At 36.6% G+C, this 72,089-nt stretch overlaps 2 long non-coding RNA genes and 1 pseudogene across 2 annotated transcripts; 2 read left to right on the top strand and 1 right to left on the bottom strand.

The window, feature by feature from the left end:
* Positions 1 to 28,887: 28,887 nt before the first annotated feature.
* LOC146946721 (uncharacterized) lies at positions 28,888 to 29,472 on the top strand. Its single transcript, XR_015028270.1, has 2 exons — positions 28,888 to 28,963; positions 29,176 to 29,472. It is a non-coding gene; the product is annotated as an uncharacterized LOC146946721 (long non-coding RNA).
* Positions 29,473 to 45,138: 15,666 nt separating this feature from the next.
* LOC146946720 (uncharacterized) lies at positions 45,139 to 46,168 on the bottom strand (annotated as a pseudogene).
* Positions 46,169 to 47,033: 865 nt separating this feature from the next.
* Positions 47,034 to 49,993, top strand: LOC146946719 (uncharacterized). The gene is made up of 3 exons (XR_015028269.1): positions 47,034 to 47,051; positions 47,775 to 47,834; positions 49,338 to 49,993. It is a non-coding gene; the product is annotated as an uncharacterized LOC146946719 (long non-coding RNA).
* The last annotated feature ends 22,096 nt before the right edge of the window (positions 49,994 to 72,089 follow it).

Below are 72,089 nucleotides of genomic sequence, written 5' to 3'. Positions count from 1 at the left end.
AACTAAACTTCCACCATTTGTTCTTAAAATTTAAAGATGAAACTTTAAAGAATTTATGGTTATTGAATTGGATATATATAAAGAAACCTTTGTTAGACACGGGTAAAATCTTGTTTTTCTATTCAAATTTCCATTCGAAACAATTTATGCATGGGTTTGAGGGGACTATCAGCATGAATTTTAACCTAGGACCTCCTATATTTTGATTATGTATAACAAGGAACAGGTAGATAAATTATCATTCAAGAGCTTTAGTATGATGCACTGCATTATAGAGTATTTGAATACACTTATTAAAATTGGCTACTACAACTTTCATATGGGAAAAATATCACCATATTATAAATATTATAAAAGTAAATACATAGAAGTATGTCCAATGAAAAGTACTAAGTTTGTAATGGAATATTTATACTTCAATCAAAAAAGATTTTTTTTAATTACTTATTTAACTAATTAATTAATTGAAAATATTAGAGTACGTGATTTTGATATTATTTGAAATAATAGAATAAGAGAGTTGTTGTGTCGTTGAGAAAACAAGTATATTGTGAAGAAAAAAAAAGTTCTAGACGACCTCATGAGTACTCGAATATCGAGATTTATCTTCAATGTATCACACTAACAACCAATCTTCTCTTAAAAATATTTATCAAGTATATTTTTGTAATATGGAAAAAAATCATGGATAACATATAAACATTCATTTAAGACTTTGAATCAATTTGAATCGATTCAGAGCAAGTCAGATAATTTTTGTGTAATATGATTCAGGCTTTTTTGAAACGATTGAAATTTGAATCGATTCAGACAGTAAAAGCATTAGTTTTAATGGCAAAAATGAGATGAACTTGGGTCATAAGACAACCAAAACACAAAGAAACTCACAGTACAAGATGCATAGATTTGCTTAGGTGCTTTAACAACATCTAAGAGATCCTAAGAGATCAACACTAAGAAATCAAAAACAACATGCTAGGATAACAAGCAAAACTCAATATCAAGTAACTAACTAGAATGACATCATCAAATCACTTGTGTCAAGAGACTTCAAGTGCAGACTCCCCATGGTGTGCAACCAGTTCTCACATTGGCTATAGACTTTGTGCCAGATATTTAGAATATTACTGCTGGTCCTAATGACCCGGTGGATCCAGTTCTACAGAAGGAAATGAATTTAGTGCAAGATTTATTAGCTCAAAGTGCCTCAGCTGAAGTTCCTTTCACTCCCTATTTGTCGATGGTACAGATGAAGAAAATAGTTAAGATGGCATATCAAACCCGTGTTTTATCTTGGTTTTCGGGTGTCAAACATTGATTACGTTTGAACCTTTTTAACCGGTGATATCTTATTTTTTTCTTGGGAAGGGAAAAAGTAAGCAAAACCCTTTGAGAATCGAGGTCCGGGAGTTGTTTTCGCTACGGGAAGGTGTTAGGCACCCATAACGACTATAGTATCCTATAGGAACCGTCTTTAATTTCTACGCGCGCGCTTTATGTTATTTGGAAAGTGATATTTACACCTAAGAGTTTACTAAGTCAAGAATTGGAGGGAGAAGAATGTGTTTGAATTTTTATTTTAGTTGAATTGAAGGAATTTTGTTCCTTGCCTACGTACCCGTTTAAGGGATCAAATCCACCGTAGTTCTCTTCCAAAAATGTTTTTGTTTTTGTTGGTTGATTTTAAGTTTGAAAATTGGAGTTTGAAGAATAAGGGAGAGGCCTCATGGGCATGAGATTATGAAATTGTGAGGTTGAATTAGTCATTTGCAAAATATGGTCTAAGTATGATTAAAATTCATTAAGTTTTTTGATTAAGAAAATGAAAAGGAAAATTACAATGGGATTTTGATCCCAAGGTTTATTAGAAAATGGTTTGAGTGATATTGTTCATATTTTTTGGAAAATGATTTTTTAAGTGTAAATCCTAAGCATTCATCTAAACATACAATCCTAAACATACATCTAAACATGCATATTCTAGCTATATACCTAAAGTGGTGTGTGTGCATGTGTCGGTGCTTGTGTCGGTGTACATTATTAGAGTCCATTGTCCTTTACATCATTGGCCTAGATACATTCTATGGTCTTGCAAGAAATTTAAAAGCATAAAGTAAAATATTACAAAAGCTCCTAGGTCTTTACATTCTAAGCCTCGGTACAAATTAAATTGCAAGAAAAATAGAGATGAATATGGGATGAAAAATGGGAATGCTTATGAAATGTATGAGACATGAAATGAAATGGTTAGTAACACATGGTAATATCAAAAGAAATAGAGCAAGAGAAACACTATAACACAAAGCATAGAAAACAACCCAAAATAGAGGCAAAAATGAGTGCAAAACATGACTAAAATTTGCTCATAAAGTGCAAGACCCATGTGACCTATAATTCTCACATTCCAACACACTTTTAAAGGTTTAGAATCAGATTTTAGAATGGGAATTAAGGCAACATGATTAACTTGACATTTTTTAAAGCAAACCTAAGCATATTTGCATTATTTATTTACACAAGTAACTTGTAAACTAAGTAACTAATCAAGATTCACACTCATGCAGCAATATCAAACACAAACAGTGGCTAAAACTCCATAAAATCAAGTGGCATAGGTCACAAATATTCATCAAGGAATTGGAATTGGAATCAAGCAAATTTTCATCAATTTTTAACACAAAACATCACAAAATAGCAAGAAAATTAACACATTATTTTTATCAATTTTAATATGCAAAAAATCATCACAAAAACACTACAAAATTATCAAGAAATGTATATGAATTTTTTTAGAATTTTTTAAAAGATTTTTAGACTCCAAAACATATAAACTTCACAATTTTTAACAAAAAATGGTAAACATTTTACAAGAAAATACTACATATTTTTAAATCAAGATTTAACACATAACAACACCACAAAAATGTCAAGAAAACAATCAAGAACACATAGAAAATTTTTTAGGATTTTTTTGTGAACAAATTTGGACAGGCAGGGGTGTAATTAGCAATTTTAGCAAGAAAGGCTGGGAAAGGGGGGGGGGGGGGGTGCGCATAGCACCAGGTGCCACAGACATGCAGGAATGGGCTTAGGAACAGAGATGGGTTATGGAAGCGGGTCAGAAGCTGACCCATGGGTTACAGAGAACCCGGTTCGGTTGAACATCATATAAAAGGGCTTGTGCTTGGTTTTTTCTCATTTTTAACACCCAACTCTCTCTCTAAAACTTCAAAAATCCTCTCCTTCTCACACTAAAAACCAGGACGCCGGAGAATAGAAGAGGAAGACGACCGGAGTTGCTCCGACGCGGTGGTCGGCCGGAGAGCCGCCGCGTCGGAGTTTTTTTTTTCAAAAAATTTTATACCAAACGCTCCGTCTTCTTCTCCTCTAGTCAAATCTCAAAACCAATTTCGAAAACAACTCATGGATTCAAGTAGATCTACTAAAGAAAACCGACTTCAAAAGCATGAAAGATGAACAAGAAGATCTTACCCTTTCTTCTCCTTCTTACTCGATCTCGTCGGATTGTTCAAGGCTGATCCGATCTCGTCTTCCCCCTTCGTTTCTTCTCGTTTCAAACGCCGATCCTGGATCCGGCGATAGTTGTAGGTTCGACCTTGCTTCCAATCTGCTACCGTCACCGCCGTCGTGAGTTGCGTTGTTAGGATCGGCTTTGATTTCAGCTGCGGTGTTGAACTCGTTCGGAAACGGAAGGATGGACGGTTGTGGTGTTTATGCGTATAAGAATGAAGATGAAAGGGTGTCGAAGTTGTTGTAATGTGTTGGCCGGAAACGGATTTGCAGTGGTTGTAGGTCGTTAGAGGTGAAAATCGTGGTGATTAGAGGTGGTTATGGATGATGGAGATGGTGGTTAAAGGTTGTGGGGTGGTGGTGGAATGTGTTGGTTACGGTGGTGGAGTTTGTTAGAAGAGAGAAAGAAATTTTCTTTCTCTTTTTTTTTTTTCTGATTTTTTTGTGAAATTTTTTGGGAAGTGTGAAAAATGATTGGTGACCCTTGACCATTGACTGTGACTGGACTTATATAGCTGACACATGTGACTGCTGGACCAATAAGACACTGCCATGTGGAGTAACTAACTCTTGGACAAATGAGAAACTGACACGTGTACTGGACTAATGACTTGGACAATATGGACTAAAATGCAATTTTTAGGAATTTTAGGACTTATAATGAAAATAAAAATAAAATGAATTAAAATTGGTAACCGGAAAATAACGTAAAGTGAAACGATTAAAATTGACAAAACGGACTAAAACGAACCAATGGCTTAAATGAGGTACTTTAAAGTAACCTCTCTCTGCCGAAATTTCGTGTGAAATGACCAAAATGCCCCTGGGGCTAAAACGACTAAAAATGACTCAGATGCAAATTTAAAAATGGATTTTTAACAGGAAATTAAAGCAAGAATTTATACAAGCGAATTAAAAGACTCAGAGACAATTTTTAGAATTTAAACAGGGTTTTAACACATGAAAAGACTAAAATGCCCCTAGGGGCAAAACTGACTCAAAATGACTTCAAACGTAATTTTTAAAATGGATTTTGACATGGAATTGAAATAGAAACTTATCCAGACTATTGAAAGGACTCAAGCAATTTTTCAAAGATTGAAAGAAATTTTAACATAGGAAATGACTAAAATGCCCTTTTTCATGAATTTTGCGAATAATATTGAAATAAAATGCAGAGAAAAATGCAACTGATCAAAGACATATCAAATGACTTGAAATGCAAGAAAAGAAGAATTGAGCTAGTATTTTTAGGTCCAAAATTAGGGTATAACAGATGCCCCTATTTAAGTTTCTTTGTCTGGAGAGTCAAGAGACGAGGTCTTTGACTTGACGGGACGAAGATACTTAAATATTAACATTTGCACTGTTTTTGGACATAAAAATACGCTCTTAGATTTTCAAAACACGAATGCCATGCAACATTTTGATTATGAATGCAAGACAAGCAACTGGAGTCTAACAGAGCATGTCATATCACTAGGGATTTAGGTAGACATTGACAGGGTAGACAAACCAGGGGACAAAAGATAGGTACAAGCTGTTCTTTGGATCGAACCTGCCACTTGACCGAGAGATACAAACAAGAGATGGGTACAAGCTGTTCTTTGGATCGAACCTGCCACCTGACCAAGGAAAACCAAACAAAAGATAGGTACAAGCTGTTCTTTGGATCGAACCTGCCACTTGACCAAGAAATACAAACAAGAGATGGATACAAGCTGTTCTTTGGATCGAACTTGCCACTTGATTGAAAACATAGCCATATAGGCAGATACAAGCTGTTCTTTGGATCGAACTTGACACTTGATTGACGATACAGACAGATAGACGGGCACAAACTGTTCTTTGGATCGAACTGGCTGTTTGGCTGGAGATATGGACAAAAGGGGTAGATACAAACTGTTCTTTGGATCGAACTTGCCGTTGGATCATCGCCACATCATGTGGGTGGGTGCAAACTGTTCTTTGGGTCGAACCTGTCGTTTGACTGATAACAAAGCATAAGCTGGGTACAAACTGTTCTTTGGATCGAACTTGTCGTTTGTCCGGAAGTATAGGTATATAAGTGGGTACAAGTTGTTCTTTTGGATCGAACCAGTCACTTGACCGATAACAAGACATGTTGGGAGTCTGATTTGACAAGATACCTATTGAGGGTAAATTGTCATTGACTTGATTTGAAGATAGACATGACCATTTTTGTTGGTCCAAGAGCAAATTGAGGGTGAATTGACATTGATTCGAATTGAATTGAAGGTTTAAGATTGAAAGAGAGATTGAGAATTGAGATTGAGCAGAGACATAGACATAGACATTGGATTGGAGAGTTGAAATTGACATTGAGATTGGATTGGAATTGAATTGAAAATTGAAATTGACATTGACATTGAGATTGGATTGAAATTGGATTGAAAATTGAAATTGACATTGACATTGAGATTGGATTGAAATTGGAGATCAAGTTGAAATTGAAATTGAGATTGCTTCGAATTGAGATTGAATTGAATTGAAATTGGAATTTGAGAGTTGAGATTGCATCGAATTTGACAGTTGCAATGATTTGAAATTGAGATTGGAGAGTTAAGATTGCATCGAATTTGACATTTGAAATTGAATTGAATTTGACAGTTGGAATTGAAATTGAGATTGAAATTGAGTTTGACAGTTGCAATTTTGAGTTGAAATTGGGAACTGAGTTGGATTGAAAGTTGAAATTGGAAATGCAGCATGTGTGTATGGTATAGCAAGATTATTAAATGTATGAGCACATAAAATGCATGATTATGCATGTATGAATGCTTGAAATGCATGAATGGTTGTAACATTGACAGAGAAGTTTCACAAAGGCAGACAAAACGTTGGACAATTGGGCACGTAGTGGCTCGTGCTGCAACACATTCACAGGGGAAAACCTCTTTGGAGAGACCGTCGTTGAGAGACGTATCGAAACCATGGCTGAGGGCAATAAAACTTGTAAAGGAGGATCCCTTGGAAAGATTCTTGGATACAGGTCGCCGTTGCTAGGCGTGTCAGTGCTGGGTAAACATTGGATGTTCGCATCTTGTGGTCAATGCTTTTCAATATTTCATTCTTTCATTCTTTCATTTTTCAATCCCATTTTTGCCTGAACCGCCCTTTCGGGTTTTCGATTCACCGGGGAGTAACAATTCTTTTCATTGCCCCATTTTTGCCTGAATTGCCTTCATAGGTTGTCAATCAGCGGGGTGCTCATTTTTGCCTAAGCCGCCCTTTCGGGTTTTCAACTTAGCGAGCTTTTATTTTCACTTTTCATTTTTTCCATCTTCATTCTATTTTTTCATTCTTGCCATTGACCACAGATCATCCTGGGGAGTAACCTGCTTGTAACATGTATTGAAATAGACATTGACACTCATTCATTCATGCATGTTTCATTGAAATGTACCTTATTGCTCAGGTTTGCTTTCAAAATAGACAGAAAAAGATTTTTCAATTTTCAAAGATGTTTGTTTCAGACATTGACATTATCAAATGGAAAGAAAATACTTTGTATATAGCATTGAAAGTAGAAAGAAAAATAGGGTTTTAAACAATAGCACAGGCTCAAATTGATGTAGAAGAGTGAAAGTCAGCCAAAGGCATGACTTCACGGATTTACAAAGCTTGGAAAATGGTAATTTTATTGGTTGGTGATACATTGAACACGATGACCACTACATTTCATAGAAATTTTGAATTCACAAGTACAGAAGCTTCTGATGAAGACGATCATTGACAGTTGTAGATGCCCCAAGGAGTGATGGTGATTTGCCAGATATAGTTACTTGTCTTTTTATTGTCAACCTCATTTTTGCATGAACCGCCCTTTCGGGTTTTCGGCTCATCGAGGCGCTCATTCTTGCCTGAGTTGCGTACAATCTCAGCGAGCTTTTTCATATATTTGTTTTTTGTCCCTAACTTTTACCTGGATCGCCCTTTCGGGTTTTCGATCCACCGGGAAGCGCATTTTTGCCTAGGCCGCCCTTTCGGGTTTTCGACCTACCACGCTGTTCTTTTCTTTTTAGACAAAGTATTTCTTGACTATATCGGCATTAACAGGGTTTGGGAGTTCAACACCATCCATGTGTGTGAGAATCAAAGCACCACCAGAGAAAGCCTTCTTGACAACATAAGGACCTTCGTAGTTAGGTGTCCACTTGCCTCTTGGGTCTGGTTGCTGGCTTATCCTTCTTTTCAATACAAGTTCGCCTTCCTTAAATTCTCGAGGTCGGACTTTCCTGTCAAAAGCATTCTTCATTCGCACTTGATACAACTGCCCATGAGCCATAACATCCATACGTTTCTCTTCAATCAAATTCAACTGGTCATACCGACTTTGACACCATTCAGCCTCAGTTAATTTTGCTTCCATGATCACTCGAAGAGATGGAATCTCCACTTCCAGAGGGAGTACTGCTTCCATACCATATACAAGAGAGAAAGGAGTTGCCCCGGTTGAACTACGCACCGTAGTACGGTAACCATGCAAGGCAAATGGTAGCATCTCATGCCAGTCTTTGTAAGTAGTGACCATCTTCTGAACAATCTTCTTGATGTTCTTGTTAGCGGCCTCAACTGCACCATTCATCTGAGGTCTATAAGGAGAAGAGTTGTGATGTTCAATTTTGAATTCTTCACATAAAGCTTGCATCATGCTATTGTTCAGATTGGAACCATTGTCAGTGATAATTTTGTTGGGAACACCATATCGACAGATGATGTTATTCCTGATGAACTTGACAACCACTTGCTTGGTCACATTTGCATAGGAGGCAGCCTCGACCCACTTGGTGAAGTAGTCAATTGCCACTAGAATGAAACGATGTCCGTTGGAAGCTTTTGGCTCAATTCTTCCGATCATGTCAATGCCCCACATAGAGAAAGGCCATGGGGAAGATATAACATTGAGAGCATGTGGAGGCACATGAATCTTGTCAGCATAAATTTGACATTTGTGGCATCTCTTAGCATGTTTGTGGCAGTCACGCTCCATGGTTATCCAGTAATAACCGGCTCTTAACAGTTTCCTCGACATAGTGTGGCCCGAAGCATGGGTCCCAAAGGTACTGTCATGTACATCATGCATCAATTTCTCAGCTTCTTGCTTGTCAACACATCTCAACAAGACCATGTCATAGTTCCTTTTGTATAGGATTTCTCCGTCCAGGAGGAACTTGCTAGCCCATCGTCTCAAGGTCTTTTTATCCCTGTTGGAAGCACCAGGTGGATATTCATGATTCTGCAAGAATTGTTTGATGTTGTAATACCAAGGCTTTTTATCATTCACATTTTCATCAACTTGATCTGGCATATTTTCAATAGTAAACACATGAGCGGATCTATCAAGACGTTGTACTTTGATTATGGGCACGTCATTCCAATGATTCACACGAAACATGGAAGACAGAGTAGCAAGAGCGTCAGCCATCTGGTTTTCATCCCGGGGGATGTGGTGCAGCTCGACTTTTGTAAAATATGTCAACAGACGTCTTGCATAGTCACGGTACGGGATCAGCTTCTCATGATGAGTCTCCCATTCACCCTTTATCTGATTAATCACAAGTGCAGAATCTCCATAGATGTCAAGGTGCTTAATTCTCAGATCAAGGGCTTCTTCTATGCCCAAGATGCATGCTTCATATTCAGCTATATTGTTTGTGCATTCAAAAGTTGTTCGTGTAACACCCCGTTTTCCCAACGTAAAAATTTCATAAATAAATCAGAGTAATTCCACTTTAAACGGAATGCTACACTTCTTAAAAATTCATAAACTGAATAAATAACAATTTATTCTTCAAAATCATTTAACATAAGTAATTCAAAACTTTGCAGCGGAATTAGTTCATTCAACATAAAAAGTCTTTGGCACCAAGGCCTCATCATAAAAGTCTCATAAATAGTCTAATCATCATAATTTGTTCAATCCAACAACTTCTTTATAATTCTCATAAAAACAATACGTAAGGAATAGAAGTAAAGTCAAGTCCCATCCCGTTACGTATCAGAACACCTAGACACACATGTGAGGAGTCCACTCACGACGCCTCTAATCTTGATTACCTGCAAGTTACCCATACGAAGAGCAACATTTCCAAGCAGAGGGGTGAGATTTCTCAAACAATAATATAAAGCATATAAATCATGTAAAGTACATTCAACAACTTAAACATCCTATAATTCATTAACCATATCTAGCAACTTAAACTTCCTTAACTAGCATCATTATTCTTCCTACATTAGTCATATACTTCATCTTATATCCTCTTAATTATAGACATAAACATCATCATATAACATCAATTACTAATCATAAACATCAGCATACATCATCAAATATTAATTACAAACATCGACACATATTTTAATCACAAACATCAACACATATAATGATCATAAGCATCAACATCTAACACCAAATATAATCATAAGCATCATCATGTATTTCACATAAGTATCATTATCAAAGCATATGATTTATCGAAAACAACTTCATAATTAAGTTCATAATCAACTTCTTAAACAAACATCATCATTAAATCATCATCAAATATAAGTTATGACGACTCTACAATGCAACAACAACTTCAACAACAGCTTAGACAACTTCAACAACAACTTAGACAACTTCAACAACAACTTAGACAACTTCAATATGCATGTGGTACCACCAGGGCATTAAGCCCCCTTCGCTAAGGTCATATTTGGACCGTCGGGCATTAAGCCCCCATCGCTAAGGTCATAAAGAACCTGTCAGGCATTAAGCCCCCATCGCTAAGGTCATAAAGAACCTGTCGGGCATTAAGCCCCCATCATTGACTATGCAACGACACAATCTTCCTACAACTTGGACAACAACGTGAACATCTTATACAATTCCATTAAAATGGACAACTTCTTAAATCATGACAATTTAGACCGACTCATACAACTCTTATCATCTTAACGTCTTAACGTCTTAACATCTTAGCATCTTGACAACATATGGATCACATAAATAATTCATGTCATATCATAATGTAACAATATCAAAAGATAATAAACAACATCTTAAAACATCATATTCATCAATCATAAACAACATCATATAACATCGTATTTAAACATCAACAATAAATCACTATGTATCTTTGTAAAAACATAATAAATTATCCACAACATATTTCCATGTCAAACCAAAGCTACTGGAAAGGTATCACAAATATCAACAACTTTCATGTTTACAACAAAGATCAATTCAAAACAGAAACATATGAACAAAACGCAAAAACATGAAACAGAGAATGCTGTCACCGTACAATTTTGCTAAGACCTCCATGTAGTATTTTCATCATAACTCAAAGACCAAACATAATTTTCACGTCAAACCAAAGCCACTAGAAAGCTAACAAAATTATCTAAAACTTTCATGTTTACGCCTAAGACCAGTTCTGTACCGATCAATACCAGTTTCCATTTTAAATTCGGAAAAGTTGTGCTGAAAGTCCATAAAAATTTACTTTGACCTACGTGCAGTAATTTGACCATAACTCAAGTTCTATATATTGTTTTGACGTGAGACCAACGACATTAGAAAGCTAACATCCATACGTACAACTTTCGTGTTTACACCTAAGACCAATTCGGCACCGATCAATACAGGTTTTAATATCAAAATTCGAGCAGAATGCAGATTTTCTCCAAGTTTCACCTAATCTCATGGTTCTAACCTCAAAACTACTTCCAATAATCATCATATGGATTATCTAAGGTCTGTACACAATTTCTACATCAATTCAACAAGTTTTCATCATCTAATCATCAAATCTCTCTCAAAACCCTAATTCTCAAATTCTCACAAACTCTCCCCAACTTGTTAGATGTAATCTAATGATTTAACAACTTAATATTAATGCAAGATAGTCTCACCCTCACCTTAGATTAATTCCTGAATCAGCAGCAGCGTTCTTCTTTCCTAAGGTCTTCTCCTCTTCTCTTGACTTCTCTTCTCTTCTCTTCTTTCTTGTTCTCCTCTTTTCCAAAAAGCGGTTTGAGGTAAACTCTTTCCAACCTAAGCTTCTCTATTTATAATACTAAAATATTCTTCCCAAATCTATTTAGGCCCAACAACTTATTCTTCTTTCTATTCTAACCCCCAAATCCACTCACACTAATAATCCTCATATTCTAATAAATAATATTTCTCTACTAAATATAGTCTTCCACAAAATATATAATAATACACCATATAACAAATAATAGCATATTTCATCAAAATATATATGTATATAATATTTTAACACCAAATAACAAATATACCTCTTCATTGAATAATAAATATATTTCTACACTAGATAACATATATATTTCCACACAAAATAACAAATATATTTCTACACTAAATAACATATATATTTCTACACAAAATAACAAATATATTTCTACACCAAATAATATATATATTTCTACACAAAATAACAAATATATCTCTTCATCAAATAACAAATATATTTCTACACAAAATAACCCCACAACTTAATATTTATTTTATTTTCGAATCTTATTTTATTAAACAATAAAATAAGTCACAACGTCTCATAAATTTCTCTAAAATCATATAAATCACATAAATCTTATAAATCACACTAATCATATAAATATATTCTAAAACTCATTTAAAATAATTAAATAAAAAGGAGGGCGTTACAACTCTCCCCAACTTAAAAGAATTTCGTCCTCGAAATTCAAGCACAAGAGAAAATAAATTTAATTATTGTTTCTTCAAACAAAGCACAAAACCACATCAATGTTAGTCAGTTAAACATGATCACATAATAAAACATAACTACTAACTAGAAAACATGACGACACGACACAACGACTCTTCTACTTGGCCGGACGGACCGACCTGCTCTGATACCAATTGTAACACCCCGTTTTCCCAACGTAAAAATTTCATAAATAAATCAGAGTAATTCCACTTTAAACGGAATGCTACACTTCTTAAAAATTCATAAACTGAATAAATAACAATTTATTCTTCAAAATCATTTAACATAAGTAATTCAAAACTTTGCAGCGGAATTAGTTCATTCAACATAAAAAGTCTTTGGCACCAAGGCCTCATCATAAAAGTCTCATAAATAGTCTAATCATCATAATTTGTTCAATCCAACAACTTCTTTATAATTCTCATAAAAACAATACGTAAGGAATAGAAGTAAAGTCAAGTCCCATCCCGTTACGTATCAGAGCACCTAGACACACATGTGAGGAGTCCACTCACGACGCCTCTAATCTTGATTACCTGCAAGTTACCCATACGAAGAGCAACATTTCCAAGCAGAGGGGTGAGATTTCTCAAACAATAATATAAAGCATATAAATCATGTAAAGTACATTCAACAACTTAAACATCCTATAATTCATTAACCATATCTAGCAACTTAAACTTCCTTAACTAGGATCATTATTCTTCCTACATTAGTCATATACTTCATCTTATATCCTCTTAATTATAGACATAAACATCATCATATAACATCAATTACTAATCGTAAACATCAGCATACATCATCAAATATTAATTACAAACATCGACACATATTTTAATCACAAACATCAACACATATAATGATCATAAGCATCAACATCTAACACCAAATATAATCATAAGCATCATCATGTATTTCACATAAGTATCATTATCAAAGCATATGATTTATCGAAAACAACTTCATAATTAAGTTCATAATCAACTTCTTAAACAAACATCATCATTAAATCATCATCAAATATAAGTTATGACGACTCTACAATGCAACAACAACTTCAACAACAGCTTAGACAACTTCAACAACAACTTAGACAACTTCAACAACAACTTAGACAACTTCAATATGCATGTGGTACCACCAGGGCATTAAGCCCCCTTCGCTAAGGTCATATTTGGACCGTCGGGCATTAAGCCCCCATCGCTAAGGTCATAAAGAACCTGTCAGGCATTAAGCCCCCATCGCTAAGGTCATAAAGAACCTGTCGGGCATTAAGCCCCCATCATTGACTATGCAACGACACAATCTTCCTACAACTTGGACAACAACGTGAACATCTTATACAATTCCATTAAAATGGACAACTTCTTAAATCATGACAATTTAGACCGACTCATACAACTCTTATCATCTTAACGTCTTAACGTCTTAACATCTTAGCATCTTGACAACATATGGATCACATAAATAATTCATGTCATATCATAATGTAACAATATCAAAAGATAATAAACAACATATTAAAACATCATATTCATCAATCATAAACAACATCATATAACATCGTATTTAAACATCAACAATAAATCACTATGTATCTTTGTAAAAACATAATAAATTATCCACAACATATTTTCATGTCAAACCAAAGCTACTGGAAAGGTATCACAAATATCAACAACTTTCATGTTTACAACAAAGATCAATTCAAAACAGAAACATATGAACAAAACGCAAAAACATGAAACAGAGAATGATGTCACCGTACAATTTTGCTAAGACCTCCATGTAGTATTTTCATCATAACTCAAAGACCAAACATCATTTTCACGTCAAACCAAAGCCACTAGAAAGCTAACAAAATTATCTAAAACTTTCATGTTTACGCCTAAGACCAGTTCTGTGCCGATCAATACCAGTTTCCATTTTAAATTCGGAAAAGTTGTGCTGAAAGTCCATAAAAATTTACTTTGACCTACGTGCAGTAATTTGACCATAACTCAAGTTCTATATATTGTTTTGACGTGAGACCAACGACATTAGAATGCTAACATCCATACCTACAACTTTCATGTTTACACCTAAGACCAATTCGGCACCGATCAATACAGGTTTTAATATCAAAATTCGAGCAGAATGCAGATTTTCTCCAAGTTTCACCTAATCTCATGGTTCTAACCTCAAAACTACTTCCAATAATCATCATATGGATTATCTAAGGTCTGTACACAATTTCTACATCAATTCAACAAGTTTTCATCATCTAATCATCAAATCTCTCTCAAAACCCTAATTCTCAAATTCTCACAAACTCTCCCCAACTTGTTAGATGTAATCTAATGATTTAACAACTTAATATTAATGCAAGATAGTCTCACCCTCACCTTAGATTAATTCCTGAATTAGCAGCAGCGTTCTTCTTTCCTAAGGTCTTCTCCTCTTCTCTTGACTTCTCTTCTCTTCTCTTCTTTCTTGTTCTCCTCTTTTCCAAAAAGCGGTTTGAGGTAAACTCTTTCCAACCTAAGCTTCTCTATTTATAATACTAAAATATTCTTCCCAAATCTATTTAGGCCCAACAACTTATTCTTCTTTCTATTCTAACCCCCAAATCCACTCACACTAATAATCCTCATATTCTAATAAATAATATTTCTCTACTAAATATAGTCTTCCACAAAATATATAATAATACACCATATAACAAATAATAGCATATTTCATCAAAATATATATGTATATAATATTTTAACACCAAATAACAAATATACCTCTTCATTGAATAATAAATATATTTCTACACTAGATAACATATATATTTCCACACAAAATAACAAATATATTTCTACACTAAATAACATATATATTTCTACACAAAATAACAAATATATTTCTACACCAAATAATATATATATTTCTACACAAAATAACAAATATATCTCTTCATCAAATAACAAATATATTTCTACACAAAATAACCCCACAACTTAATATTTATTTTATTTTCGAATCTTATTTTATTAAACAATAAAATAAGTCACAACGTCTCATAAATTTCTCTAAAATCATATAAATCACATAAATCTTATAAATCACACTAATCATATAAATATATTCTAAAACTCATTTAAAATAATTAAATAAAAAGGAGGGCGTTACAGTTCGAGCGGTGAAAGGAATGTGGTGCCCCTGTGGAGTTACAATAATGGCCCCAATTCCTTTACCATAAGCATTAACAGCACCATCAAACACCAATCCCCACTTGCTATTGGGGTCCGGCCCTTCATTGATCAGTGGTTCTTCACAGTCTTTTGCTTTCAAGTACATAATCTCTTCATCAGGGAAATCAAACTTAATTGGCTGGTAATCATCAAGAGGTTGACAAGCAAGATGCTCAGCAAGGACACTTCCTTTGATTGCTTTCTGAGCTTTGTACACAATATCATATTCAGATAACAACATTTGCCAACGTGCAATCTTTCCAGTAACAGCAGGCTTCTCAAAGATGTACTTGATTGGATCCATTCGGGAGATCAACCAAGTTGTATGATTCACCATATAATGACGCAGGCGTTTGGCAGCCCATGCTAAAGCACCACAAGTCTTTTCAAGCATCGTATACCGAGTCTCACAGTCGGTGAACTTCTTGCTCAGATAGTAGATAGCATGCTCTTTCTTACCAGTCTCATCTTGCTGACCGAGAACACAGCCCACTGAATCATCCAACACTGACAGATACATAATCAAAGGCCTTTCTTCCACTGGCGGGACGAGGATAGGTGGTTCCAACAGGTATTCTTTTATGCTATCAAAAGCTTCCTGGCATTCATCATTCCACACAACAGGCTGATTCTTTCTGAGCAATTTGAAAATTGGTCCACAGGTAGTAGTCATGTGAGATATGAATCTTGAAATGTAATTCAGACGTCCGAGGAAACCTCTGACTTGCTTTTCAGTTTGAGGGGCCGGCATCTCTCTGATGGCTCGGACTTTGTCGGGATCAACTTCAATGCCTCTCTGACTGACAATGAAGCCTAGCAACTTTCCAGATCGTACACCGAATGTGCATTTGTTAGGATTCAATCGCAGCTTGTACTTTCTCAGCCTTTCAAACATCTTTTTCAAATACACAACATGCTGCTCTTCATCACTTGACTTCACAATCATATCATCAACATATACTTCAATCTCTTTGTGAATCATATCATGAAACAGAGTGGTCATACCCCTTTGATAGGTAGCACCAGCATTTATCAAGCCAAACGGCATCACTTTATAACAGAATGTTCCCCACGGAGTAATGAAGGACGTCTTTTCTCTATCTTCAGGTGACATTCGTATCTGGTTGTAACCGGAGAAACCATCCATAAAAGAGAACACTTTGGATTGAGCAGTACTGTCAACAAGCACATCAATATGCGGCAATGGGAAGTTATCTTTTGGACTGGCTTTATTCAGATCTCTGTAATCAACACACATTCGAACCCTCCCATCTTTCTTTGGTACTGGTACGATGTTGGCAATCCACTCAGGATATTCAGCTGTCATGAGGAAACCCGCTACAATTTGCTTTTGTACTTCAGCCTTGATCTTAAGAGCCATGTCTGGACGAGACCTTCTCAATTTCTGCTTGACAGGAGGACATTCAGGTCTTGTCGGAATCCGGTGTTCCACAATCTTGGGGTCTAGACCCGGCATATCTTCATAAGACCATGCAAAGACATCTGGATAATCATGGAGGAGCTGAATAATCTTCTTTTTCACTTCTGGCTCAAGTGCAGCACCAATCTTGATCTCTCGCTTGTTCTCTTCAGTACCCAGGTTGATAAGCTCAATCTCTTCCTGGTGAGGCTGAATGGCTCTTCTTTCTTGTTCGAGCAGTCGAGTGATCTCATACGGTATCTCTTCATCATCGTCCTCATCTTCAGCTTCACACACAGGGAATTCAAAATTTGGAGGAACCATAGGGTCACTGTGTTCAACGGGTTTATTATGGTTCAATCTGCATAATATGATTGGGATGATTTTAGAAAAAGTGTTTTTCATGCAGATTTTTGAAATTAATAAGAAAATACAGATGTTTTGGTTTTTTCTGGCATTACCATTATTTCCAAGAAAAAGGCACTAAAAAGTAAAAAAACAAAGAGTCGTGAGAAAGACGACAACTTTTATTGATAACGGCAATGCCGAAACAAACATGCCCTTACAATGATATCACTTTCGCCTTGGGCAGAGCGAAAGGATTGTTATTTTGAAAACAAAGAAAAACATGAGCAACAAGACACATTACATGGAAGCATGCATGACTAAAGGAACATCAATGGCCTCCCAATTTCTCACAGTGCCTCCTGGTACAACAAATGTAGGCACGTAACTACTTTCAGCAGCATCTTCAGTAATAGCATTGATAAACCCATCACTGTAGAAAGTTCCTGTTGAAACACCAGAGGTTGGGGAGAATCCAAGGCCCTCTTTACGCTTGTTTTCCAGAATCTGAATCACTTTGCCCCAGCCAGCAGCCTGCCCTCCTTGAACAGCCTTCTGGGCATCTTTCAATGAAGCCATGCTAGCACCAGCTCTTCGGGGTTCTGCACCTTCAATAGTCAAGCCTTGAAATGACGTCCCTTCAGCGGACCCTGCTTCAACACAAGAGAAAGATGACACTTGGCTAACCAGATATGCTTCTTCACCATGCACAGTAACAATCTTACCATTCCTCATAAACTTGAGCTTTTGATGCAAAGTAGAAGTGACTGGCCCAGCGTCGTGAATCCACGGTCTTCCGAGGAGACAACTGTAAGATGCATTGATGTCCATGACCTGGAAAGTGATCTGAAATGTCTCAGGACCAATGGTGATTGGCAAGTCTACTTCCCCGAGAACATCTTTTCGAGATCCGTCGAAAGCCTTAACCAGATAGCTACTTCCCCTCAGAGAGACTCCATGATGACTCAACTGTCTTAGTGTGGATTCAGGCATTACATTCAAGGATGATCCCGTGTCCACCAACACATTGGATATCATGTCAGACTTGCAGTGTACTGAGATATGCAGAGCCAAGTTGTGGTGTTTCCCTGCTTCGGGGAGTTCATCGTCACCAAACCCCAAGCTATTGCAAGCAGTAATGTTACCCACTATTCCATCAAACTGATCCACAGAGACTTCATGATCAACATAAGCTTGTTCCAGTACCTTCATCAACACTTTCCTATGAGCTTCTGAGCTCATGAGCAGAGACAGGATGGCTATCTTTGACGGAGTTTGCAGCAGCTGGTCAACAATTTTATAGTCACTCTTCTTAATGAGCCTCAGAATTTCGTCCAGATTAGACTCGTCAATAGATTGGCTTGATGGGCCAGTGTTCTTGTCAATAGGAGGAGCAACTAGTGGAGTTATTGTGGCAATAGGTGTAACCACCTTCTTTTGGAACAAGGGTGGATGGACTTTTCCACTTCTCAGAGCTGTAATTTCACTAGCAACGTTATCAACTGTAGCTGGAGATACCAGAGGCACCTCCACTCCGTTCTCGACCATGGTTGCATTGTACTTGTAAGGAATTGCTTTTGTAGAGGCATAAGAAACAGTACCAGGTAACCTGATCACCAAGGGCTCAACATTCCTTGTTTGGGATGCACTTCTGGTAGGGGAATCATGAAACACTGGCACAATCACACATACATCACTGACGATCAAGTGTTTTTCATCCATCAAGCTCTGGATATCATCTTGCACCACACAACAGCCCATAGGATTTTGAAGACATTCTGAACAAGAAGCATGATCGTGATTGAACAAAGAAGCCCGACAAAGTTTGGCATGTAGCGGCACCAAAGGAGTAACAACATTGCGGACGTCCAACATGGGATCCTCTTGAGGAATGAGAACTCTTTCAAAAGCCTCAATCATGTTAACTGCGGCATGATTTGGAAGTGGATTGTCAAGGACACGAGGAACATTGTTTTCAAAAGTCAACCGTCCCTTTTCTATTAAGTCTTTCACAATATATTTCAGAGCATAGCAACCTTCAATATCGTGGCCTTGAGCGCCCTGATGGAATTCACATGTAATATCCTGTCGGAACCTGGGAGGCAAAGGATTAGGCGGAGGCTTGCCTGGTCTAGTGGCACAGTGTCCCTTAGCAAGTAAAGTTGGGAGCAGCTCAGCATACCGCATAGGTATTGGTGGAAAAGAAGGTCTGGGTCGGGGACCCTGTTGTTGCTGCTGCTGTTGTTGAGCGGGAGGCTGGTGTTGCACTTGTTGAGCAATGGCATTGACGGGCACTGGTGGTTGACCCGGTGGCGGAGGATATTGCTGATAGAATGGCGGGAAGAAAGGATGTTGAGAGTACTGCATGTATTGGTAGGGCAGAGGTAATTGTGTAGCAGCTGCGGATGGGTTGCCAGATACCATCCCTACTTCAGATTCTTTCCTCTTATGGTGGCCATTACCGTACTTCTTTGGTGCACTGGCTGAAGATTCACCCTTTTCAAGAACAATGATACCCTCTCTGACAGCCTCTTCTAGACGAGTTCCCATAGTGACCAGGTCGGAGAAGTTGTTTGGAGCAGAGACTATCATTCGTTCCTTATATTCCTTCTTCAGAGTCTTCAGGAATGTCTGTGTTAATTCTTCCTCATCAAGTCGAGGAGAAACACGGGCAGCTGCCCCTCTCCATCTCTGAGCATATTCCCGGAATGTTTCATCTGACTTCTGAGACAAGGACTTAAGAGAGTCCCTATTTGGTTTCAGACGAGTGTTGAATTCATAATGACTTTCAAAAGCAGTAGCCAGATCCTCAAAAGTATGGATATTGTCTTTGCTCAAACCAGTGTACCAATCTGCCGCATCTTCTGCTAGGCTATCTTGGAAGCAGTGTATCATCAGTGCATCATTATCTGCATAGTTGGCCATCTTTCGGACGTACCGAATGACATGGCTATGTGGACAATAAGATACATTGTATTTGTCAAAGTCTGGCACCTTAAAATTCTTAGGAACCTCAAATCGGGATACCAAGCACAGATCACGAGCCTTAGCAGAGACATTGTTTCCACGGAAAGCTTTGACCTCACGGAGTTCTCCAGCCAACTCCCTTAACTGTCTTTTCATAGCTTCCATCGCAGGATCTTGTCCACGCGGAGTATCGACATCAATCACCTGTTGCACAGTGTGTACAATAGGGTCGGTAACAACAGTAGTTACTTGAGGCATAGCGGTGGATACGGGAATCTGTCCTTGACTAGCAAAACCAGAGACACCAGCAGCAGTATTAGGAGAATAGTAAGCTGAGAGCCCATAAGGACGCCCATTGGGCATAACAAACCGAGCATCGGTAGCCACATTAGACAGTGGGATAGATGGAATTGCTTCAGTAGAAACTGGAATAGATGTGGCTGGTTGTTCTTGTGCAGCCATCATAGTGGACATAGCGTCATGTGCCTTAGCCAAGTCTTCTTTCATAGCAACCAATTCGGCGCGGAGCTGAGCATTTTCTTCTTCAAAGTTAGCCATGATCCTTCTCTTGTGAAATCTTGTTTGATGAATTCTATCTGGTTGGTAGACTTTGCGAACACGAGCCACTTTTCAGACTGCGGCGGACAAAACCAGGAGGCAATGAGCACGAGAGAAGTTTTTTGTGACCAATGAATGCATATGATGCATGAAATGTGCTAATGCATATGCAAAAAGACTCTTTTTATGTGTTATCGAAGGGTTTTAGACAAGCTAGAAACTTGTAAACATTACTAAACAACATAAACGGGGAACAAACAACCAATCATATAGTTTTACAAGAGCCAAGGGATAGACTTTGAAATGTAAAACAACATAAACAACTGGAAATAACAACAGGAAAAAGAAATCCTCAAGCATAGGAAGTGGGAGCATCATCCTCAGACTCAGACTCATAGCTGCAGTATCGTGCATAGAAGTCACGGGCACCCCTAGCCCTCTTAGAGTCTCTCATAAGCAGCCTATCTTTCTCTTCAATCTCTCTCTTAGCCTTAGCTAACTCTTTCTTCAGTGTCAAGACCTCATGAGTCTGCTGCTCATCCTTTCCATCCAAAGTCATGATCAAGTTCTCAGCCTCATAGTATCTAGCCCTCCACTGATGCTTCTCCCGACTCTCCATAGCTAGATGCTCCTATTACATCTCCTGGGTAGGTGGGAGTAGAGGCAAAGGCATGGTAGGAATAGATGTAGACACATATCTCATAGAGGGGTAAGGCATACCAATCTCCTTAGCTTGGTTTATCACCCACTGTGTATAGGCCTCATGAGCAACGCCGGACCTTACACCCATATGCTTCACCTCTTTCTTTCGAAGTTTAGACCAAGCTTCCATGAAATCCTCTCTTATTCCCGTGGGAGCATTGGAGTAGTGGAAGAAGTAAGGAGATGTAGCAAGATTGATGGGCTTTCCTTTCATCGGGAAACCAAATTGTCGCAAAGCAAGCTCCGGGTTGTAGTTGATTCCACCCCGGGCACCAAGAAGAGGTACATTAAGAAACTTCCCACCGCCAAAGATGATTTCCTTAACCCTAGAAGCGGGAGTAAGCCAAACCACTTCATTAGGAGTGAGAGCCATAATCCTCTGTGAAATAGACCAATTCTCCGGATTGTCGTGGAAAGACGTCGGAAGGTGCGAAATAAACCACCTATAGAGGAGAGGCACACAACAAAGAATGTATCCACGACCTTTGCCGGAACGATCGTGAATAGCATGGTATGTGTCAGCTAGCAAAGTAGGAACCGGATTCTTGGAGTGGAAGATCATAATAGCATTCATGTCTACGAAGTCATCAACATTTGGAAAGAGAATAAGCCCATAGATGAGAAGGGCAAGAATAGCCTCAAGAGTGTCCTGACAAGTGGTATTGAGGTGAGCTTTCCCAAGAAGATACTCTGAAGTGAACCCTCGGATACGAGCCTTAGTGACAAGATTCTTGGAGACATCGGTGGTCTTGAGATAGAGATCTTTAGCAATAACCAATGGAGTAGGAGGATTCTCAGGTCCCGCGAAAGGCACCCCCTTAGCAATAGATAGACCCATCAAGGAAGAATAAGCCTCTAGAGTAGGCACCAACTGAAAGTCGGGGAAAGTAAAGCACCGATACTCCTGATCATAAAATTACACTAGAGTGTGCACAAGCTTCTCATCCACATTAGTCTGGAGAATAGTAAGTAAAGCCCCGTAACGATGTCGGAAACCAGTCGGATCCTCAACCTTGAGTGCCAAATCTCTCAAACTAGCCAAATCCACTTCCTTGAACTTGTAGGACTTAGTCTTCTTAATTCCTACAATGTTTACAAATTCAACTTGTCTAAGCCCTTCGATAACAATGCATGACAAAAGTTTATGCATGTATGCATGTATGCATGAATGCATGATTATGTTCAAGTTCGGAGAAAACATGGTGGGTTGAAATTCAAAGTCGAGGAGTCATGGCTGGACACGGCGTCCGGTGAAACTAAGGCTTTAGGATAATAGTAACCGGGTTCTAAAAAGTTCCCAAGTTGCAACCTCTCCAACGTATATCACGGTGTCACGAGACAACACTCGCTCCATGATTATCCGTAAGAAGGTCTAACTTGAGTGTAGTATCGCGTGACGACTAAAACTCGAGACAACACTCGGTTTAGCCTCCGCACTACGTCCTAGAAAATGGCCATGGATGGGTTTGGTTATCTACAGTTCATAGCGTCATAGAACAATTAGAAGTAAAAGTGCCTAAACGCGACAACACGCGCCGACAACATCACCCCTAAAATGCCTTAGCTATGTGGGATTGATCGCGTAATCCAAAACACGAGGCAACCCCCGGAATGAATTGTCGATTATATCCCTCCTAAATCCTAAGTTCACTCAGCCCGGGTGCAGGACTTTTGATATTCTCACCCCACACGTTTGCAAGAATTTAAACATTTATTCACATAGGAAAGCAAGTAAAAGAAACAAGCAAAAGAGCGCAAACGTGGAAATAAAGACTAGGCGTAACTCTCGAATCTCCCCAGTGAAGTCGCCAGCTGTTTTATCTTGGTTTTTGGGTGTCAAACATTGATTACGTTTGAACCTTTTTAACCGGTGATATCTTATTTTTTTCTTGGGAAGGGAAAAAGTAAGCAAAACCCTTTGAGAATCGAGGTCCGTGAGTTGTTTTCGCTACGGGAAGGTGTTAGGCACCCATAACGACTATAGTATCCTATAGGAACCGTCTTTAATTTCTACGCGCGCGCTTTATGTTATATGGAAAGTGATATTTACACCTAAGAGTTTACTAAGTCAAGAATTGGAGGGAGAAGAATGTGTTTGAATTTTTATTTTAGTTGAATTGAAGGAATTTTGTTCCTTGCCTACGTACCCGTTTAAGGGATCAAATCCACCGTAGTTCTCTTCCAAAAATGTTTTTGTTTTTGTTGGTTGATTTTAAGTTTGAAAATTGGAGTTTGAAGAATAAGGGAGAGGCCTCAAGGGCATGAGATTATGAAATTGTGAGGTTGAATTAGTCATTTGCAAAATATGGTCTAAGTATGATTAAAATTCATTAAGTTTTTTGATTAAGAAAATGAAAAGGAAAATTACAATGGGATTTTGATCCCAAGGTTTATTAGAAAATGGTTTGAGTGATATTGTTCATATTTTTTGGAAAATGATTTTTTAAGTGTAAATCCTAAGCATTCATCTAAACATACAATCCTAAACATACATCTAAACATGCATATTCTAGCTATATACCTAAAGTGGTGTGTGTGCATGTGTCGGTGCTTGTGTCGGTGTACATTATTAGAGTCCATTGTCCTTTACATCATTGGCCTAGATACATTCTATGGTCTTGCAAGAAATTTAAAAGCATAAAGTAAAATATTACAAAAGCTCCTAGGTCTTTACATTCTAAGCCTCGGTACAAATTAAATTGCAAGAAAAATAGAGATGAATATGGGATGAAAAATGGGAATGCTTATGAAATGTATGAGACATGAAATGAAATGGTTAGTAACACATGGTAATATCAAAAGAAATAGAGCAAGAGAAACACTATAACACAAAGCATAGAAAACAACCCAAAATAGAGGCAAAAATGAGTGCAAAACATGACTAAAATTTGCTCATAAAGTGCAAGACCCATGTGACCTATAATTCTCACATTCCAACACACTTTTAAAGGTTTAGAATCAGATTTTAGAATGGGAATTAAGGCAACATGATTAACTTGACATTTTTTAAAGCAAACCTAAGCATATTTGCATTATTTATTTACACAAGTAACTTGTAAACTAAGTAACTAATCAAGATTCACACTCATGCAGCAATATCAAACACAAATAGTGGCTAAAACTCCATAAAATCAAGTGGCATAGGTCACAAATATTCATCAAGGAATTGGAATTGGAATCAAGCAAATTTTCATCAATTTTTAACACAAAACATCACAAAATAGCAAGAAAATTAACACATTATTTTTATCAATTTTAATATGCAAAAAATCATCACAAAAACACTACAAAATTATCAAGAAATGTATATGAATTTTTTTAGAATTTTTTAAAAGATTTTTAGACTCCAAAACATATAAACTTCACAATTTTTAACAAAAAATGGTAAACATTTTACAAGAAAATACTACATATTTTTAAATCAAGATTTAACACATAACAACACCACAAAAATGTCAAGAAAACAATCAAGAACACATAGAAAATTTTTTAGGATTTTTTTGTGAACAAATTTGGACAGGCAGGGGTGTAATTAGCAATTTTAGCAAGAAAGGCTGGGAAAGGGGGGGGGGGTGCGCATAGCACCAGGTGCCACAGACATGCAGGAATGGGCTTAGGAACAGAGATGGGTTATGGAAGCGGGTCAGAAGCTGACCCATGGGTTACAGAGAACCCGGTTCGGTTGAACATCATATAAAAGGGCTTGTGCTTGGTTTTTTCTCATTTTTAACACCCAACTCTCTCTCTAAAACTTCAAAAATCCTCTCCTTCTCACACTAAAAACCAGGACGCCGGAGAATAGAAGAGGAAGACGACCGGAGTTGCTCCGACGCGGTGGTCGGCCGGAGAGCCGCCGCGTCGGAGTTTTTTTTTCAAAAATTTTTATACCAAACGCTCCGTCTTCTTCTTCTCTAGTCAAATCTCAAAACCAATTTCGAAAACAACTCATGGATTCAAGTAGATCTACAAAAGAAAACCGACTTCAAAAGCATGAAAGATGAACAAGAAGATCTTACCCTTTCTTCTCCTTCTTACTCGATCTCGTCGGATTGTTCAAGGCTGATCCGATCTCGTCTTCCCCCTTCGTTTCTTCTCGTTTCAAACGCCGATCCTGGATCCGGCGATAGTTGTAGGTTCGACCTTGCTTCCAATCTGCTACCGTCACCGCCGTCGTGAGTTGCGTTGTTAGGATCGGCTTTGATTTCAGCTGCGGTGTTGAACTCGTTCGGAAACGGAAGGATGGACGGTTGTGGTGTTTATGCGTATAAGAATGAAGATGAAAGGATGTCGAAGTTGCTGTAATGTGTTGGCCGGAAACGGATTTGCAGTGGTTGTAGGTCGTTAGAGGTGATAATCGTGGTGATTAGAGGTGGTTATGGATGATGGAGATGGTGGTTAAAGGTTGTGGGGTGGTGGTGGAATGTGTTGGTTACGGTGGTGGAGTTTGTTAGAAGAGAGAGAAAGAAATTTTCTTTCTCTGTTTTTTTTTTGATTTTTTTGTGAAATTTTTTGGGAAGTGTGAAAAATGATTGGTGACCCTTGACCATTGACTGTGACTGGACTTATATAGCTGACACATGTGACTGCTGGACCAATAAGACACTGCCATGTGGCGTAACTAACTCTTGGACAAATGAGAAACTGACACGTGTACTGGACTAATGACTTGGACAATATGGACTAAAATGCAATTTTTAGGAATTTTAGGACTTAAAATGAAAATAAAAATAAAATGAATTAAAATTGGTAATCAGAAAATAACGTAAAGTGAAACGATTAAAATTGACAAAACGGACTAAAACGAACCAATGGCTTAAATGAGGTACTTTAAAGTAACCTCTCTCTGCCGAAATTTCGTGTGAAATGACCAAAATGCCCCTGGGGCTAAAACGACTAAAAATGACTCAGATGCAAATTTAAAAATGGATTTTTAACAGGAAATTAAAGCACGAATTTATACAAGCGAATTAAAAGACTCAGAGACAATTTTTAGAATTTAAACAGGGTTTTAACACATGAAAAGACTAAAATGCCCCTAGGGGCAAAACTGACTCAAAATGACTTCAAACGTAATTTTTAAAATGGATTTTGACATGGAATTGAAATAGAAACTTATCCAGACTATTGAAAGGACTCAAGCAATTTTTCAAAGATTGAAAGAAATTTTAACGTAGGAAATGACTAAAATGCCCTTTTTCATGAATTTTGCGAATAATATTGAAATAAAATGCAGAGAAAAATGCAACTGATCAGAGACATATCAAATGACTTGAAATGCAAGAAAAGAAGAATTGAGCTAGTATTTTTAGGTCCAAAATTAGTGTATAACAACCCGATCTAAGGGTCCTCTTGCCTAACTACCGTTTTCTCTCGAATTTCTATTGTTTCTTTTCTTGTTTTGCATTTCATTGAGGGTTTTGGCCTAATCTCCCCTCTTGTGTGTGTGTATATATATTTCCATTTTTTTAATAATGTATATGGAGTAGGCGGTAGAGGATAGGAGTTTCAGCTGGGTGGCAACCTATTTACTTGATCTAGAAATGGAATGTGCTTGATATGCTATTTATTTGATTATATTTGATTATGTGGAATATTATCTAATCTCCTGTGGTCGTTTGGTTGACCGCCTACCCATTTGTATGAATGGTGTAGACAGCGTGCATGATTGATTTATTATTGCTTGTAAGTGCATGTGGATTAGCTTGAAGCTATCTCTTTATTTTTCGGTTGGAGTCTAGTTAGGCTCTGATTTAAGAGTGTCGGAACTTTTGCTTTTTATGATGTTTTATCTGGTGTTGGAGTTATTATTGAGACTGGAATTATGTATATGAGACCTGAGACATGGTGTTGAGTTTTTATTATTTATGTACTTGAGGATGATTACATGTTGCTGAGATATTTATGTATGATGATTTTCCACTGCGAGTTTTATGAAAACAGATTATTCTTGTTTTTGAGAAATGATTACGTGACATCTTAAACTCAAACTAAACTTTTGGCCCCTTAAGTTTACCAATGTTGCGATTTTGGCCACCTATTAAAAAAAAAGGAAAAATTTAGTCCCTTAAATTTTAGTCGCTTTGTAATTATCATCCTTTTCCAATTTTGTCCCTTATATTATTTTTTAATTATTTTATTTATTATTAATTATTTCACATTATTATTTTTATTTTAAATCAATAATTACACATGCGGCATGCCACATAAGTATTGACCGGGTGAAAATTGGAAAAAGGATGATTATTGCAAAGGGGCTAAAGCTTAAGGGACTAAATTATTCATTTTTTTAATAGGGGGCCAAAATCGCAACATTGGTAAACTCAGGGGGCCAAAAGTGTAGTTTATCCTTAGATAATTGGTTTAATTGCATGATTTATTGCATTTGAGGTTTAAAGGTGTTACAAGTTGGTCAGAGCCATGTCGGTCTAGTCCGGACCAGAACCGGGTGATTTTTCCTGTTTGTATGCAAATGTTATTGTGTTACCTTCGATACTTTTCCTATTTGTAGGTACGACATCAAGAGGCAACAAAAACATCCTAACTAGGCTGGCACTCAGCTGAAACCTCCTTTGTCGACCACCTACTCAAATACTTAAGGACTAAAATTATTACTCGAATCAATAATCAATCTTAAAAGTGGGGTTGTTGCAAAATATTTACCGAACATCGTTTATGAACTTGTGCACTCGAAGCAAGAAGCACATTGAAACCTTAAAATCAATGGCCAAAATATTAATATGCAAAAGTATAAATTGATAATTTTTCGTGGAAATATTATTTTTAAAATCAAATTTAGAAAATATATTTTAAATAAACAATGAGCATGTAAAAGCATCATTATGTTTATAAGAAATCCCAACTAGATTGGTACCCTCAATAAACAAAAAATATTTTCGATGAATAAATATTCAAATTTATATTTTCTCGTCGTGTAAAGTTTGAGTTATGTCAACTGAAATAAAAAATTTCAGACCTTATTCATTTAATTAACATTTATCTATATTTTCAATTATATACAAAAATAATGGATATATACGTTGTATATATTTGTATAAAAATGAAACATATAAAATAATTAAATAAATAAATCTTTAACTGTCTTTATAATTTATATACACATTCCGCAATTGGTTGATTTTGTATTTGATGATCAAATATGTAATAAATTAGATGTATAAATTTGAAGCAAAGTTTTATTAAGATTAAGAAAATTATGTAATAGTTTGGTAAGAAAATCAAAGTTTTCATGTCAATAAATTTTTTATAAATGGAAAATGAAAAAAAATATTAAATTCACTTGAATGACATTATTCTAACAAAACTTCCGTAGTCATCATAAATACTTTGCTTCAAGGTTTTCTTATCAACCTTTCTTAATACAATGGCAACCCACATCAATCCTCTTCTTGTTACCTTTTTAATTATGTGTATAGCTTCAGTCGTGGTTGCAGGTAAAAACATAGTTAATTAACTTAATTTTATTATATTTTCAATAAAAACATATGGGTTAAAGAATATGAGAGTTGAGTATAATATGCATTTTTATTATTTAAGTTTCAAGAAATATGTTTTTATGAAAATGTTTGCTACATGTTTGAAATTCCATGAAAATATTATAAAATATTATATAATATTTCTAAAATATTATCATGGATTGTATCAGGATTAGTCGAACTCCCAAAGGCGTCAATTTGCTTTCGTTATGAAAGATGTTGTTGCGGTTCTTCGGTACAGTGTAATCAATTTTGTATTGTGTCATTGGGAAAACCTAATGGTGGGTATTGTGTACCAGATAAGGGCATGTGTTGTTGCAACTAGACCTTGGAGAGATTTAAATTTGATGATTGTACTTTTATTACTTGTTTGTTGAAGTATATCAACAAACAAACTCTTTATTATTCTGATGAAAATAAGTCATAAATCAATTATGTAATATCAAATTGAAAGAATCTTGCAATAATTTCTTCTTACCAATAAAATTTTATATATTGTTTTTATAATAATTATTAGTTCTATAATATAATGATATTTTATGGTGATTAATAATAGATAATTCACACATGAACTAATTAACTAAACTTCCAACATTTGTTCTTAAAATTTAAAGATGAAACTTTAAAGAATTTATGGTTATTGGATTGGATATATGTAAAGAAACCTTTGTTAGACACGGGTAAAATCTTGTTTTTCTATTCAAATTTCCATTCGAAACAATTTATGCATGGGTTTGAGGGAACTATTGGCATGAATTTTAACCTAGGACCTCCTATATTTTGATTATGTGTATAACAAGGAACAGGTAGATAAATTATCATTCAAGAGCTTTAGTATCATGCACTGCATTATAGAGTATTTGAATACACTTATTAAAATTGGCTACTACAACTTTCATATAGAAAAAATATCACCATTATAAATATTATAAAAGTAAATACATAGAAGTATGTCCAATGAAAAGTACTAAGTTTCATCTCATATGTTTGTTATGTTATGTACTTAAGAGTTTAAGAGTGCTAATTAGTTTGTTATGTACTTAATGTCCCTTAAAACTCCATATTTTGGATGGTAGCTAGTCTTGGTGACATAGTAGAATGACGTAGTATGACTGATGCATTATGACTCTAGCTAGATGATATTTATATTTTGTTAATATTAAGTCACATGAAGACTTATGGATCATTGTAAATATTCACTATGATGACTTTAGTATTATGAGCCGCAGGCTTAGACCGAATGATATATATATATATATATATATATATATATATATATATATATATATATATATATATATATATTATGATGTAAATATTTGTTATTTATATTTTAAATTTATTTTTGTTGTGTAGAACCTATGAAAGAAACATACAGAAGAAAAAAATGTTATTATTTTGAGAAAGAAACATACAGAAGAATGTTATTATTATGTTTTGTTCTAAAAAGAAATATACGGAAGAAAAAAAAAATGTTGAGAAAGAAAAAAAAATATAATAGTTGAGACAAGAATAAAATGAATATTATTATTTTGACGCGGCCGGATTATATTTATTTACATTTTGCGCTTATTATTATATGTGACGCGCCCTATAAAGTGAGACAAAAATAGGGGTGTTACATTAGTGGTATCAGAGCACGGTTGATTCTATTCGGGAACGTTAGAGGATATCTATACTAATTGCGCTTGTTTGTACTAACTTTGTATAGATTATTATATTATTTAATAATTAGGTACTAACCAATTATGACTTTGAGGAACCCAATGACTCGTAGAAATAATCATATAGAAGCGGATAATGGAGAAGCAAGCAATACCGAAAGAGGTATGGAAAGAGCTATTCAAGCTATGGCAGAAATGGCAGCAACCATTGCAGAACAAACTGCTGCGAAGACTGAAAGGGATATTCGAAAGCAACAAAGGGAAGAACGAAACGCTGAAAATAAAGGATTGGTAGATTTCAGACGTCACGATCCTCTACAATTTCTTGGAGAAACTGAACTAGAGAAAGCTGACTTATGGCTCGAAGAGATAGAAAAGATATTCGCTGTGTTGAGGTGTCCTGACAAAGTAAAGGTAACATATGCATCTTACTTACTATTGGGAGATGCCGAATACTGGTGGAAAGGAACTCGCAAGATGATTGAAGCTAACAATCAAGATATTACTTGGGAAATATTTCGCACAAATTAAATTTCTCGACAAGTATTTTCCTAGAAGTGCTAGAACTAACAAAGAACAAGAGTTCCTTCTCTTGAAACAAGGTGGAATGACAGTTGATGAATATGCAGCTAAGTTTGAATCATTGTCCAAACATTTTCGTTTCTTCCAGGACCAAATTGACGAAGATTGGCTGTGTGAAAGATTTAAAGGTGGACATAGATTTAGTATCAAGGAGTCTGTATTGCCATTGGAAATTCGTCAGTTTCAACCTTTGGTTGAAAAATGCAGAAAGATAGAAAGGATGAAAGAAGGTGGAATTAATCGAAACAATGTAGGAGGACCATCTAGGGGGAAATATCCTTCACAAGGATCGAACCAGAAGGGAAAGACACCATAAAAGAAACCTTACTCACGACCTCCATGTAACAACCGTGATCAACAACCTTATCGTCCAGTCGCATATGCTTTTGGAGGAGGACAAACGAGGAACCAACCTCCAAACAATATCCGAAAGTGTTTCAAATGTCAGAAAACAGACCATTTGGCGAACACTTGTCCACTTAAGGGATTGATATGTTATCAATTTGGAGATTCAGGACATTTTGCTAGAGACTGCCCAAATCAAAAAGCTGAACCAAAGATGAACAATGTAAGAGGTGTCAAACCAACTGTTAGAGGAAGAGTTTACACTCTGAATGGTGCTGAAGCTTCTCAATCAGAAGATCTCATACAGGGAAATTGCGATATGTCAGGTAATCTTCTAACTGTACTATATGACTCAGGCGCAACTCATTCATTTATTTCCATGGATCGTGTGAAACAATTAGATTTACCAATTACGGCATTGCCTTTTAACTTAATTGTTTCTACTCCAACTTCTGAACCTGTTTCTGCACATTTTGTAAGTCAAAACTTCCTATTGTTATCCAGGATAGAAAATTCCTTATTGACTTGATATGTTTGCCTTTCTAACTGTACTATATGATTTTAGGCATGGACTGATTATCTTTCAACCAGATCCTTTTAGATTGTGCACATAAGAACATAATTTTTCCTAACCCTGAGGTTTCTGGATTTATATCTGCCAATCAAGTAAAAGCTTCCTTAAAAGAAGGAGCTCAAGGATACATGTTATTATCTTCTTTAAAAATCGAGAGTGAATTAGTATTGAGCCAAATACAGGTCGCAAAAAATTTTCCGGATGTATTTCCGGAAGATGTTCCAGGTTTACCCCCAGTTAGAGACGTCGAATTTTCGATCGATCTAGTACCTGGATCAAGTCCAATTTCAATCGCACCATATAGGATGTCACCCAATGAGTTAGCAGAACTAAAAACTCAGATTGAGGACTTATCATCGAAACAATTCATTAGACCAAGTGTTTCACCTTGGGGAGCACCAGTGTTGTTGGTGAAAAAGAAAGACGGAAGCTCGAGATTTTGTGTGGATTATCGACAACTCAACAAAGTGACGATCAAGAACAAGTATCCATTGCCTCGCATAGACGACTTGATGGATCAGGTCCAAGGAGCTTCTATTTTCTCAAAGATTGACTCAAGGACAGGTTATCACCAAATTAGGGTAAAGACAGAGGATGTGTCCAAGACTGCATTTAGAACTCGATATGGACATTATGAGTATCTCGCAATGCCGTTTGGAGTGACGAATGCTCCTGCAATTTTCATGGATTACATGAATCAAATCTTTAACCCTTTTCTCGATAAGTTTGTAGTTGTATTTATTAATGATATTCTTATCTATTCTAAAAACAAGGAAGAGCATGAGAATCACTTGCGTGAAGTTTTGAAGATTCTCCGTGAACAGAAGTTATACGCAAAGTTGTCAAAGTGTGAGTTCTAGCTTGAAAAAGTAAAATTCTTAGGTCACGTCATCACAAAAGATGGTATCGTCGTAGACCCAGCGAAAGTAGAGACGATACTCTCGTGGGAACAACCAAAGTCAGTGACGGAGATCAGAAGTTTTGTTGGATTGGTTGGATACTATCGAAGATTCATTGAAGGATTTGCAAAGATAGTAGCTCCATTAACACAACTTACGAGGAAGGACCAAGCATTCATTTGGACTAAAAAAGTGTGAAGAAAGTTTCCAAACATTGAAGGAGAAATTACAACGTCACCAGTATTGGTCCTACCGCAACCAGACGAGCCTTATGAAGTCTATTGTGATGCTTCACATCAAGGATTAGGTTGCTTTCTCATGCAACATAGAAAGGCAGTAGCATATGCATCAAGGCAGCTTAAGACCCACGAAAAGAATTACCCTAAGCATGATCTGGAGTTAGCTGCAGTTGTGTTTGCATTGAAAATCTGGAGGCATCATTTGTATGGAGCGAAGTTTGCAGTTTTTAGCGACCACAAAAGTTTAAAGTACTTGTTTGATCAAAAGGAACTCAACATGAGGCAAAGACGATGGATTGAATTTCTCAAAGATTACGACTTTACCCTGCTATACCATCCTGGAAAGGCAAATGTTGTAGCAGATGCGCTGAGTCGTAAGACAATTCACATGTCTGCAATGATGGTCAAAGAGTTAGAGCTGATAGAAAAATATCGAGATCTAACAATTTGGGAATGGTAGATATCAAATGGATTGATGGATACAATAAAAGAGCAACAAGCAACAGATGACCAACTTCAGGAGAAGATAAGATTGATTGAACAAGGAACAAATTCGAAATTTGGTTTGGTAACAGACGGAATTTTACGCTGCAATAGGAGGGTTTGCATCCCAAATAACCCGGAGACAAGAAAAATGATTTTGGACGAAGCACATAAAAGCAACCTAAGTATTCATCCAGGAACAACCAAAATGTATCAAGATTTAAAACAAAAATTTTGGTGGCCAGGAATGAAGAAGCAAGTTGCTGAGTATGTTGCCTCGTGCCTGACATGTCAAAAAGCAAAGGTAGAACATCAAAGACCTGCTGGAATGCTCCAATCTTAAGACATACCTGAATGGAAGTGGGAAAGCATTTCAATGGATTTCGTCGTAGGATTGCTAAAAACCAGGAATAATTTTGATTCAATATGGGTCATTGTCGATCGATTGACAAAGTCAGCTCATTTCTTACCTGTTAACACTAACTACAATGTAGAAAAGCTGACTCAGATTTATATTAAGGAAATCATTAGACTACACGGGGTACCCTCAAGTATCGTCTCAGATAGGGATCCGAAATTCACATCTCATTTCTGGAGGAGTTTACAAAAATCTTTAGGAACCAGATTAAGATTAAGTTCTGCGTATCATCCACAAACCGATGGACAAACAGAGAGGACAATTCAATCCCTAGAAGATTTACTAAGAGCTTGTGTCTTAGATAACCGGGGAAGTTGGGATAATTTGTTACCATTAATTGAGTTTACCTACAACAACAGTTTTCATTCAAGCATAGGAATGGCACCCTATGAAGCTCTGTATGGAAGGAAATGTCAAACACTGTTGTGCTGGTATCAAGATGGAGAAAGTAGCATTTTAGGACCAGAGATTGTACAATAAATGACCGACAAAGTCAAACAGATCCGTGAAAAAATGCGTACCGCGCAAAGCAGACAGAAGAGTTACTCAGACAAACGAATAAGACCTCTTGAATTTGAGGAAGGTGATTGTAACGCCCTCCTTTTTATTTAATTATTTTAATTAGTTTTAGAATATATTTAAATGATGTATATGAGGGATATATGATTTGTTGAGATTAGATGTCTTTTTATAATTTAGTTAATATATTTTATTGAGTGATATTTTGTTATGTTATATGTTGGTATTTACTAGCATAATATATTTGTTAATTGTTATAGATATATATTTGTTATTTAGTGTATTATTATATATTTAGTAGAGAAATATTATTCATTAGAATATGAGGATTATTAGTGTGAGTGGAATTGGGGGTTAGAATAGAAAGAAGAATAAGTTGTTGGACCTAAATAGATTTGGGAAGAATATTTTAGTATTATAAATAGAGAAGCTTAGGTTAGAAAGAGTTTACCGGAAACCGCTTTTTGGAAAAGAGGAGAACAAGAAAGAAGAGAAGAGGAGAGAAAAGTCAAGAGAAGAGGAGAAGACATTAGGAAAGAAGAACGCTGTCGCTGATTCAGGAATTAATCTAAGGTGAGGGTGAGACTATCTTGCATTAATAATAAGTTGTTAAATCATTAGATTACATCTAACAAGTTGGGGAGAGTTTGTGAGAAATTTGAGAATTAGGGTTTTGAGAGAGTTTTGATGATTAGATGATGAAAACTTGTTGAATTGATGTAGAAATTGTGTACAGACCTTAGATAATCCATGATGATTATTGGAAGTAGTTTTGAGGTTAGAACCATGAGATTAGGTGAAACTTGGAGAAAATCTGCATTCTGCCTGAATTTTGATATTAAAACATGTATTGATCGGTGTGGAATTGGTCTTATGTGTAAACACGAAAGTTGTAGGTATGGATGTTAGCTTTCTAATACCGTTGGTCTCACGTCAAACGATTTATAGAACTTGAGTTATGGTCAAATTACTGCACGTAGGTCACAGTGAATTTTTATGGACTTTCAGCAAAACTTTTCTGAATTTAAAATGAAAACTGGTATTGATCGGTACAAAATTAGTCTTAGGCGAAAACATGAAAGTTTTAGATAATTTTGTTAGATTTCTAGTGGCTTTGGTTTGACATGAAAATGATGTTTGGTCTGTGAGTTATGATGAAAATACTACAGGGAGGTCTGAGCAAAATTGTACGGTTACAACATTCTCTGTTTCATGTTTTTGCGTTTTGTTCATATGTTTCTGTTTTGAATTGATCTTTGTTGTAAACATAAAAGTTGTTGATATTTGTGATATCTTTCCAGTAGCTTTGGTTTGACATGAAAATAGGTTGTGGATAATTTATTATGTTTTTACAAATATACATAGTGAATTATTGTCGATGTTTAAATACGATGTTATATGAAGTTGTTTATGATTGATGAATATGATGTTTTAAGATGTTGTTTATTATCATTTGATATTGTTATATTATGATATGACATGAATTATTTATGTGATCCATATGTTGTCATGATGCTAAGATGTTAAGATGATATGAAGTTGTTAAGTCGTCGAGTCGTTATGAAGTCGTCAAGTTGTTAAGATGTCATAGATGTTCATGAAGTTTCTAGGACGTAAGATGTTGATTCCATGCATACTCATTTAAAGATGAGGGCTCATGCCCTGGAGCTTTTGCTCAACCACGACGATGGAGCTTTTGCTCAACCGCGACGTTAGAGCTTTTGCTCAACAACGACGATGGAGCTTATGCTCAACCAGAGACGAGGGCTCATGCCCTAGGAGCTTTTGCTCAATAGCGACGAGGGCTTATGCCCTAGGAGTATATTTATGCTCACAAGCGACGAGGGCTTATGCCCTAGATTGGTACCACATGCATTTGCATTTTCATGATGATTCAAGATGATTTAAGATGATAAGAGTTGCATAGTCGAGTTGAGTCGCATTGTCAAGTCAAGAGTCGAGTCGATCATGAAGTTGTTTATGACTATGATTATGAAGTCGATTATGAGTTTGATTAAGAAGCTGTTATGATGATTATAAGATGCTAAATGATTACTGTTGTTGATGTTCATGATTGTTTTGATGATGATGTTTGTTTATGAGTTGATGATTATGATTTGATGATTATGGTTATGATTAGTACTTGATGTTATATGATGATGTTTATGTCTATGATTAAGATGATGTATGATACTATGATTAAAAGGATATATGATAATGCTTATGACCAATATTTGTAGATATGTGATGATATTTATATGATGATATGATACGAAGTATATGACTAATATAGGAAGAATAGTGACACTAGTTAAGGAAGTTTAAGTTGTTAGATATGATTAATGAACTATATGATGTTTAAGTTGTTAAATGTACTTTATATAATTTATATGCTTTATATTATTGTTTGAGAAATCTCACCCCTCCTGTTTGAATGTTGCCCTTACGTTGGTAACGTGCAGGTAACCAAGATTAGGCTGGTCGTGAGTGGACTCCTCACAAGTGTGTCTTTAGATGCTCTGATACGTAACGGGATGGGAGTTTTGACATTGTTTTCTATTCCTTACGTATTGCTTATGGATTTTTATGAATAAATGATGAACAAATACTTTATGAGATTTTAGGATGAGGCCTGTGTGCCAAAGACTTTTATGATGTTGAACTAAATTCCGATGCGAAGTTTTGAAATACTTATGTTAAATGACTTTGAAGAATAAATTGTTATTTATTCAGTTTATGACTTTTTAAGAAGTGTAGCATTCCGTTTAAGTTGTTGAACTCTGATTTTTGTTTAAGAAATTTTTACGTTGGGAAAACGGGGTGTTACAGTGATCACGTATTTTTGAGAGTCGCTTCAACGATTGGGGTAGGTAGAGCTATTAAGTCCAGAAAGCTCACTCCTAAATTTATTGGACCATATCAAATTCTTCGTCGTATTGGCCCAGTGGCATATCAAATTGCTTTACCCCCTTTTCTTTCAAACATCCATGATGTGTTTTATGTTTCACAATTAAGGAAATATATTTCCGATCCATCTCATATAATTGAGCCTGATATAGTACCTATAGAAATATGCTCTATATTCATATAACTGTAAAACAGTACATAGGAGGTATTTATAGAGTAGGCAGTGTGCTAGTCTTGCCAGAAAATAGGAGAAATTATTCTATATATAAATTCTACTTATTCTCCCTTTAAATGCTAATTCTAATACAGCTAATTACAATTAATTAGTATTTACAATAAGTCAAACAAGACAGAATCTGATTGATTATGTGCTAATATTCAACACTCCCCCTCAAGCTGCCATGAATATGTCATTCAAAGCAAGCTTGCACACCATGTCATCGAACTGTCTCTTGGGTAGGCTCTTTGTGAGGACATCTGCTACTTGGCTTTTGGTAGGTATATAGGGCATACAAATCTCACCACTGTCAATTTTTTCTTTAATAAAGTGCTTATCCACTTCAACATGTTTCGTTCTATCATGTAGAACAGGGTTATGAGCAATAGAAATAGCTGCCTTATTATCGCAATAAACTTTCATTGGAGTTGGGCCTGCAATCTTCAATTCTTGCATGAATTTTTTGATCCATAGTACTTCACAAACACCATGAGCCACCGATCGAAATTCAGCCTATGCACTGCTCTTGGCTACAACATTTTGTTTTTTGCTCCTCCATGTAACTAAGTTTCCAACTACAAAGGTACAGTAACCAGACGTAGACTTCCGATCATTTATATTACATGCCCAGTCAGCATCTGTATAGGCTTCAACCTGTATATGCCCTCTATTTTTAAACATTAACCCTTTTCCTGGAGTTCCCTTTAAATATCTCAATATTCTGAAAACAGCTTCAACGTGGGCTGGCCGTGGTGCATGCATAAATTGGCTTATTACGCTCACAGCAAATTCTATATCAGGCCTTGTATGTGACAGATAAATTAGCTTGCCAGCCAACCGTTGATAGCGTTCTCTATCTATTATTTCATCTTCAGTGTAACGCCCTATTTCTATTAAAGCGATAAAACACGCGAATATAACAAATATTCAAGAAATAGACGCTACGTCTAACACAGATTCCAAAATCCAAACATACATGCATATGTATGTATATATATATAAATATATATATATATATATATATATATATAATATCTCAACAGTCGCAGCGGATACGAATCAAATAACTCCAACATATACATATGCCATGGTCAAATAACGTCAACATAAAATTCTCCAAATCTCAACAATGAGTACACCTCAAAATAAATAAAATAATCCAACAAAACTAGGACACCGACTCAACCTAATCAGAGCCCTAGACTACGACGCCAAAATGATAGCGGAGATAGCTCCCGCTACCCAAACATCCACAAGCAACACACCGAGCGACTAATCCTGCACAATGTCTACCCATCCATACAGACAGGTAAGCGGTCGAAACCACTGGGGGTAAGCATTACATTAATCATAATCAACAGATAAAAACATAAGCATTCAAGGATTCATACATGTCGTATATACATAACCATCCCTCCTAGAATACTAGCATCATATGATTATTATCCCCCATTACTTGCACCTCAAGTTATCACATTGTTATCATAGCATAACAAACCTATTTAATCTTTAATCAAGTCATCAACAAAGCTCATCATTTATCAACATCAATCAATGAAAACTTTACTCACCTCATCACTCATCTAGCATGCTTAATTCAACAAGTACAATCCATCATTTCAAAGTTATAAGCAAGCAATCATCATCAACAAAGAAATCACCACATCATATACATATATACATATACAAATCTCACCTCATCATCATTATCAAAATAATTATCATCGATTGATTCACCAAGTGTATAAGCACAAACAAGTAATACATGCAGTTAGAGCATAATTCAATTATTCACAACCAACAAAATCCACCAATGTACATACACACCAATCCACATAATCACAACATTCAACAATTTCACCAATGCACAAATTCACCAAGTCACATATTCATTTATGAAACAATTCATCAATTAATCAAATGCATGCAATGTTCTAGACTCTTCTAGATGCATGCGGTACCAAATCACCTCAAGGTCGTCACCTTCGATGCAACAAAAACATCGTAATCACCTCAATTGGATATAAAATCCACCACCATCAGTCACGAATGCATGAACATATGACTCGACACAATGCATATGTTCACACAATCAATAATCACCTCAACATCACCAACATTTTGCATATATGCATTCACCAACTGTATCACCATCAAATTAGCATGTATGAATTCACCACCAACAATCAACATTTAACATGTTCAACAAACAACACAACATATACATGTTCACCACCATTCATTCATCAAATGATCATCACCAACATTTAGTATATATGCAATCGACAACAATTCACCACCACTTGACATTATATACAATCACCAACAACATTCACAATTCAATCAACATATAGTTGTCACATATATACATCATCAATCATCTCTACATAATTATATCAACTATCCATAAAGGATTCACAAGCAATTGACTCTCAAAAATCATTTTCAACAAAGTTCGTCTCTCAAAAGCAAAACATTAGAAATAATTGAGCACTTAGGCCAAACCATGTAAACAAGTTCCAATGCCTCAACTAAGTATACCTCTAGGCCACATATAAGTGCATTAGAGAATACTTTGGCGTTTCACCGGCTAATTATAACAGAATCATGAGATTCACCAAGTTCGTCTCTTGGTAGCATTTTATAAAACCATACATTTATAAAATAAAACCAAGTTAGAACCCTCACACCATAAGTTGAATACTCTAAAATACCTTAATTGAACTCATAGAACATAAGCTTGAAGTTAGGAATCAATCCATAAGGTTTGGGTCGACTTAAAAGTCGTTATGCGGAGTTTTCGTAAATTTTCTCTAAGACATCCTTAGAGTGTTTTCCTCATAACGTAAAATCCATGAATCATTTTCAAGTCAAACCAAAGCCATTGGAAAGCTAGCAAAATTATCTAAAACTTTCATGTTTACACCAAAGGCCAATTCAAAGCAGAAATGGGTGAAAAAGCATAAAAAACGCAGAAACTGAAGTTCTGTCAGCACGCACGGCCCGTGCCAAGCACGCCACGGCCGTGCCAAGGAAACAGAAAGTTAACACGGCCCGTGCCATGCACGGCACGGCCGTGCTTGATTGACAGCACATCTTTTTCTTCATTTTTCCGTTTTCACCATTTCGCGCGTAAAATTCAAACCGTTAATCGGATTTCGATGCCGTTTTTGCCTACACGCTCCTGACACTTAGCTCTATCATAATCTACAGAAAAATTCAAGTTTCAACCATCCCAAAATCATTTCTCCCAAACCTCATGTAATCACTTAGTTGCAAAAATGCTTAAACACCGACATTTCACACGAAAAACCCGTTTTCTCTCAAACGACTCGACTAACACAACCACAACATGAAAACAGAAATTCTACCAATTCCAATTCATCCAACAACATCAAAAACTCAGTCAACAACCTCATATTTCAAAATTTCATTTGGGTTCTTCACATGAACAACTTAACACAAACTTCACCAATTCAAACAACCACTTCACAAAATGGAATACCCATGGTATAAATCAACAACAACATATCTCATTCAACAACAACTTCATGTAAACATGAATTCATCACAAATCAACCACAACAACACTAATTTATACCAATTTGAACAAAATCAACAAAGTATACATGTAAATATATATTGAGCATGTAATTTCATCAACAACAACAAACTCATCAATAATTCCCCAATTCAATGATGCCCATTGCATCAATTCAACAACAATATATGTCAAGATAACAACAACAATATTTGAACATGAATTCATTCACAATTCTACAACCACAACTTCATTCATCATCAATTTCATGCAAAAACATATCATATTCATATATACCCATTTTGACATACAAATTCAACAACAACATCACAATTATCATTCAATTCATGTACATAATCATGTCAACAACATTAAGTACGAAATTCTACAACCAAAATCAAATTCAGCACTTAACCACAATTATGTAAAGAATTAGGGTAGAAATTAAACTAAGGATTATGATTAAAGCCTAACCCCCCTTACCTTAATTCTTCACAATTATCAACTAGGGCTTCACTTTAGCTCCCAAAGCTTGAATCTCTAGCTCCCTCTAGCCTCCTCTAGATCTTCTCTCTTCAAACCCTTTTTCTGCTCTTGTTCTTTCTCTTTCTACCTCTATCTCCTCTCAATTGAAAATGTTGGTAAAAACCCTATTTCTCTACTAACAAGAGTTTATATAAGTTCAACTAATTGGGCTTAACTCACCATACCTTAATGGGCCTAACCCATTTCTATTCTTAACCCAAAATGTTACTACTCACATAACGGTAAAATGTAACACTAACGGTCACCTGTCGGTAATAAAATAATTCACCACAACCCCCTAGCACTTAGTAACATAATACTAGCTCTCACTAAGCACTAAAAATAATTCTCAACAAATTACAAAATTACCCCTATTCTCAAAATGACCAAAATACCCCTAAGTCCAAAATGACTAAAATACCCTTCTAACACAAAATTCTACAAATCCCAACCAAAAAATACACACTAAGGCAAATAATCACATACGAGCACATATAACACACATAAATAAATAATAAAATAAATCCAGCAAAAATCGGGTTGTTACATTCAGCAGCTGATTTTAGTTTCACATTAGGATCCATTGGTGTTTCTGCTGCCTTACACCCTGTCATCCATGTTTCTGTGCGTAAATCAAGTATATACTTCCGCTGGTTGAGGAAAATTCCTTCTTTCGATCTTGCAAACTCCATACCGAGAAAGTATTTTAATTTTCCAAGATCATTGATGTTGAACTCAGCCTCAAGTCTTCTCTTTAGATCACTAATCTCTCCAATATCATCTCCTGTCATAATAATGTCATCAACATACACTATTAAGATGGCAATCTTACCTTCACGTGAGTGTTTGAAGAACAAAGTGTGATATGCTTGACTTTGAGTGAAGCTATGCCTCTTGACAACACTTCCAAATCTCTCAAACCAGGCCCTTGGCGATTGTTTTAATCCATACAAGGATTTCTTCAATCTGCAAACTTTACCTCTTCCAAGCTTATCTTCAAATCCCAAAGACAAGGTCATATATACTTCTTCATGTAATTCTCCATTTAAGAAGGCGTTTTTAACATCATATTGATGTAGGGTCCAGTTGAAATTTACTGCAAGAGAGAGAAGAATTCTGATGGAATTGATCTTAGCAACCAGGGCAAAAGTCTCATGATAATCTATACCATGAGTTTGAGTGAATCCTTTTGCTACTAATCTTGCTTTGTATCTTTCCACACTTCCATCAACCTTGCACTTCACTGTAAAGACCCACTTACATCCTACTGCCTTTTTGTCATGAGGTAGATCAGTGATACACCAAGTGTTATTTTTGTTCAAAGCATTCATCTCTTCTTTCACTGCTAATTTCCAATTCGGATCACCTAATGCTTCCTGAATAGTTCTGGCCACAAACAAATTAGAAATCCTAGACACATATGCTTTGCGAGTGTGTGATAACTTGTCATATGACAAGTAATTAGACATGGGGTGTTTAGTGCATGTACGGGCACGTTTTCTTTCAGCAATAGGGATATTGAGGTCTGGAATATTTTTTCTCAAAGCAATTGGAAGATTGATATCAGGAAAAGACAAATTAGGTAAATCATTGGATGAGTGAGAAGAATTACCGGAGTAACTAGAAGATGAATTATCAGTAGGACCTTCACTTGGAGAATCCGATTGAACTTCTACTGGAAAGACAATGGGGTATGTACCATCTTTGTGAAATTTTTTTCGAACATACACTTTAAGTTCAGGATTTTTAATCAGTGTTTCTCCCTCTTCACCCTCTGTTTCAAATACTGTATGTTCTGGCAATTCAAGGTTAGATTTTCTAGGTTCTATTATCTTAGCATCTAGGTGATCATTTGTTACAATATTATCTAGAACAGGTAAAATTTCCCAAAAATTATCTTCCTCATTACTACTTTGACTCTCCCCCTGAAGAGAATTTTTTCCAAAAAAAGGTTGATCTTCAACAAAGTGGACGTCCATGCTTTTAAAAAATTTCTTTGTAATTGGGTTAAAACATTTGTATCCCTTTTTATTGGAAGCATAGCCAAGAAAAACACATTTTTCGGCTTTAGGATCCAACTTGGAACGAAAAATATTTGGGATGTAAACATAACAGAGACAACCAAAGACTTTAAGGGGAAGATTTGTAATAATGCGAGAAGTGGGAAAATTATTTTGTAACACCTGCACAGGAGTCTCATATTGTAACACACGGGATGGCATTCGATTGATGAGGTAACAAGCAGTTAATAAAGCATTACCCCAAAGATACTTAGGTACATTCATAGAAAACATAATAACTCTAGTAACTTCTAGGAGATGTCTATTTTTTCTTTCAGCAATACCATTTTGTTGTGGAGTATCACGACAAGTGGATTGATGAATTATCCCATTAGTTACTAGGAATGTACTTAAATATTTATTGAAGTATTCAGTGCCATTGTCAGACCTTAGAATGCCAATCGTGGTCTTAAATTGATTTTTAATCATGTTAAAAAAATCTTGAAACCTTTGTTCAACTTCTGATTTCTTTTCCATGAGGTAAACCCAACACACCCGTGTATGATCATCAATAAATGTCACAAACCATTTTTTTCTAGATAAAGTTTTAATTTTTGAAGGACCCCAAACATCGCTATGAATTAGATAAAAAGGTTTGGAAGCAGAATAACCTCTTGAATTAAAAGACACACGATGATCTTTAGCTAAATGACAAGCATCACAATGAAATTGTGAGGAACTTATTTCTTTGGAAAATTCAGGAAACAAATGCTTAAGATAAGAAAAATTAAGATGGCCTAATCTTTTATGCCATAACATGATTTTATTTGAAACAAGAGGTGGACTTATACGGCTTAAACCGAACATTGCTGTATTACCAAGAGGAGTTTCATCAAAGTAGTACAGTCCATTAATCTCTCTAGCAGTTCCAATCGTCTTCCCCGAGTTCTGGTCCTGAAAAATACAAGTAGATGGACGAAAAAGAACAGAACAGTTAGAGTCCTCAGACAGTTTATGAACAGATAGAAGATTACAAGCAAATTTGGGAATATGTAAAACAAATTGCAAAGTGATTTGCTCTGATATTTTTATGTTGCCTTTGCCTGCAATACTGGAATAACTACCATCAGCTATCCTAACTTTTTCAGAACCTGAACTAGGAAAATATGAATTGAATAGATGAGAGCAATTAGTCATGTGTTCAGATGCCCCTGAATCTATTATCCAGGGGTTGGAATGGTTTTAGGAGATGAATTGAACTTTAGAAGCTTAAAAAGGTGGTCCATCTGCTCCTTAGTAAATGGAGATGAAGCAGCATCGTTTGTTGTAGGCATAGGTCGGTGACCAAACTTACCAGCCTTGCTATTGTTTGACCTACCATGTAGCTTGTAACAAGTTTCTCAAGTGTGACGATTGCGGCCACAGTAGTCACAAACTAAATCGGTCTTGTCACCACCTCGCGGATTAGGGAAAGATTTGCGATTGACTTGAGGAACGGCCAAGGCAGATCCTTCAACCGGTGGCGTGGGCTATCTTTTTTCCGAGCATCACTTGCCTACGACTCTCTTCGCGACGCACATCCGCAAAGACGTCACCAATTGGAGGGATAGGATTCCTACCAAGGATTCGATCACGAACCTCATCAAACTCAACATTTAAACCTGCAAGAAATTTGAAGACATGGCTAACATCCACCATCTTCTTGTAGTGCTTGCAGTCCTCAGGTGACTTCCACTCATATTCATTGAAGAGATCCAGATCTTGCCAAATATGTTTGAGACAATTGAATTATTTGGTGACTGAATCTTCAGCTTGCCGAATTTCTCCAAGCTGGAGAGTTAATTCGTAAATTTGGGACTGGTTTCCCAAATCAGAGTACATTTTAGAGACACTCTCCCAAAGATCTTTTGCGGTATCATAACAGAGATAGTTCGCACATATCTCTTCGGTCATAGAATTGGCTAACCATGTCATGACTATAGAATTTTCAGCATCCCATGTATCATAATCTGCGCCTGCCTTGTCTGGTTGTTTCTTGTCTCCAGTGATGTAGCCAATCTTTCCTCTCCCCCTGAGATACAACCGAACAGATTGTGACCAACGAAAGTAATTAGCACCGTTCAGCCGAATTGTTGTGATCTGAACAGGGTGATTTTCATAGTATGACCTGACAGGTTGGGATGATTCAGGTTTGGGTGAAGAATGTTTGGGTGAGTGCTGGGACTCACTATCAGACATCGAATCAGACATTATGTGGGATGGGAAGAAAAAAGAAAAAACAAACAAACAAAAGCAAAATAAACCCTATGGATTTCTTGCTGCCACTGATACCATATAGAAATATGCTCTATATTCATATATCTGTAAAACAGTACATATGAGGTATTTATAGAATAGGCAATGTGCTAGTCTTGCCAGAAAATAGGAGAAATTATTCTATCCATAAATGCTACTTATTCTCCCTTTAAATGCTAATTCTAATACAGCTAATTACAATTAATTAGTATTTACAATAAGTCAAACAAGACAGAATCTGATTGATTCTGTGCTAATATTCAACAGTACCGTTAAAAGAAAATTTGTCATATGAGTCATCACCTGTAAGGATTGATGACAAGAGAATTAAACAACTTAGAGGTAAACAAATTCCTTTGGTTAAAGTCGTATGGGATCAAACGACGGGAGACACCACGTGGGAACCAGAAGAGAAGATGAGATTTCAATATCCAGAATTATTTGAAGGTATACAAATTTCGAGGACGAAATTTTATTTAGTGGGGTAGTAATGTAACATCCAAAAATTTTAAGATTATATTCAAATTTGTTTTAAAATAAATAAATAATAGAATAATAATAATAATAATAGAAGAATTAAAAGTAAAAGTGGGGGGTGGAGTTAGTAATTTTTGTTGTTATAAAAAAAAAGTGTTGTCTTTCTCCCCACGTTACTTTGTTTCTAATAATAAAAAAATAAAATAAAAATTAAAAATGAATTGGATAATTGAAGAAAGAAGATAAGAACCGTAAGAGTTTTGCAACAAGTGTACACACTCATCTTCCTATAAATAAGGGTATTGGCTAAACATAAACACACACCACAAAACACTCTCTTCTCTCTGTAAAATCAAACCAGGTCAGTCTTCTCTCTCTCTCTCTTCCTTTCCTTTTCTGAATTAAACTTTCTCTATTCAATCTGTACTTATTCTTGATTCTCTTGAAAGAGACAAGTTTTGTTACTAAAATAACCACAGATTTGGTCCCACAACCTTTTTTATTGGAAGAAGACAACAACATAGGATTATAATGTTCTTTTATCAGGTTTAGTCCTTTTCAACCTAAGCAAAACAATTGATGAAAGTAATTTAATTCTTTTCAACCATTCTTTTTTTAACAAAAACATTGTTCAATAAAATAAAATGAAAAAAAAAATCTCAGATCTATTTCAGATTTTCAGTAGAAAAAGGCAAGATTTAATTATTATATTTTACACTGATAAGTTGTAAAGGTTGAAACAAAATTTAAAAGGAAAGCTGAGACCTTGTTTAGTCATATTTTCCTCAATATGGTTTAAAAGAAAAGAAAAAAAAAAGGAATACTGTTTTAAAAGGAGGAAACAGCTATTAAATTGGCCTTTAATGATTGTGATTATATAAGGTAGTAACATAAGTTCAATTTGAAGTGAAATCAAATCATATAATTAGTATAATATACTTATTATAATCTGGAAAAAAAAAACGTGATACAAGAAACAACAGGAGGCAAAAGAATTGGAAAACCTTAACTAATCATTTATACTATCATGACCTTAATAATAACTATAGTCTAATAGGTAGTTTATTTTGGGTGAGTATTCTAGGTGATATCGGAGCTGCTTTCGACGGAGACAATATTCCAACAACTTTCGAAGAAACCGAAGGTAAGGGGAATTACTACTAATAAGTTTTAAAGATTTTGCATAAGTTATGTGCTTAAGTGATTATGTGTGAGTAAATAACTCTACTTGTGAGAGTTAATTTCTCGATGATGTGATAATTTCTAGCGACCAAGTATATGTCAAAGGACATCGACTTATATGTGTTTTAGTTAATATAACTAGGAGTTTTTGAAAATATAATATATAAGTAGAAGAAATTTTTTTGTAAATGATGAATGGATTAGATAATTCTATTGTGTTTATTTGGTATTACTCTTGTGTAAGTAAATGAGTATATAAACTTTCAATAAGTATTAAGTAATTTTGATGAGTGAAATTAGTTGGAAATATATGAAAGGTGTCGATTATGATTCGACGCGATAACTTATAACGTTGATCGTGAGTAAAAACTTCACTTAGAAAGAAACAATCTGAGAGAGATAATTGTATCTCACCTTATAAATTTTATGGTATCAACTTAATAAGACTTTACTCATAGGTATGTTTTAAAGAAAAAGAAACTTAAAAATGCCAAACAATGATCACTAGCTTAAGCACATAGACATATATTAGATAATGTACGGGTAAGTGATTAAAAACAAAGGCATGTGTGATGTTTAACTAAGTAACATGAATTACTCCTTGCTGGAGTTTCGATGCTATATATATATATATATATATGAAAAATAATATATGTTGGTTATTATTTGTTGAATCATTATGTACTGGTTTGAATTACATCACTGTACTAATTGAATAAATTTATGAAGTGGCTAATCAATTTTATAAACATAAATGGTTAATTGTTTGACATTGTTGAGTAAAGTGTGAGTGTTTTGTCTCGTCTAGAAATTAGGGACAGTTAAGGAGCTATAACAGGTCCCTATACATTCAAGTGTAGATGGGAATGTGAATAGTTATGGTTTGGTTACTTTGAGGACCTATCGAGGGCACTTGTGTTTCGAACGCCTATCAATAGTTGGGGATTGCTTCCCGGCTGAAGGTACTCGTACTACCAGACACGGTGAGCCTGACAAAACTAGACTATTTATGATAAGGTAGTGCGATCGGACTAGAATGATTAAAGTTTAAGCATATCTTGCTCAAAATACTAATAATCATGTTATAGTTGCCGAAACGGCCTTATGCTCATTAGAGTGGAACCTCCATGGAGTAGTAAATTGTGAAAAGGAAATAAATTAGAGTCAAGAGAAAAGTCAAAAGAGTTCATGCATGTGTCATGTTAAATGTCAAACTATTAATTCTAATTTGATTTTTTTTTAAAGATAGTTTTTTTTATATGCTTTGTAATTGTTGTTGGACAGTGAATGAAAAGGAAAATATTATATCTATGTAATTATCATATTCTCTTGCTGTATATATATTATTTTCTTTTTCCTTATGTAATAAATCACGTGGAAAACTTGTGTACGAGTAATTCACCCTTCTTTGTTTGTTTTTGTATCTTGTTGTTTTTTTTTTGGGTATGTTCGGACGTTTTTGTAGATGATGCCAGGGAGACATTTAGCTCACTCGGGGATCCGCAGGATCGAGTTCCTTGAGGATCTGAGGCACGATATTTGGGAAATAAATCTGGCCACCCAAACATTGATCTTTACCGGACTTGTTCGCACTACCACAGGATTCGGTGGCCAGCCTACTACGACTATTGTTACTCATGAGACCACAGAGATGATTCTACCATTGCAGAGGTTGTACCCAGCTCTCCATGACATGGGTGTTGTCCCACCTGTAGGACCAGACCCATAGGAGCCCTTAGTTCCACCTGTTGTTGATCCTGCTGATGTTGCTGAGCAGGGAGGAGGAGGAGGCCATGCACCTGAGGAGGAGGATCCAGAGGAGGACCCAGAGGAGTACCTTGAGGAGGGAGAGATCATTGGGGGAAACCCTAATGGCCATGTTTAGATGTGACTTCTAGTGTGTGGGAAAGAGTTTAAGAGTGCTAATTAGTTTGTTATGTACTTAATGTCTCTTAAAACTCTATATTTTGGATGGTAGCTAGTCTTGGTGACATAGTAGAATGACGTAGTATGACTGATGCCTTATGACTCTAGCTAGATGGTATTTATATTTTGTTAATATTAAGTCTCATGAAGACTTATGGATCATTGTAAATATTCACTATGATGACTTTAGTATTATGAGCCGCAGGCTTAGACCGAATGATATATATATATATATATATATATATATATATATATATATATATTATGATGTAAATATTTGTTATTTATGTTTTAACTTTATTTTTGTTGTGTAGAACCTATGGAAGAAACATACAGAAGAAAAAAAATGTTATTATTTTGAGAAAGAAACATACGGAAGATATTTTGAGATATTATATATGCATGTATGTCGAGATGTTTGAAGTATTTGTGAGACGTAGCGTCTATTTCTTGAATATTTGTTATATTCGCGTGTTTTATCGCTTTAATAGAAATAAGGTGTTACAACATAGCAAGTGGAATATTAATTAAATGGGGCATATAAGTGATGTTCTTGTTTGAGAAATCTTGGAGAAATAGAAGGCAAGAGCCCCTACCAACAACCACCCCTTCCTTTTTTTTTTTCATTCACGTACCCACCTTTCCTATTGTAGGATTCAAAAATCTCTCTCTTGCGCTCTCTCTCTCTCTCTCTCTCTCTCTCTCTCTCTCTCTCTCTATATATATATATATATATATATATATATATATCCCTCTCCCTCACCCTCTCCATCTCCATCCCCTCCCCCCCTCTCCCCTTCTTCCTCTCCCTCCCCTCCCCCCTCTCCCTCTCTCTCATGGCCACACATGACACAGCCATACAACTTTCCTATTAACCTATCTCTCAAATCGTTGTTCGGTTGCTTAGTTACACGACCATACAACCAAGCATTTTCTCAATTCATCAATTATTAAGTGAAATTTCTAGAGACATTTTTTTATATAAAAAAAATTGATTCTAATTAATGGTTATCTAAATTTGATTATAAAAATTTAAAAAGAAATGACATTAAATTTAAGGTTATTTCAATACTTGAACGAAATTGAAGGAGGAAATTCCAAAATTGAAATCCTAGATACTCACCCAAGATCCTAGATGTTGTCCTCCACTTATTGAAATCCTAGATACGTCACGAATGATGATCATAAAGTGTGGAATTAGAAATACTTACATCATACATGCACTCTTGTTTTTATTTTGAGTGTGAGTCATGTCTTTGAATTTATTGAGAAATTGAGAGCCACGGGAACATTAGTGAACCGTCTTTGCTCGCTCAACCTGAATAACATCGCAACAATTACAAACAACATCAACAATAAAGAAGAAGACAATATATTTTATTATTGAAAAACATTTTTTACCTAATTAGGACAACAAATAAAATAACACAAAAGAAGAAAAAAAGGAAGAAAATAAAATGTTGAAAGTATCCATAGCACCATCACCGCAGTATTCGGTTCCCGCTAACCTACCGCGCTCACCTCCGGTGGCCAACAATGTCTCTCTTTGGTTAACAGAAGACGGAAAAAACACAGCAAAAACAATAAATATAAAAAATAGTAATCACACCCTCAGAATCTCTCGTCCGGTACTTTGGCGATTCCTTTTCAGTTTGTCCATATAAAATATAAATTAATTAATATTCATAATCAATTGCCAAAAATTTCACCAAATAAATGACCCTCCACAATCTTCATGTCGTGCTTACTTTTGTTTTTCTGAAAGAATAGATATGTCTACAGCTTTAAGCTACCATTTACTATGACCTCTTATTCACAAAAATTCCTATCACTAAAGAAAAAATATGATATCAAATACTACAATTTATGTAAAAGCAAATTACGATGAAATGATACATGAACTAACCTTTTTTTTTAAACAACATGGAACTAACCTTTTGATATGTTCCTCTTTGCTATTGTTACAAATGGACCCTTTTAGAAAAATTACAGTATGTGACGAACTTTATCTTCTCCACATTCTTCTGTCGCATTTTTTATTCTTGTATCCGTGTTGTGTTGTATCTTATTTAGTAGCAGTATTAGTATGGCAGTGGTTGTATATGAGAAAGGTAGCAGTTTTGTTTTTTTAATAGTTCCGTACATGAGATGGTTATTATTGTATGTGGCACAAATGTAAGGAACATAAGGGCATGATTGGAAACAAAAAGGAATGTAAGGGTATGATTAGAAACATAAAAAAGGCTACACCAAAACAATGTATTGTCGTTATTAATAGGTATAGATTATAAAAGTAAATACATAGAAGTATGTCCAATGAAAAGTACTAAGTTTGTAATGGAATATTTATACTTCAATCATAAAAGATTTTTTTGTAATTACTTATTTAACTAATTAATTGAAATTATTAGAGTACGTGATTTTGATATTATTTGAAATAATAGAATAAGAGAGTTGTTGTGTCGTTGAGAAAACAAGTATATTGTGAAAAAAAAGTTCTAGACGACTTCATGAGTACTCGAATATCGAGATTTATCTTCAATGTATAACACTAACAACCAATCTTCTCTTAAAAATATTTATGAAGTATCTTTTTGTAATATGGAAAAAAAACCTTGGATAACATATAAACATTCATTTAGGACTTTAAAACAATATTGTTTACAACTTAAATTGAACTTTTAGAATTTAACAAGAGATGCCAAAGTTATATTTATAGATACTTGACGTGGCGAAGTTGGCGGAGATAGTCATTGAGAAGATTGTCAAGTTGATGAGGAATTAACCGTTCTTTTCCAAAGGACACAACTGTAGCTTCGTGCAATTGAACATTGTAACACCTTAAACCCTTTAAAGCGATAAAACACACAAATGATACAATCATTTAAAGAATTTAGATGCTACTTCTTCTATAAGTTCAAAACATGCATAAATATATTTTCAAAACATCGCAACAGAACCATTCATAACATCTCAACAACAACTAAATAAACTTCCAAGGTAGCCATGTCAAATAAACCATAAAACATCACCAAAATAAACTTCAATCTCAACATACTGAGTGATAAATATCTCAAACAGTCAAAATATAAACAATAACAAACAGACACCCTTAACCATAGCCCGACACACTAAGACTCTGAGGTAGCATCCATGCTAGTCCTCAAGCAAAATAATCACCAAGCAAAATAAACTAATTCTGCACACCGTCTACCCATTCATACGAATAAGGTAGGCGATCAACCAAATGACCACTGGGGGTTAGACATCATTCAAATCAATTAAAGCATAATCAAATGAAAATAAATGGCATAATTAATTCCAAATTATCAATGATATCTAATCACATTATTTGCAAGGATTCATCACCATTATTCAACATCAACCATACAAGCAAAATATCATAACAAGTATACTTTCACACCTTCACATATTCCCCAAATTTCACCAAGAATACAAATCACCAAGTTTCACCGATGCACATAACTCATCAAGGTTTACCAACACATATCAAACATAACACATTTAAACATTAATGAATGTATGTAATGCGCCTAGACACGACTCTATATGCATGTGGTACCTGTCGTCATCAAGGTCGTCACCTCAAGATACAAATGTATCATATCATCATCATTTGAATACAAAGTATTCTGGTCGTCTTCGTTGGATATAAATATCCTAGTCATCTTCATTGGATATAAATATCCTACTTATGTATGCATGAACATATGACTCAATAATGCATACGCTCAACAACAAATTGTCATAATTTTCGTCTTCATTTTTCATACATGCATTCACCATCAATAACGTCGTCATGTTGCATGTTAAACCACTTCTAAATTTTTGAATAAATTAACACTTCTAAGTAATTACCTCAATCCACTAGTAACTTGATAAAAATAACGATCTTCACTAAAATACCAAAATAGCCTTATTAATAAAATGACTAATTTACCCTTACTCGCCAAATGACTAAAATACCACTTAGTGTAAAATGACTAAAATACCCTTCTAGATCAAAAATCAACTAATCCCGAATTAAATACACAAAAACAATTAAGCACAAACAAGCACACCTAAACACATATGAACACACATAAGAAATAATTAAAATAATTCTAGCTAAAAACGGGCTGTTACAACTCTCCCCCAATAAAGAGAATTTTCGCCCTAAAAAATTTCCTTAAGAGAACAACTCTGGATACGACTCTCTCAAACGACTCTTCGATTCCCATGTCGCACTCTCACCAGTTGGTCCAACCCAAAGCACTTTCACCAAAAGAATCACTTTTGCTCTTAAGCGCTTCACTTCCCGATCTTCAATCCTAACTGGCCAAGTCTCAATAATCAAATTATCTCTTACTTCCAAATCATCCACTTGAACACGTGACACATATCATACACATACTTCCTCAACTGAGATACATAAAACACATCATGAAGATTCGACAACGACGGAGGCAACATAATCTGATACGCTATAGCTCCAACCTTCTCAAATATCTCAAACGGTCCAACAAAACGAGGTATCAACTTCCAACAGTTCAATGCACATTCAACACCAGTTACATGATTCGCCCTCAAAAACACATGATCACCAACTTGAAACTCAATATCCTTTCTCCTCTTATCATGATAACTCTTCTGCCTACTCTGCGACACTTTCATCTTTCTTGAACCATCCTAACCATTTCCGTAGTCTTTTGCACAACTTCTGGTCCTAACAAAGCACTCTCTCATGACTCATACCAACACAATGGCGTCCTACACCTCCGTCCATACAAAGCTTCAAACGGTGCCATCCCGATACTTGAATGAAAATTGTTGTTGTAAGTAAATTCAATCAACGGAAAACATTCGACCCAACTGACACCTTGATCCAAAATAAGTGCCCTCAATAGATCTTCCAAATATTGATTAGTCCTCTCTGTCTGGCCAGCAGTCTGAAGATGATAGGCAGAGCTCAACGTCAACTTAGATCTCAAAGATGCTTGCAAACTTTACCAAAACTTAGAAGTAAATCTCGGATCTTTATCTGACACAATACTGAAGGTTGATGAGTCATAATTCAGTCTATTTTAATGCATTAATTAGTTTAGTTTTATTTAGATTTGATTTTATTTTATTGCAAATTTATTTCCTTTTTGAATCTTTTACTTTAAATTGCATTTTATTTTATTTCAGGAATGAATATATGGTGGAAGGTGTCTTGGAGCAAAAGAAAGAGGACTGGAGCAAATACAGTGCAGAAATACGAAGATACGGAGACAAAAATATGTCTCCACAAAGTCAGAAGCTTGGCACGGCCTGTGCCAACATGTGGCACGGCTGTGCCACCCTCCAGATGCTCTTTTGCTGCTTTTCTTCAAGCCCAAGTTACTCTGTTGTAGTTTTACTGATTAGCCCTTATAGTTGCTTAGATTTTAAGTCAATTGTAAAGCTATAAATAGAGTAGCACTCCATCATAAACATTCACCTTTTCTTAGAATATTTTAGTAACAATTATTTTAATAAAGTTCTTTTATTTCTTTACTTTCTTTCTCGCAATTTATTTTATTGTTTTCTCTCTTCTTCCCCCATGTCTACGATGAACATGAGTGAGTAGACTTCTTTGTCTTGGGATTATTGGATAAGTCTAATGACGTAATCCTAATCGAACCAATGCTTTAACCATAATTTCATGTAACTTTAATTTCTAATCTAAATTCACCACTTTAACATGAATTAACCATTATCAAACTGTAAAAGCGAAAGTGTAGGGTTTGATAATTGTTAATCCATCATCTCAAACATCAATTCATAATGCGAAAGCGGAGCTTTGATGTTGGAACAAGTGAATTTAGACAAGAATTGCAAAGGTAGTGAAATAGTCTTTGCAATTCTTGAGACACAAGTAGTTTCAATCCTTATAAGCATCTTCTAGTAATCAAGTTAGCGAAATAGGCTTGCTTACTAGGGGTAAACTCTCATCGGACTTTCATCGGAAAGGTGAGGGGCTAAAGGGAAACCGGTCTTAAGAAATTAAGGTGTAAACCATGAAATTAGAAGTTAAAGTCTTGTCTAGTGAAGGGTTTGTTATTATGACGAACCAATGATCCCAAGGCTATTTTTATTAATTGTTATTTACTTTCAACAACTGAACCTCCTCTTTTAAATCTTTTTTCTCCTCTATTCATTTTCTAAAAGTTAATTAGATTGACCAACTCCCTAGCGGAACGATACTCTTTTAGTACTATTACTTTGATAGACTGTGCACTTGCGGTTTGGCTCTATCAAAGGCATACCATGCAATCTGACAACTTGGTCAATGTAGATCTCCGCCAACTTTGCCACAAACATACCAGTCTTGATAGGAATAAAATAAGCAGACTTCGTCAACCGATCTACAACCACCCAAATCGAATGAAATCCCGTTACAGTCTTAGGCAACGCTCCTACAAAATCCATAGAAATATTATCCCACTTCCACTCAGGCACAAACAACGGTTACATCAAACCCGATGGCTTCTGATGTTCAATCTTAGACTTCTAACAAACCAAACAAGCATACACCAACTCAGCTATACCCTTCTTCACTCCTGGCCACCAAAACAACCTTTTCAAATCCTGATACATCTTCATCACTCCTGGATAAATACTCAGACTACTCTAGTGACCTTCTTCCAAAATCTGTTTCTTAAGTTAAGGTACATCCGGTACACAAACTCGGTCACGAAACATCAAAACACCATTCTTATCCCATCTGGAGTCCACTCCTTTGCCTTGATTCACCAACACCACAAGATCCACAAGTCTCGGATAATTCTTCTCATGCACTTTCAATTGTCTCGATTCATAAGCCACAACCTGATGATTCTTCATCAACACACTACCAAGTCCCATTTAGAAGCATCAAAATACACCACAAATGATTCCTTCATAATTGACAAAATCAGCACTGGCGCTGAAGTCAACCTCCTATTCAACTCTTGGAAACTCTTCTCACACTTAGCGTCCCAATCAAAAGCTTGTCCTTTACGAGTCAACTGTGTCAACGGCAAAGCCAACTTAGCAAATCCATCAATGAACCTCTGGTAATAACCCACCAAACCAAGAAAACTCACTTCCCGTAGCCAAAACTCGCATTTCGATGACTTAGCAAACAACTTCTTCTCTTTCAAAGTGTACAACACAACCCACAGATGCTCAGCATGCTCCGCCTCTAACTTCGAATACACAAGGATATCGTCTATAAACACCACCACCAAATATGGATGGAAGATTCTATTCATATACTCCATGAAGACACCCGACGAGTTAGTCACTTCAAATGGCATCACAGAATAGTTATAATGTCCATATCTCGTTTGGAATTCAGTATTGGATATATCCTTCGCTTTCACTCATATCTGGTGATCCTGATCTTCAATCAATCTTACTAAACACTTCCGCACCCACCAACTGATCCATCATATCATCAATCCTCAGGAGAGGATACCGATTCTTAATCGTCACCTTTGTTATACCCTAATTTTGGACCTAAAAATACTTGCTCAAAATATTTTTCCATCTCTAATATGTGTCTATTACTCTTGAGAGATTGTCAATTCGATATTGTTTACCCTGATATTTTACTATGTTTTAGTTGCATGTTTTATTGCCTTTGTTTTGAAAAAATTTCAATTGTAACTTTGTCTATGTTTTCTTGCATTTTAAACCATCCAAAGGGTCTTTTTTGCATTCCAAGTTATTTGAAATTGTCTCTGATCAATTGCATCTTTCTCTGCATTTTATTTCAATGTTATTTGCAAAATTCATAAAAAGGGTATTTTAGTCATTTCCTGCATTCAAACTTATTCTAGTCCTTGAAATTTGTCTCTGAGTTTTTTCAATTTGTTTGTATAAGTCCTTGTTTCTATTCCATGTTAAAATCCATTTCAAAGATTGCATCTGAGTCATTTTGGGCCAATTTAGTCCCTGAGGGCATTTTAGTCATTTCCTATGTTAAAACTCCTTTTAATCCCTAAAAAATTGTCTCTGAGTCTTTTTAATTTGCTTGCATATACTCTTGCTTTAATTCCCTGTTAAAAACCATTTTAAAATTGCATTTGAGTCATTTTAGTCCCTAGGGGCATTTTGGTCATTTCACACAAAATTTTGGCAGAGAGAGGTTACTTTGAAGTATCTCATTTATGTAGTTGGTTCATTTTAGTCCTTTTTGTGTTTTTTATTGGTTTCCCTTTACGTTGTTTCCAATTTACATTTTTTACCCAATTTTATTTTTAATTGCATTTTAGTCCTCAAAGTCTTGTTATTTGCATTTTAGTCCCATTTTTCATTTCAAGTCCTCTGAGTTGTTCAAGTTGTATTTTTTAGTCCTTTGACAGTTTTACATTTTAGTCCTCAAATGTTTTAATTTCGTTTTTAAGTCCCTTTTCCATTATTGCATTTTGTTCCTTGTACTTTCAAAAATTGCAAAAAGGTCCCAAGTCCAAAATTAGTCCAAGGCCGAGCCAAACAAGTCCATTACAAGTGTCAGCAAGCTATTGGTTTAGATATCACACATGTCAGCTATAAATATGACACATCATCAATGCACAGTGCCAACAACACCATTCATTACACGCCAACTCATCAAATCACAGAAACAGAAAGAAGCTTTCTCTCTCCATTCAGTTAGATCAAAACCCTAACCGTTTCAGAAAATCACCAAGAACATTCATCAAACCCTAGATTTCCAGAACCAAAAATTGAATCGAATTGAAGCAAATTCATTGCAGTTCTCAGAGATTCGAAGGTGAATCTTCATCATCGAACCGGAATAACTGCAATCCAAGCACAAATTCAACGAATTTGTACGATCACAGTGAGAGAAGTGAGAAGAAGAAAGAATCAACGCAAGTTTTGAACCAGCGAAGAAGAAGAAGAGAAGAACACCGATTTATTTTCGGTTCAAACTTACCAGAAGAATCAGAAGCAGTTACGAAGTTCTCTAGCGAAATCTTTGTTCGAATCTCCGATTAACTCAGGTAACTTCACAAAAACTTCTTCGTTTTCATTGCAAAAGCTCAACGAAGGTCTATTAACACAAATAAACGGTGAATCGAAGCAGATTAACAAGTTCTGAGACTTGTTCTTTCAAAGATTTAAAAAGATTGAAAAAGATTTGAAAACCGAACCCTAAAATGTAGATCTACGAAGATTCACCGTTTATTCTGTAAAACTAAGTTCAGATTCGTAATCAACATGAAAAATAGAGCAAGTTAGGGTTTAGATCCATGTAGATCGGAGTTGTCAAGGTCTCGCCGGAATCTGGAATTCACGGCGGTGACGATGAAGATTCCGATGAATCTTCATCTTCTCCAGCCGTTTCATTCCAGAAACCGGCGGTGAAGGTGATCGGAGAAGAAGAGAGATTGCAGAGCTTCTCTCACTAGGAGAGAAGTTAGAGAGAGAAAGGAGAAAGGAAATGAAGGAAACGTCGGAGAGAGGCATATATAAGCCTCTAGGTTGCCTCATCACCGTTGGATCTAGGGTTAGGAGGACCTGGATCAATCCAACGCTCCTGATGCGTTTGGATAGTCCAGATCCATACAGGATCTTGGGCTTGGGCCTCTGGTTGACTGGATTTCGTTTTCTAGCTATGTTTGTGTTATTCTCACACTGCTATTTGCTCTTTGGACCCCCTGCTTTGCCTAAAAATTCATAATAAAATTCCTAAAAATTTTCTACGTGTTCTTGACAATTTTCTTGATATTTTTGTGATAGAGTTACATGTTAAAACCTGATAAAAAAATATTATGACATTTTTCTTGCTTTATTATTTGAATTCCATGATAAAAATCCATGAAAATTGCATGATTTAATTCCAATTCTTGATAAATGTTTGTGGTTCATGATATATGGTTTTACGAAGTTTTTTACTACTGTTTGAATGTGTTTTTACTGAATATGTGCATGTGATGTTTGGTTGCTTGCTTTCCAAGTTTTGTTTGTGAATAAATAATGTGGAATTTGCCTAACTTTGGTCTTAGATGCTTGGTAGAGTGTATTCCTTTAATCCTCTTTGTGAAAACTGAATTGAAACTCTTTGGGAACTCTTTGAAATATGGGGATTATAGGTCATATTCAAACCTTGCATTGGTGATGAATTTTTAGGTCTATTTCACATTATTTTTGCTTGTTTTTATGTCAATTTTCTTACTTTTGTTATGATAGCTTTTACTTTCTCTATATCTTATGCTACTAACATTTTCATCTCATGTTTCATATATTCCATAAGCATATTTCATCCTTCAACTTTAGTTTCATTTCTTGCACTTTAATTCTCATGCCAAGACTTAGAATGTAAAACCTAGGGTGGTGTATTTTACTTCATGCAATTTAAATTTCTTGCAAGACCGTAGAATGTAAACTAGGCCAATGTAAAGGACAATGGACTCTAATGATGTACACCGACACATGCACACACATCACATGGATACTTTAGATGTATGCTTAGGGAATGTATGCTTTAGATGTATGCTTAGGAATCACGATACTTAGAAAAATTCTCTTTTCCAAAAAAACATGAACAACTTCACTCAAATAATTTTCCAAAGAAACCTTGGGATCATAATCCCATTGAATTTTCCCTTTATTTTCTTAAACAAAAACCTTAATGAATTTTTAATCATACTTAGACTTCATTTTGCAAAATAACTAATCACACCTCACATTTTCCAAAATCCTATGCCCTTGAGGCCTCTCTCTCTTATCCTTCAAAATCCCATTTTCAAAATTAAAATCGACCAACAAAAAACAAAAACATTTTTGGAAGAGAACTACATGGAGTTTGATCCCTTAAAAGGGTATGTAGGCAAGAAGTCAAAAACTTCTCCAAGTCCAATAAAACAAAAATTCAAACACCTTCTTCTCCCTCCAAATCTTAACTTAGTAAACTCTTAAGTGAAAATAACACTTTCAAATAGCATTTAAAAACAAAGCGCGCGCGTAGAAAGTAAAGACGGTTCCTATAGGATACTATAGTCGTTATGGGTGCCTAACACCTTCCCGTAGCGAAAACAACTCCCGGACCTCGATTCTCAAGGGTTTTTCTTATTTTTCCCTTCCCAAGAAAAAATGAGATATCAAAGGTTAAAAAGGATCAAACTTAATCAATGTTTGATACCCGAAAAACCAAGATAAAACAGCTGGCGACTTCACTGGGGACCTTCGAGAGTTACGCCTAGTCTTTATTTCCACGCTTGCGCTTTTGTTTTTACTTGCTTCTTTTTGCTTTCTTATGTGAATAAATGTTTAAATTCCTGCAAACGTGTGGGGGTGAGAATATCAAAAGTCCTACACCCGGGCTGAGTGAACTTAGGATTTAGGGGGGATATAGTCGACAATTCACTCCGAGGGTTGCCTCGTGTATTGGATTATGCGATCAATCCCACATAGCTGAGGCATTTTGGGGGTGATGTTGTCGGCGCGTGTTGTCACGTTTAGGCACTTTACTTCTAATTGTTCTATGACGCTATGAACTGTAGATAACCGAACCCATCCATGGCCATTTTCTAGGACGTAGTGCGGATGCTAAACCGAGTGTTGTCTCGAGTTTTAGTCCTCACGCGATACTACACTCAAGTTAGACCTTCTTACGCATAATCATGGAGCGAGTGTTTGTCTCGTGGCACCATGATATACGTCGGAGAGGTTGCGACTTGGGAACTTTTTAGAACCCGGTTACTATTATCCAAAGCCCTAGATTCACCGGACACCGTGTCCACCCATGACTCCTTGACTTTGAATTTCAACCCACCATGTTTTCTCCGTACTTGAATATGATCATGCATACATGCATACATGCATAAACTTTTCCCATGCATTTATCTAAGGGCTTAGACAAGTTGAAGTTGTAAACATTGTAGGAATGGGGAAAACTAAGTCCTACAAGTTCAAGGAAGTGGATTTGGCTAGTTTGAGAGATTTGGCACTCAAGATCAAGGATCCAACCGGTTTCCGACATCGTTACGGGGACTTACTTACTCTTCTTCGGACTAATGTGGATGAGAAGCTTGTGCACACTCTAGTGCAATTCTATGATCGGGATTATCGGTGCTTCACTTTTCCTGACTTTCAGTTGATGCCTACTCTTGAGGCTTATTCTTCCTTGACAGGTTTACCCATAGCCAACGGGACACCTTTCGCGGGACTTGAGCATCCTCCTACCCCTTTGGTTATTGCCCGTGATCTTTATCTCAAGACCACCGATGTCTCCAAGAATCTTGTCACTAAGGCTCACATCCGAGGATTCACTTCGAAGTATCTACTTGAAAAAGCTAACCTCAAAACTACTTGTCAGGACACTCTTGAGGCTATTCTTGCACTACTCATCTATGGGCTTATTCTCTTTCCAAATCTTGATGATTTCGTGGATATGAATGCTATTATGATCTTCCGTTCTAAGAATCCGGTTCCTACTTTGTTGGCTGACACATATCATGCTATTCACGATCGATCTGACAAGGGTCGTGGATACATTCTTTGCTGTGTACCTCTCCTCTATAGGTGGTTTATTTCGCACCTTCCGAAGTCTTTCCATGATAATCCAGAGAATTGGACTATTTCAGAGAGGATCATGGCCCTCACCCCTAATGAAGTAGTTTGGCTCACTCCCGCTGCTAGAGTCAAAGAAATTATCTTCGGTGGTGGGAAGTTTCTTAATGTACCTCTTCTTGGTACCCGAGGTGGAATCAACTATAACCCGGAGCTTGCCTTGCGTCAATTTGGTTTCCCGATGAAAGAGAAGCCCATCTATCTTGCTACATCTCCTTACTTCTTCCATTACTCCAACGCTCCCACAAGAATAAGAGAAGATTTCATAGAGGCTTGGTCCAAGCTTCGAAAGAAAGAGGTGAAGCATATGGGTGTGAGATCCGGTATTGCTCATGAGGCCTATACTCAGTGGGTGATAAACTAGGCTGAGAAGTTTGGCATGCCTTACCCCGCCATGAGATATGTGTCCGCATCTACTCCATCCATGCCTTTGCCTTTACCTGTGCCTACTCAAGAGATGTATCAGGAGCATCTAGCTATGGAGAGCCGAGAGAAGCATCAGTGGAAGGCTAGATACTATGAGGTTGAGAATTTGATCATGACTTTGGATGGAAAAGATGAATAGAAGACTCATGAGGTTTTGACATTGAAGAAGGAGTTGGCTAAAGCTAGGAGAGAAATTGAAGAAAAGGATAAGTTACTTATGAGGGACTCCAAGAGGGCTAGGGGTGCCCGTGACTTCTATGCCCGATATTGCAGCTACGAGTCTGAGTATGAGTCTGAGGATGATCCTTCCACTTCCTATGCTTGAGGATTTCTGTTTCCTGTTGTTATTTCCAATTGTTATTGTTGTTTTACATTTCAAAGTCTATCCCTTGGCTTAGTATTTCAAAGGGAGTTATCTTGTAAGACCTTGTGATGTTTGAATGTTTCAGTTTGTTTAGTAATGTTTACAAATTTCTAATTTGTCTAAAACCCTTTGATAACACAAAAAGAGTCTTTTTTGCATATGCATTTACACATCTCATGCATCATATACATTCATTGGTCACAAAAGACTTCCCTCGTGCTCATTGCCTCCTGGTTTTTCCGCCGCAGACTGAAAAGTGGCTCGTGCACGCAAGATTCACCAACCAGATAGAGTTCATCAAACAAGATTATACAAGAGAAGAAACATGGCTAACTTTGAAGAAGAAAATGCTCTGCTCCGCGCTGAATTGGCTGCTATGAAAGAAGACTTGGCTAAGGCTCATGACATTATGTCTACTCTGATGGCTGCGCAAGAACAACCAGCCACATCTGTCCCAGCTTCTACTGAGATGATTCCATCTATCCCACTGTCTACTGTGGCTTCTGATGCTCGTTTTGTCATGCCCAATGGGCGTCCCTATGGACTCTCAGCCTTCTATGCTCCTAATACTGCAGCTGGTATTTATGGTATTGCCCATCAAGGACATATTCCTGCAACAACTTTTGCTTCTACATCTACCTATATGCCTCAAGTGACTATTGTTGTTACCGATCCTGTTGTACACACTGTGCAACAGGTGATCGATGTTGACACTCCGCGTGGACAAGACCCTATAATGGAGGTTATGAGAGAACAGTTAAGAGAGCTAGCTGGAGAACTCCGCGAGGTCAAAGCTAACCGTGGGAACGGTGTTTCTGCTAAGGCTCGTGATCTATGCCTGGTATCCTGATTTGAGGTTCCTAAGAAGTTCAAAGTGCCAGATTTTGACAAATACAATGGATCTTCTTGTCCACATAGCCATGTCATTCGGTACGTCCGAAAGATGGCCAACTACGCAGATAATGATGCGTTGATGATCCACTGCTTCCAGGATAGCCTGATGGAAGATGCGGCAGACTGGTACACTGGTTTGAGCAAAGACAATATCCATACTTTTGAAGAACTCGCCGCTGCTTTTGAAGATCATTATGAGTTTAACACCCGCTTGAAGCCGAATAGGGATTCCCTTAAGTCTTTGTCTCAGAAGTCAGATGAAACCTTCCGTGAATATGCTCAGAGATGGAGAGGGGCAGCTGCCCTTGTGTCTCCTCGGCTCGATGAGGAAGAACTGACACAGACATTCTTGAAAACTTTGAAGAAGGAATATGTTGAAAGAATGATAGTCTCTGCTCCAAATAATTTCTCCGACATGGTTACTATGGGAACTCGTCTAGAGGAGGCTGTCAGAGAAGGTATCATTGTTCTTGAAAAAGGTGAGTCCTCAGCTAGCGCGCCAAAGAAGTATGGTAATGGCCACCATAAGAAGAAAGAATCTGAAGTAGGGATGGTATCTGGTAACCAGTCTACAGCTGCTGCTCAGTTACCTCTGCCCTACCAATATATGCAGTACTCTCAACATCCTTTCTTCCCACCATTCTACCAGCAATATCCTCTGCCACCGGGTCAACCGCCAGTGCCCGTTAATGCCATTGCTCAACAGGTACAACAGCAGCCTCCTGCTCAACAGCAACAGCAGCAACAACAGGGTCCTCGGCCCAAGACTTATTTTCCACCAATACCAATGCGGTATGCTGATCTGCTCCCAACTCTACTCGCTAAAGGCCACTGCGTCACCAGACCAGGCAAGCCTCCGCCTACGCCATTGCCTCCCAGGTTCCGACAGGATCTCACATGTGAATTCCATCAGGGCGCTCAAGGCCACGATGTGGAAGGTTGCTACGCTATGAAGTACGTTGTAAAGGATCTGATAGACAGAGGACGGTTGACTTTTGAAAATAGTGTTCCTCATGTTCTTGACAATCCACTTCCAAACCATGCTGCCGTTAACATGATCGAGGCTTTCGAAGGAGTTCGTGTTCCTCGAGAGGCTCCCACTTTAGATGTCTGTAATGTTGCTACTCCTTTGGTGCCGCTACATGTCAAACTTTGCCAAGCTTCTTTGTTTAATCACGATCATGCTTCTTGTTTAGAATGTCTTCAAAATCCTATGGGTTGTTGTGTGGTGCAAGGTGATATACAAAGCCTAATGGATAGCAAACACTTGATTGCCAGTGATGTTTGTGTGATTGTGCCAGTGTTTCATGATTCTTCTGCTGGGGGTGTGCCACAGGCAAGGAATGTTGAACCTTTAGTAATCAGGTTACCTGGCCCGGTATCTTATGCCTCTACTAAGGCAATCCCTTACAAGTATGATGCAACTATGATTGAGAATGGGGTAGAAGTGCCTCTGGTATCCCCAGCTACGGTTGATAATGTTGCTGAAGAAATTACAACTCTGAGAAGCGGAAAGGTCCGTCCACCCTTGTTCCAAAAGAAGGTGGTTACACCTGTTGCCACAGTAACTCCACCAGTTGCTCCTCCTGTTGACAAGAACGCCGGCCCATCAGGCCAGTCTATTGAAGAGTCTAATCTGGACGAAATTCTGAGGCTTATTAAAAAGAGCGATTATAAGATTGTAGACCAGCTGCTGCAAACTCCGTCAAAAATATCCATCTTGTCTCTGCTCCTGAGCTCAGAAGCTCACAGGAAAGTGTTAATGAAGGTACTGGAACAGGCCTATGTTGATCATGAAGTCTCCGTGGATTAGTTCGATGGAATAGTGGGTAACATTACTGCTTGCAATAACTTGGGGTTTGGTGACGATGAGCTCCCCGAAGCAGGGAAATACCACAACTTAGCTTTGCATATCTCAGTGCACTGTAAGTCTGACATGATATCCAATGTGTTGGTGGACACTAGATCATCCTTAAATGTAATGCCTGAGTCTACATTGAGACAGTTGAGTCATCATGGAATTTCTCTAAGGGAAGCAGTTATTTGGTTAAGGCTTTTGGCGGATCTCGCAAAGATGTTCTTGGCGAGGTAGATCTACCAATTACCATTGGTCCTGAGACATTCTAGATCACTTTCCAGGTCATGGACATCAATGCTTCTTACAGTTGTCTCCTCGGAAGACCGTGGATTCACGACGTTGGGGCTGTAACTTCTACTCTGCACCAGAAGCTCAAGTTTGTGAGGAATGGTAAGCTTGTCACTGTACATGGTGAAGAAGCGTATCTGGTTAGCCAAGTGTCATCTTTCTCTTGTGTTGAAGCAGGGTCCGCTGAAGGGATGTCATTTCAACGCTTGACTGTTGAAGGTGCAGAGCCCCGGAGAGCTAGTGCTAGTATGACTTCATTGAAAGACGCCCAGAATGCTGTTCAAGAAGGGCAAGCTGCTGGCTGGGGCAAAGTGATACAAATTTTGGAGAACAAGCGCAAAGAGGGCCTTGGGTTCTCCCCGACCTCAGGCGTTTCAACATGAACTTTCTACAGTGCTGGGTTTATCAATGCTATTGCTGAAGATGCTGCTGAAAGTAGTTATGTGCCTACGTTTGTTGTACCAGGAGGCACCGTGAGAAATTGGGAGGCCATTGATGTGCCTTTAGTCATGCATGCTTCCATGTAATGTGTCTTGTTGCTCATGCTTTTCTTTGTTTTCAAAATAACAATCCTTTCGCTCTGCCCAAGGCGAAAGTGATGTCTTTGTAATGGCATGTTTGTTTCGGCATTGCCGTTATCAATAAAAGTTGTAGTCTTTCCCGTGACTCTTTGTTTTTTACTTTCTAGTGCCTTTTTCTTGGAAATAATGGTAATGCCAAAAAAAACCAAAACATCTGTATTTTCTTATTAATTTCAAAAATCTGCATGAAAAACATTTTTCTAAAATCATCCCAATCATATTATGCAGATTGAACCATAATAAACCCGTTGAACACAGTAACCCTACAGTTCCTCCAAATTTTGAATTCCCTGTATATGAAGCTGAAGATGAGGAAGATGATGAAGAGATACCGTATGAGATCACTCGACTGCTTGAGCAAGAAAGAAGAGCCATTCAGCCCCACCAGGAAGAGATTGAGTTTGTCAACCTGGGTACCAAAGAAAACAAGCGGGAGATCAAGACTGGTGCTGCACTTGAGCCAGAAGTGAAAAAGAGGATTACTCAGCTTCTCCATGATTATCCAGATGTCTTTGCATGGTCCTATGAAGATATGCCGGGTCTAGATCCCAACATTGTGGAGCATCGGATACCGACAAGGCCCGAATGCCCTCCCGTCAAGCAGAAATTGAGAAGGTCTCGTCCAGACATGGCTCTTAAGATCAAGGCTGAGGTGCAAAAGCAAATTGATGCGGGTTTTCTCATGACAGCTGAATATCCTGAGTGGATCGCCAACATTGTACCAGTGCCAAAGAAAGATTGGAAAGTTCGGATGTGTGTTGATTACAGAGATTTGAATAAAGCCAGTCTGAAAGATAACTTCCCATTGCCTCATATTGATGTGCTTGTTGACAGTACTGCTCAGTCTAAAGTGTTCTCTTTTATGGATGGTTTCTCTGGCTATAACCAGATACGGATGTCACCTGAAGATAGGGAAAATACATTCTTCATCACTCCATGGGGAACGTTCTGTTATAAAGTGATGCCTTTCGGCTTGATAAATGCTGGTGCTACCTATCAAAGAGGTATGACTACGTTATTTCATGATATGATTCACAAAGAAATTGAAGTGTATGTTGATGACATGATTGTGAAATCAAATGATGAAGAGCAGCACGTTGTGTATTTGAAAAAGATGTTTGAAAGATTGAGAAAGTATAAGCTGCGGTTGAATCCTAACAAGTGCACATTTGGTGTAAGATCTGGAAAGTTGCTAGGCTTCATTGTCAGTCAAAGAGGCATTGAAGTTGATCCTGACAAAGTCCGAGCCATCAGAGAGATGTCGGCCCCTCAAACTGAAAAGCAAGTCAAAGGTTTCCTCGGACGCCTGAATTATATTTCAAGATTTATATCTCACATGACTACTACCTGTGGACCAATTTTCAAATTGCTCAGAAAGAATCAACCTGTTGTATGGAATGATGAGTGCCAGGAAGCTTTTGATAGCATTAAAGAATACTTGTTGGAACCACCTATCCTTGTCCCGCCAGTGGAAGGAAGGCCTTTGATTATGTACCTGTCAGTGTTAGATGAGTCTGTGGGTTGTGTTCTCGGTCAACAAGACGAGACTGGAAAGAAAGAGCATGTTATCTACTATCTGAGCAAGAAATTCACCGACTGTGAGACTCGGTATACAATGCTTGAAAAGACTTGTTGTGCTTTAGCTTGGGCTGCCAAACGCCTACGTCATTATATGGTGAATCATACAACTTGGTTGATATCCCAAATGGATCCAATCAAGTACATCTTTGAGAAGCCTTCTGTTACTGGAAAGATTGCACGTTGGCAAATGTTGTTGTCTGAATATGATATTGTGTACAAAGCTCAAAAAGCAATCAAAGGAAGTATCCTTGCTGAGCATCTTGCTTGTCAACCTCTTCATGATTACCAGCCGATTAAGTTTGATTTCCCAGATGAAGAGATTATGTATCTGAAAGCCAAAGAATGTGAAGAACCACTGATCAGTGAAGGGCCAGATCCCAATAGCAAGTGGGGATTAGTCTTTGATGGTGCTGTCAATGCTTATGGTAAAGGGATTGGGGCCATTATTGTAACTCCGCAAGGACACCACATTCCTTTCACTGCACGAATAACTTTTGAATGCACGAACAACGTGGCTGAATATGAAGCATGCATCTTGGGCATTGAAGAAGCCATTGATATGAGAATTAAGCACCTTGACATCTATGGAGATTCTGCACTTGTTATTAATCAGATAAAAGGTGAATGGGAGACTCATCATGAGAAGCTGATTCCTTACCGTGACTATGCAAGACGACTGTTGACATACTTTACAAAGATTGAGCTGCACCACATCCCTCGGGATGAAAACCAGATGGTTGATGCTCTTGCTACTTTGTCTTCCATGTTTCGTATGAATCATTGGAATGACGTGCCCATAATCAAGGTGCAGCGTCTTGATAGACCTGCTCATGTGTTTACTATTGAAAATATGCCGGATCAGGCTGATGAAGATGTGAATGATGGAAAACCTTGGTATTATAATATAAAACAGTTCTTGCAGAATCATGAATATCCACCTGGTGCTTCCAACAGGGATAAAAAGACCCTGAGGAGATGGGCTAGTAGATTCCTTCTGGACGGAGAAATCCTATACAAGAGGAACTATGACATGGTCTTGTTGAGATGTGTTGATGAACAAGAAGCTGAGAAATTGATGCATGATGTACATGACGGTACCTTCGGGACCCATGCCTCAGGTCATACCATGTCAAGAAAACTGTTAAGAGCCGGCTATTACTGGATGACTATGGAGCGTGACTGCTACAAATATGCCAAGAGATGCCACAAATGCCAAATCTATGCTGACAAGATTCATGTGCCTCCACATTCCCTCAATGTTATCTCTTCCCCATGGCCTTTCTCTATGTGGGGCATCGACATGATCGGAAGAATTGAACCAAAAGCTTCAAATGGTCATCGTTTCATCTTTAGTGGCAATCGACTACTTCACCAAATGGGTTGAAGCTGCTTCCTATGCTAAAGTGACCAAGCAAGTGGCAGTGAATTTTATCAAGAATAACATCATTTGTCGATACGGTGTTCCCAGCAAGATTATCACCGACAATGGTTCCAATCTGAACAATAACATGATGTAGGCTTTATGTGAAGAATTCAAGATTGAACATCACAACTCTTCTCCTTATTGACCTCAGATGAATGATGTAGTTGAGGCCGCTAACAGGAACATCAAGAAGATTGTTCAAAAAATGGTCACTACTTACTAAGACTGGCATGAGATGCTACCTTTTGCCTTGCATGGTTACCGTACTACGGTGCGCAGTTCAACCGGGGCAACACCTTTTTCTCTGGTATATGGTATGGAGGCAGTTCTCCCTCTGGAAGTGGAGATTCTGTCTCTTCGAGTGATCATGGAAGCAAAATTAACTGAGGCTGAATGGTGTCAAAGTCGGTATGATCAGTTAAATTTGATTGAAGAGAAACGCATGGATGCTATGGCTCATGGACAGTTGTATCAAGTGCGAATGAAGAATGCTTTTGACAAGAAAGTCTGGCCTCGTGAATTCAAGGAAGGCGAACTTGTATTGAAAATAAGGATAAGTCAGCAACCCGACCCAAGGGGCAAGTGGACACCTAACTATAAGGTCCTTATGTTGTCAAGAAGGCTTTCTCTGGTGGTGCTTTGATCCTCACACACATGGATGGTGTTGAACTTCCGAATCTTGTAAATGCCGATATAGTCAAGAAATACTTTGTCTAAAAATATGAAAAGAACAGCTGTAACACCCCGTTTTCCCAACGTAAAAATTTCATAACAATTATCAGAGTTTTTCATCACAAAACGGAATGTCACATTTCCTAAAAATCATAAATAGAATAAATTAATATTTATCCTTCAAAATTCAATCAACAATTAACAATTAGCATATTTTTCATTTCATAACAAATACAATCATCGAATATCATTACTAATTTTCATCACAAATCATAATCAACTTAACACTCAACTTGACGACACAACTCATCTTAGACCATGCAACTCTATAAACCTAACAACAACTTGACAACATAACTCATCTTAGACCACGCAACTCTATCAACTCAACAACAACTTGACAACTTAAACATCATGAAACTTCTTGATATGCAAATGCATGTGGTACCATTCAGCAACATATATGAGCGTAATTAGGCTCTTCAACGTGTGAGCATAAAGCTGCCGGGCCTAAAGCCCCCAACGTAGTTTGAGCACAAAGGCTGTCGGGCCTAAAGCCCCCAACTTTAATGAGCACAAAGGCTGTCGGGCCTAAAGCCCCCAACTTTAATGAGCACAAAGGGTGCCGGGCCTAAAGCCCCCAACTTTAATGAGCACAAAGGCTGCCGGGCCTAAAGCCCCCAACTTTAATGAGTATGCAATGGACTCAATCTTCCTACAACTTAGACAACATCATGAACATCTCTTATAACTTCTTGACTTAGACCGACACTTACATCTTAAATAAGACTCAGTAGTATATGCAGCATATAAATACATCATCCAATGATAATCAACAACATCTTAAACATCACATCATCATAAGCATTATAATTAACACATATAGTGCATAAATAACAAGATACATCTTTATATAACCCATCTTTAAATCACACATCTTCAAATAACACATCTTTATATAAGACCTTTCTTTGAATCACACATAGTCAAATAATTCATCAATTACACTTTGTTAAATAAAGCACACAAAGAACAGTTCTAGATCCTCTATTAATATTATAGTATTAAAGTAACAACAACCTTGACACTTCCTTTTAATATAATAAAACGTATACTCTAAGCTTTACTACTCAAGAGATTGAATGAACCAAATACACTCATTATTTATTTATTTATTTATTTCTTAATTAAGCTTGTAAAAGCCATCGACTTGTTCTACACACTTCATAAACATATACATTCCCACACATTTCATATAAATATATTTAACAAGAACCATATAAGCAATGACACTACCTATATTAGTATAAGCATTTAACACAGGCACCACCGTACATAAATAAAATAAACAAGGACACTACTTATAAATATGTAAAAGCATATAGTATAGAGACCTTGCAAATAGGCTATACCGGGAACAAGTATAAATAAAATAAATTTAAGGGTAGTACTTAATAAAGTTGTATTTGATACCTTGAGAAAATTACTTTGGTTATCGTCAACTATTTCATCCCACCACTTTATAATTTCTCCTATAATCATCTTATACTTTTTAACTAATCCGTAAATTTAGGCTCCTTATGTAATCACACTATTTACTTCATTAAGGGCTCCTCTCA

The sequence above is a fragment of the Medicago sativa genome, chromosome 2 (assembly GCF_051527215.1).
Source record: "Medicago sativa cultivar Bolivia chromosome 2, Bolivia_mono, whole genome shotgun sequence".
NCBI classification, from domain to species: domain Eukaryota; kingdom Viridiplantae; phylum Streptophyta; class Magnoliopsida; order Fabales; family Fabaceae; genus Medicago; species Medicago sativa.
This window is presented reverse-complemented; position numbering and strand designations above follow the sequence as displayed.